The sequence below is a fragment of the Scleropages formosus genome, chromosome 13 (assembly GCF_900964775.1).
Source record: "Scleropages formosus chromosome 13, fSclFor1.1, whole genome shotgun sequence".
In the NCBI taxonomy this organism is placed as follows: Eukaryota; Metazoa; Chordata; class Actinopteri; order Osteoglossiformes; family Osteoglossidae; genus Scleropages; species Scleropages formosus.
The window spans coordinates 19709330-19779088 of NC_041818.1; the positions used below are offsets into that span (position 1 = coordinate 19709330).

The following is a 69759-nucleotide window of genomic DNA, read 5'->3' on the forward strand; positions in this document are numbered from 1 at the left end:
ATCAAGCGATTAATGTGAAGGTCAGAGCCTGTGAAAGTTCTTTATACCATGAGCAGGGTCTCGGTGCCAACCTCCATGTGACATGAACAGCAACAGTATTCACAAAGGAGCTATGTTCACAGCTAAGAGCTGTGACCCTTAACCCAGTCAAACCTTTGGCCCCTTTGCAGGACGTGGGAGAGTGAGCTGAGATGCCATCGACTCCCTCTGCTCTCTTTCTGTCTCTATCCCCATCACAGAGCCCTGTTTTGGGGCCTCCTGGTGTCTTACCCACTCATTACCTACGGAGAATAAGTGGCTCCACAGTGTCCTGCCTATTAGCATTCAGGACCATTTCTCTGCACAGCCTCCGGGCACTTCTTGCCCTGGCTGCACCTCTGCACCTCTTTTCCACCCCTTTTAAGTAGGCTGGTAGAGATAAGAGCTCCTGCCATCATAGGGTCACGTGAAGGCATTAACATGCATTACTGCCGAGCCCATGTTGGGTCAGTCACATGCGGATGGGCACCTTCTCAAGGAGGGAAGCTACCCCACAAGAAGCATGTATGAAGGGCAAATGGGGGTGGTGGACGTGAAGGGTGTTTTTTATTGGGGGGTGGGGACGTAGGTCTTGCACGGCTTGGAAAAATAAATCGACGGGGTAGAGCACAGGGAGAAACGGGGTGGATTTGGAGTTAATGCTGCAGTCACACTGCTTGTTAATGATTAGTGTGGCAGAAAGTGGTTGGTTCCATCTCAGCCGTGGTCCGCTAAGCAAAGAGCGAAGTATTTGCGTGGAGGCGGGAGATAGGGGGTAAGGGGTGGGGGAATAGCGAGGACCTGGGGGGGCTTGATAAGGGAGAAAGTGCTTGGAAATCTCGCCACAATTTTGGAGTCTCCCCGGGATGCCAGCGAGAGAACAGCGGGTGAGAGATTAGACCCAGTTCAAGGGTATTACAGAGGGGAGAGAGAGGGGTCCACAGTTCAGAGAAAAGCAAAACAAAACAAATTCCTGAAGAACAACAGAAGACTAAAAGTCAGAGAGAGAGGGAGGGGAGGAGAGCGGGAGAGAGTGCGTATGGAGTGGTGTATGTAGCTGTGTGTAGGTTCAACTCGCAACACACTTGTTAGCTGCAGAGACGAACACAAGCGAGAGAAAACGGAACTCCTAGGAAGGGACTTTGCTTTGAGATCAGAGCTCCACGACCACTTGGGTACCGAATGAACACACCTGCAAGTTTCGGGAACATTCCTTGACTTTCAGGAGGCAAGACAAAGATCTAGGACAAGGAAAAGACCTGCAGAGAGACTCATCCGACTCACCTCTACCTCCGTTTCACCTGGAGTCTGGGTAATGTAGAGAAGACCATGCGGTCCACATAAAGGAGCGGTAGGACTCTTGAGTTCTTTTCTGTGAGAGCCACGAGTCAAGACACCAAACACGGACGATACTTCTACAAAATAAAACAAAATACAAAAAATACAGAAGAAAATCTGCCCAAAGAGCCCAGCAAGGGAAGTCTTGGGACTAAACTTTCTGGAGACTTTCACTCAAGCTTGGAATATCGCTGGCTGCCGTCTTATGACTACGGATGTCCAGAAAAATTGTGTGACCTGCTCTCTTCATTAGGCCTCGGCCTGAACACGTGGACACACACAGACGTGTGCGACAACTGCGTGAACCATCTTCGTGTTCGAGTCCATCACTCATTTGTTGCACTCCTGACCCATGAGTGAGAGTTGACTGAGTAAAGCTGATGGCTGAGGGAAGGAGCGATTTCCCATCAAGCTGTGAAAATCCTCTATGACTTGAGCACCATGAAACTGGCCATCGTTCTTACTTAAGAGCGCCTCTGCTGTAGTCCAGTTTAATTGCTTTAATTAATATAATTGATCGTGAGCCTCTACTCATCTGTCCAAATTCTCTTGGCACGCAGGAGGCTGTCTGAATTTATGGAGCAGCTCCAAGAGTAGAGCACAGCACCATCTCAGCATCATTGACAGCTGAAGATCAAGCAAGTCTCCGCTACTCACTAACTTTGATAGGTTTTCGTATTTCATTATGTTTATTAGTTGGTTTATTTGGAGTGGTAATTACTGGTCTCAAAGTTCTTGCAAAATCTATGTGAAATCTCTAAAGTTGTGAAAAACAGTTGAGTTACAGACCTAAATGTGAAGAGTAAAAGAACGTATTTATCAGCTGCTGCAGACATCCTGAGATGATCTGGAATTAGAAGCCTTATCTGCCTGCCTGACAGTTAGGAGGAGGATCTGGTGGGCAGGAGGTGAGGTGCTTGAGTGTTGACACGAAGAAACAGTATGCTAGAGCTGACCGGCTGGAGCTCCTAACAGGACCACCCCCCGGCGCCTTCCGACCCTGACGGATTCTTACCAGATACTGGGGAAGACCAGACAGCACAGTGCAACGCGTGGAGCACCAGGGTTTTGAGGGGTCCAACATGCCTGAGGGCAAGCAGGCTGTTTGCCGGACCAGCAGCCACCTCTCCCATTCCACCTACCGTAAGATCAAGAGAGCCCTAAGCTTCAGGAGACGTGAGTATCCAGAAAGCCTCAGAGAGAGGAGTGGGCAACATGGAATGTAATTGTCTGTAGGACATATGAGCAAAGCAGCTTTGAATTCAGAGATCAGAAATACTGTGTGACTCCTGGGACACGACATCATTGAATCCCTTGGAGAACAACACAGAAGGTCTATAATCCCTCAGCGCTGTCAACATGAAGAATGAACATCAAGCTGAAACGAGTCCATCTGTAATTCATTCAAGGGGTTAAACATGATTATTCTCATTTTCCAGTGGAAAATCACTGTACAACTTGTACGAGCTGTAGGTCAACATTATTCCTCTCTGCAGGGGGGCCCACTGATGTTATAAAGCCTGGTTAATATGTTTAAGAATGAAACATTAACAGGGTCACCTCACCGGAGGTTATTCTGGTGGGTAGTCAAAGGTTAGTACATCTTTTGCCTCTAGATCAGGTGAATCAGCTTTCACTGCTTCTGTCGCTGCGTGTCCTTCTGCCTCTCAATGCAAGGAGTCTTCGGGCAGCGCCTGGAGGAGACGGTGGTCTACGAGCGGCGCCACGGTGAGCACGTGGCCCCCATGGTGGTGGAGCAGTGCGTGACTTTCATCCGCGAACGGGGCCTGCTGGAGGTGGGGCTCTTCCGGCAGTCGGGGCAGGCCACGCTGGTCAGGGAGCTGCAGGTGGCCTTTGACGCCGGAGAGAAGCCCACCTTTGACAGGTTGGTTCGGGAGCCCCCGTTACGTGGAAAGTGCAGGACGTGTTTCTGTTTATCTCTATAGCGCCCCCTAGCACTGCATAAATAAGGCAGCAGGCAGCAATGTGCGGGAACTTAGTCTGCTAATTGAAGGGTTATTAGTTGAAGATCTGGAAAGGCTTGAATATCCTGGGTATGACTGGAATCGGGGCCCTGGCTATGAAATAATGACTACAGCGACATAACAACGTACAGGTGGTACGATGGTTCGACTTACGATTTTTTGAGCTGGCGATAGACATTCAGTAGAAACTGTATTTAGAATTTTGAATTTTGATTTTTTTCCCGGGCAAGTGATATGCGGTGCGATATTCTCTCGCGATGCTGGGCAGCGGTAGCGATCCGCATCTCCTATTCTGTAATGCACAGGTGCGTATTAGGCGTATTAAATGCATTTTTGACTTATGATATTTTCAACTTACGATGGGTTATGCGAAATATAACCCCATCGTTAATCGGGGACCACCTGTACCAATGGCACTGACACTTCAGGGTACTTCTCATGTATGTTTTCCGATTTTTCCTTTTCAAATACAGCCCATACCCACTGTTTCCAGTAAAACAGTTGTAAACATGCCGCTCATAATTTCTAGTAATACAGTAAACACACACGCACATTGTCTAAAACCGCTTGTCCCATTCAGGGTCGCGGGGAGCCGGAGCCTAACACAGGGCGCAGGGCTGGAGGGGGAGGGGACACACCCAGGGCGGGACGCCAGTCCATCACAAAGCATCCCAAGAGGGACTCGAACCCCAGACCCACCGGAAAGCAGGACCCATCCAAACCTGCTGCGCCACTGCACCCCCCTACTAATAAAGAAAAAGGATAATGGAAAAATAATGTAAAAAAGAATCTCAAAAATGTATAAACATCCTTGTGTCTCACCTTGTCTACATGAAAACTGAATTTTGTAGCAAACCATAAGAAATTAATAATTTTGCTTTTTGATGTCAGACACTGATTTCACACCATGTTCACTATACACCTGGGCCTCTATAAAGCCTCTTCACTGCTTCTTCATTAACTGTAATCTCTTATTAATCTGTGAATGCCGACGCATAGTTACATTTACATTTATTCATTTAGCAGACGCTTTTATCCGAAGTGATGTACATCTCACCTGAGAAAAATACGAGTGCATTACATCAACAGAAGGAGAGATTTGAATGCAGACGTGTGATTCTAAAGAATAGTTAATCTGTCACGTTCCACCATGTGAACCATTATATATCACACAAGTAGCTGCATAAAGGTTTATCCATTACTCTAGATTTACTAAACACAATATTATTAAACATAAACATTTACAGGTTTTCTTTTACTTATAACATATTTATAACACATTATCAGAAAAGGTGTGATGTTATTAAAACGCGGTTCTCGGTTCTGGTTCCGTTGTGGCGGAATGACCTTCCCCTCCCACTCAGAAGTGCTGAAACTCTGTCTAAATTCAAGAAGGGTCTGAAAGCTCACCTCTTCCAGACTCAACTTCGCCCAAGATCTCTCCAGCTCGTGTAAGGTGTAAATGTTCATGCATTGTAACTTCATGATCATCCCCAGATAAGCCTTTACACAGATGCTACTCCAGCATTGCCTGCGTATGTTTGTCTACCTTACTAAAGAAAAAAAATTGTAGGAAGGTGATCAAGATTAGTCTATCCTGCGTTTTATGCACCTTCTCGAGCGATGAACATCGGTGCATCAAGCGGAAAGTAACAAACTAGTTTTACTTAAGAATCACGTCTGCAACTATGTCTCTTTCTCCTAATGTGATGCACAAATTGTATTTTCGCCGAGATGTACGTCGCTTTGGAGAAAAGTGCCTGCTAAATGAATAAATGTAAATGTACTTGTGTGTTTGCGTGTGTGTGTGTGTGTGCGCTCCTGCTCCAGTGCCACAGACATCCACACAGTGGCCTCCCTACTGAAGCTGTACCTGAGAGAGCTGCCAGAACCCGTGATCCCCTTCTCCCGCTACCAGGACTTCCTCGTGTGTGGAAAGAGGGTGCCGGAAGACAGGAAGCAGGTAACTAGGCCTCACCAGGGAACACACTGACCTGAGTCAATTACCGCTGCAGAGACACGGCGCAACCAAGGGCATTACGGCCAGTACAGTGAAGACCCCATCGAACCTGCAACAAGTGCAAAAGGGACCGCACTGACCACCCCTGACCTTGATCCTAGCCCTAATCATAATCTGACCAAACTTAACCCTAACTTGACTAACTTTAATTCTGACCTGAGCATTAAAGCCCGTGCAGCGAAGACCCCGTGAACCCTGTGACTAGTGCAATAGGGACCACAATGACCAGGGAGGTAAAAAGAACACTGACCCACCCTAACCCTAACATGCGTAACCCTAACCCTAACCCTGACCACACTGACCTCAGACGGTTACGCAGACGAGCTCCTGAGATCAGCTGGACCGCTCAGTGCCCCCCTCTCCTTAGGGTCTCGCAATCCGAGCCCCCGCCTTTAACGATCAGGAACACCCCTGAGATTCTCGCTCGTGTGTCCTCAGGCCTTGGCACAACTGAAGAGACTCCTACATGAGCTACCTGTGGTTAACTTCAACTTGCTGAATTACATCTGTCGGTGAGTTTTCAGCAACGACGGCCACGGAATACGCTGGAACAGGGAGCCCCTCTGGAATTATTCCCTTTTCCTTCATATTCATACACCCAATAAGTGTGATACATTTTCTCTCAGTCACATGTGACATAACCTGCTTTTTCCTCTGCCAAAGGGGTTCTTATCTTCACCAAACAATGAATGAGGGACCCTGTTAAAGGCACAGCTCTGACCCACACTCTCACGACGTACTGTATATCTTTCCATCAGCAGTAACCCATTTCACCATGACAACGACAACACAACCGTACACCTGCATCAACAGGACTTTGCCTAAAACAGCAGGATCCCGATGTGTTTCAGGTTCCTCCATGAAGTCCAGTCTTTTTCCCACATCAACAAAATGAGCATCCAGAACCTGGCCACCGTGTTTGGGCCCAACATCCTGCGACCGAAAGCTGAAGACCCAGAGAGCATCATCGGAGGTGTGTGGTGAGCTCCTAAAATCAGCTGGACCACTCAGTGCTTCTGTATCGTTCTATAAAGACAGCTGATGGATTTGGACCCTATTAGTCTCTGCATTATTGAGCTGTTCATTTAAGTGACCCCAGCTGAGAGCCTGAGGATACTGCTTGGAATAAACTGAATGTGCACCCTAGATGGAAAAACCTGAAAAGTGATACATATGATGGTAACACACAGATGAGCTATAGAGTACAGTTGGGACGTGGCTGTAACATGTACAATCCAGATATAACCGCTCGAGTCGGCTTTCGCGGCGTAGTGACGTTAGAGCCTGAATGCTAACTGCTAATGTCCTGTGTGACCCCGGTGTGAGGGGCCCCATCCTTCCAGCACAGAGACCCTTCTGTAATTCCATCTCTTTCACTTCAGGCATTTTCCCAGTGCCATGCAACCTTCACATGGGGCAGCTGTACCCCAGCAAGCCCTGAGCTAGCACATTCTTACTGTGTGTGTGTGTGTGTGAGAGCAAGCGAGAGAGACGGAGAAGGAGAGAGCTGTGAATGAGAGCATACGCCTGCGTGTGAGAGAGCGCGTGTTTTGATCCCACAACGCAATGCTCCGTGGTGCTCCGAGTGAGTGTTTGCGCGCGTGTGTGTGTGTGAGGGACGGCAGCTCCGTGCGGCTTTTCCACAACGCCGCTCCCCGTTTCCCTCCGCAGGAGCGGCCCTGGTACAGCAGCTGATGTCGGAGCTCATACGGGAGTGCGGCAGCTTGTTCCTCAGGGACGCCGGCGCCGACGCAGGGCCGGACCCGCCGCCCTCTCAGGGCGGGAAGGCAGACGTGGCCGGGGAGTGCCGAGGGGATCCTGCTGCCCAGCCGCGCTGTGAGGGTCTGCCCTGCCATCGGCAGGCCTGTACACGCTGCTCCCGCCAGCTGACACTGTCCCTCCTGGGCACACAGAGGGCTTCCCCCCAGACCCCTGAGGAGATCCCTGCACCCCAGTCCACAACACCAATGCAGCGCCGACTTCAGATGCTCCCTCCAGGGGGCTTTGGAGGTCCCCTGTACGACAGCCACCGTCGAGGATGCTCACAGCACCAGGCTGCCGCGGAAAGTGGAGCCTCTCTGCTTCGCGATCCCTCGGGAACTGCTGCCATTCCCACACAGACCACGGCGCACGGTGGCTCAGTGCCAAACAGTTCGCGGCGTGACAGCTGGGGGGGGCAGGGCAGGTCGGGCCAAGCGGCGGGGAAGTCGGATGGAGCTGCGCAGGAGGGGCACCGGAGCAGCGGCGCACACGAAAGCACTCTCTCCGTCTACGACAACATCCAGCTGTCCATCCCGGATGAGCCGAGCCCCGCCGAGGAAAGGATGGCCAGCGCCGACAGCAGCTCCTGGTCCTCCTGTGAGATCCTTCTAGAGGAGGGCACCGCTGGACTTGGGCCAGCCTCCAGCCGCTTGTCCTCCATCAAGACCGACCGAGAAGAAGCCAGGGCCGGCTCCCCTGCCTCCCTTTTCATCCTTGATGCCCCCCTGAGCAGAAGCAGCAGCGATGTCTTCCTGCCTCCAGCCAACGCAGACCCCCACGCAGACCCCCGCACAGCCCTGCCCTCCCCACAGTCCCCAAGCTCCATGCGATACCTTTTCGTGGGTCTCCAGCAGCAGATCGCCAGGCAGAAGGAGGAGTACGAAGCTCAGATCAGAAGGTAACAGCCTTCTCAGCCCGTTTTCTACAGAACTCCACGTTCTACCACACGTTACTTCTCAACCCTTGCTGCTCCATCTGCGAATTAAAATCACCTCATGCAATCTCTGCTCACCGCCGCACTGCCTCTGCTGGAGTATTCCCATGTTTCCACCCATATTCATTTTCATAAGCGACAGAGCTCCTAACCTTTCGCAGCTCCCGGGGATTTGCATTTAATTTCATCACCGAACCTTTCTTCTCTGACATCTGTAATGAGCAGCCAATTATAACAAAACAGAGGTCGGGCTTAAAGGCCAACGTGCTTTTAACCTTTAGAGGTCTGAACAGCTCCCATCGATTGAATGGCTGTGGGTTTGCATGTTCATTTCGTGTTGCTGAGAACACGTGAGAGAGCAGAGCGGCATGCGCATAAATAGTGTGTCGATGTACTCGAGATGATAACCGAACAATGAATAATATCAGATCAAAGGTATGAAAACAAGCCCGAACGGAAAAAAAAAAAATTTCTCATTAATGTTCTTCCAGTTCAGAAATAATGAATGAATTTCAAAATCTACCGACAGTACCTTGAGCAATCGGCAAAGACAAGGACCAGCCCTCTTGGACACACTTTCAGACAGTGACTTTGCGTGTTAAATTTGAACCGGTTATTTTAAGCCATTGGACAGTGCTACCGTACACTCCTGTAATCCAAGAACTGAAATAGTGAAAGGCCGAACACTATTACAGTAAACTGTATTACCGTAAACAAATCAGACCGCCGCACCACAGCACCGTTTTCTGAACCGCGGCAAATCGAACTCAAGATTTAGTTTATTAAAAGCATTCTGGGACCTGGGACTTGGAGCACAACACAAGGGTTCCTGTTAGAAAACGAACGCAGCGTCCCCCTATTTTGTTGCTCGGATTCATTCTCAGATGACCCGCAGGGCAGAGGGCAGCACGGCAGTAGAGCTGTCAACCTGCAACTCAAGGACGGGGTCTAAATCCCTGCTTCTGTTATAGTTTGTTTGATCTGTATAAACACGTAAATCATTCATCCACCTAACATTTACATGGGTAAATCATTTAAAACTAACATTGTAAGTTGCCTCGGAGGTATGTGCCAGTTGAATAAACTGATACGTGTAAAAGTGGCACAAACACATGCAGGCTTCCTTGTGTAATGAGTGTAATTCATTTGGAGAGATCTGTTCAGAAAATGAATTCTAGTAAAACCAACTTGTCATTACCATTAATTTAAATGGAAATGATGTGTTGCTGAACTACAAAATGGTTCGCCCATTTTTTCCGCCAAGGACGAAACTTTCCTGTTTTATTTTTTAAAGATGGAGAAAATCTCATTCAACAGATGTACAGAGTATCAGAACTACTCTGCACACCTTTAAATCCAGATTTCGGACCCACATTTTCATGTTTTTTTTAAATCTAACACGGGGGGATGCGGTGACGCAGTGGGTTGGACTGGGTCCTGCTCTCCGGTGGGTCTGGGGTTCGAGTCCCGCTTAGGGTTGCCTTGTGACGGACTGGTGTCCCATTCTAGGTGCGTCCCCTCCCTCTCCAGCCTTTCGCTCTGTGTTGCCGGGTGAGGCCCCGCGATCCCGTATGGGACAAGCAGTTTCAGATGATGTGTCTGTGTGATGTTAAATGTAACACAGTTCCATGTTTCTTATTTTCTATCCCCTTCAGAAGTCAGAAATTTTGGAAAAAAGAATACGAGAGAAACCTATACTGTACCACCAGCGTTCGGCGTGCGTTCATTCAGTTAAGAGTTAAACCTAAATTCTGGTTTTGCATTGATCTGAACACACCTCACTGAAGTCTTCTGAGGTCAGATGTCTAAATGCTTCTTTAAAATGTAGGCACTACTTTCATATGGTAGGGGTGCGGTGGCGCAGTGGGTTGGACCGCAGTCCTGCTCTCCTGTGGGTCTGGGGTTCGAGTCCCGCTTGGGGTGCCTTGCGACGGACTGGCGTCCCGTCCTGGGTGTGTCCCCTCCCCCTCTGGCCTTACGCCCTGTGTTACCGGGTAGGCTCCGGTTCCCCGTGACCCCGTATGGGACAAGCGGTTCTGAAAATGTGTGTGTGTGTGTGTGTGTGTGTGTGTGTGTGTACTTTCATATGCAGATGACACAGGCTGAACCGATGGGCCAATTCGGTTTCCGGTCCAGTTCCTCCTCACTGCTCTCTGATGATCCCTGTTTCTTCTCTACAGATGGAACCAACCACTTGTTTCCAGCTCTGGGCAAAGGCCCTGTTTTCTCACACATGTTGTCCAGCTCTCCCAGTTCAAGTGGTCTCACTGAAATGCACATGCATAACACACTACGGGCAATTTGCAGTCACCACTTAACCTGACGTATGTCGCCGGACTGCGGAAAGAAACCAGAGCACCCAGAGGACACCCACCTGAACACAGGGAGAACATAAAAACTCTACAGAGACTGAATGGGGCTTGAACCCAAGTCCGATCACACAGCCCAGACACTGCAAGACACTAGCATTACTTACTGTGCCGCCCTGCTGCCCCTTTACATTTACTAAAAAGTTCTGGGGCCCTTGAAAAGCATAACATAGTTTAGTTTACTGTATACTGGTCATTTTGTTTGAACATACCGTGTCTGGTAAGGCTGATCAAAAAGGTATTCATTCGCCATTAACGTCCCACGAATGCAATTCTATTCCATTTACCGTAGAACACCAGGACCAAGCCGTACGCATTCAAGAGGTGCCTCTAATGTTCCGTGGAGCCTAGGCAGGGACTGCGAGCTCGTACAACCCCTGCTGATACGTGTACTGATGTGCGTCTCTCCTGATTTCTTGCGATTCAGTCTGGAGCAGCGAAACAAGGCCCTTCAGGAGGAGGTGGCTGCCCTGAGGGCCAACCTAGAGCAGCAGCGGCGCTGGTATGGCGTGGCCGAGATGAAGATGCGCGATGCGGAGCGCGCGAGGGCCGACGCCGACCGCCGCAACGCCCTTCTGCAGCAAGAGATGGAGCAGTTCTTTGACACCTTCGGCGAGCTGAACAACGAGGCCAGAAAAGCGGAGCGCATCGTGCAGAGTTTCTGAGCTCGGTGGTGGGGGGACACCACCAGGAAAACGCCTGCAAGGAGTGACAAACCAGACAGAAGGACTGCCCTCAGCCTGGCAACCAGGAAGCCAAAGCCAAAGAACCAAACAGGTTCGGGAAAAAACACAAAGGTGGAATGTTTTGACTTTTTTTTTACTACGGTACTTTCTCTGGATTACCGGTGTTGTTCTCAGGATCATAAACTTGTTCTGCAGGGTACTGAAGATTTTTAAAAGCCTCTATAGCATCTCAGCTGATCGCTTGTCCAAGTTGAGGATCACAGCAGAATATAGGAATGTGTGATAGTAGGACATTGGAGTCCCAGCTCCCGGGAGGGACTTCCTGAGCATTCGCACTGCAGGGGGTCAGTAGAAGACAGGAAACACCAGTACAAGTGAAGTGACTCAGTGCTGAACCCTCCCTGCTATTAATACTTAATTCTGATTAAACGTTCATTGTCTCTCCACACACACCACCGTGCGCTTGAAGACATCCACACTTGAGAAGAGGCTGGAAATATTAAGTCAATTCAATAAAATAACCAAAGAATGTAGTTTCAGAATATATCCGCTGTTGGACAGTTATTTTTAAAAGCATATACTATTTGTTCCATCTTTATTCAAACTTTTTTTTTTTTAGCCTCGAGATCTTCTAGACTGATCACATGGGAAACAAGACAGGTCAATTTATTCTTCATATATATATATATCTATGGCATGGAAAGAGATAAAATGTAGAATAAATTCTTTGAAGCAGTGAGCACATGTCCATGAAGAGGAGCATGGGCTCACAGAAATGTACAAACACTTCTAGGAGGTTTCCATAGCAATACAGCAGGAAACCCAAGTCCTCAGTCAAAATTAACATTCAAAGCAGGTCTTTTATACATTTACTTCAAACCAGTATATACTTGTACATTATCATGAGGATGGAGGAAGAAGAGGAAAGCAACAACATTGGGTTAACAAAGGCTGCTGCTTTGAGGTGACCTTTTTCCCAGAGAAACTCATTACCAGCATGGGGCAGCATCAGAGCGCAGTGCATCTCATCAGATCTGGCAAGAGCTTCGCAGGAGCAGGACAGATGAGTACAGTCCAGGGGTCTTCGTTAGGAACGCCGTCACCACCAACCTCGCACAGCCACCTCACCCACTCACTCACTCATCTCCACACCACAGAATCCATTGTGCAAGGAATCAGACTAAGGACTTATCTCAAAAAACCATGTTCCAGGAAACCCTGCGAACTGACCGAAAGTGGGATGTTCCTTGACATTTATTTAGAAGCTTGATAATTGCATTTCACAGCAGATGAGTTCTCCATTGATGTGCAATTGTTGAAGCATGTAGCTTCACAAGCAGCTGTCTACAGGGCTAGGTCTGATGGGAAATACAGAGGTGATTGTGACAGATGGTGTGATGCAAATGTATGGGGAAGATAGGAGACGAGGAGAGAAGGAGGTCTGAAAGTTGCATTCTGAGACTCTTCCTGGCTGTTGAAAGGAATTCGGAAATTTCAATATAGAGGGGGAGCTCATTCCATCACATTGGGGCTAAAACCAAGTATCTGTGGACTTTTGAATTTGGACCCCTTTTGAGTGGGACGACCAAGCACGGTGGACTGTAGAGTGATTAGGTCCTGTAGGTATTGGGGTTGAGACACTGTCTTGTAGATCATAACCAAAGTTTAAAACTACTACAGGCAGCTACAGGAAGTCAATAGTTTATTTAAAGCACAAAAAAATAAGATCCCTTTCATTCCTCTGAATAGCATCTGGGTCACTTACATGGATTAAAACCCATAATACGAAAGGGGTCTGGATGGTGACTCAACTAAGTAAAAAAGTACTTACTATCAGTTCCATCATCTCTGGCTTTGGACACTGAAGGAAAATGTACAAATTATTCTCCAGTGTAGTCAACATATATAAAAATATTGTTTTCGAATTTCGAATGTTGTAACTTTGGTGCAAGTAATTTTCTCCACAGTTATGTATATGAATGACAATTTTGGAAGAAACCTGATGGCAAAAAAAGCGTTAAAAACCACCGCATGTTCTGAATGAGCATTGTATTTTATGATAGGAACATTAATGAAGTCAAACAAACACTGATTCAAAGTTCAGAGGGTGCAAACAGCACAGCAGGAAAGAAAACACAAACGACACACAAGTGAATGGAGCTATACAGAACTGCAGGTCCCTTGATGCACTCACTTCAACACTTAAGGCAAGATGGATGAATTCTGAGGTTGAACGGCCTGGAAAAAAAAATCCCACATCTGTAATCACTTGTGGTTCATGCAGCTGAACCTTAAAGTGTCTGATTCAAAGTCAAAGACACTTGACAACCCTACAGCTCTTGGGTTGCCTCTACAAGGCGCCTTCTTGGAGTCTCTTTCCAGTCCAACGGTTTGAGTTTTTCTTCAGAACACAACGTTTTTAATTTTCCGCCTCCTCTGTCCAGTGTGCCTTTATGGAAAAGCAGACGTTCCAAACAAATTTGCAAGCAGTTTCAGTTACTCGAGAAAACAAAGATGTTAGGTAGGGGGAAGAACTGTACATGACAGTGTCTTTCAAAAGTTGACATTGCACCTTAAAGGCCCGGCTACAAAGAATCAAACTGATAATACACATTACACAGCTGACGACAAGCTTCGACGTTAGAGTCTTTGGACAAACTTGAGTACTAGATCGAGTAAAACATCTGTAAGAGATTCTAGACATAATCCACTACAGCACAACCAGCCATGGCTGGAAGTCTGGACACTTAAGAGAAGACTGATTGTGGACCTGCTGTACACCTCAGATATCCCCGAGAGAGCAAATGAAGCAAAGCCAGGAAAGAAACTCAACTGGAATATTGAGCCCTTTAAAAGTACAGTACAAGAGTGTGATGCTTCACAATGTCTCTGACCATCAAAAAAGTCCAACTGTAAAAGAAACACTAGGGTTAGAGACTCGTGTCTTGCCTTAGTGACGAACACCACTGTGATTTTCTACAAATTAGAGTATGGAGGTTACGCCGACACAGATTTCAAGCACCCCTCCCTTCTGGGTGTGTCTTCTCACTGGTGACATGAATGTATCCTCCTCAGGTAAAACCCAGAGGAAATATACATTCGTAGGTTAACTCAAGACAGTCAAATGAAATTCTGATCTTCGAAAGTCTTCTTTTGTAAAACAAAGGACATCTGCAACATTTCCCCAATAGAAAGCAATAAAGTGAATTTCTATTGCACGCTTTACTTTGCCAGCACAAAATTTAAAATAATTTCCCTAATGTATTTTATAGTGGAATCAAAACAAGCTATGTCATCTATGACATATACATTATCAATGTCATATTTGACTTTTTCCCCCCACAAAGACTGAAGCATGTTTTTAAATGGTAACTTATGGTGATGCTATTTTTTTTTAAACAACATACTGACAGTACTTCAGGGACTAGATAGACAGATATTAATCATTTTACATAAACATATTTTATATAGAATAAACAAATGGATATGTATGTATATGGATATGTAAGAGGTATGAAGTCCATGCCTCTTAATATTCAAGAGCATCAAATCCAGAATTATAATAACTGTACAAATGTGTGTAAACATGTGCACCAAAATTACCCCAATAATTTTCTCACGAATCCTATTACTTCTATAACTGGTATTGCCGTAACCCTATGCATGCTTAAATGGGGTATAACTTATGCGACTACAGATTTTTTTCATTGCCTTACTGTTATGAATTGACAGTTCAACTTTCATATCTGAAAGTTCAAAATGTCCCGAATAAAATGGGTTGGAAACTTTACCAGGTGATGCAACGAGTTTTCCAATTTATGTATCCTGTGGGTAGAGTTACAAACTCGAGATGCTGTAGGCACTCTAGTGAGCCGTCATTTTGTCACTGTAACATCACTTTGAAAGAAATAATTCTATATTTACCTACAGGCCAGAGGTTTTGTTTCTGATTTGACTGGCTCATCTCCAACTGAATCACTTCCAACAGAATAACAGAGAAAAAAAACAGGTAATAACATAGTAATAGAGTATTATGTTATATTAAGGTAATAATACTGGAGTGGAGGCCTCCGAGACTTAGCAGAAGTCAGTTCCTGTTTCAGTACTACGCGTCACTGTGTTTCTTGCTGGTTTGGCTACATCAGGAAGAAACCTTTGAATGAGTAACTGAAAGCTAAGGCTTCATGTGAGTGATCTTTAAGAGTAAGCTAGTATACAACTGGATGCCGCTGGTCTCACACTCACTGCTATTTTCCGAAGTTACTCGAGGGGTCGAAAAAGCCCAGCATAGTCACTGCCACAAGCAAACAGCCTGAGGAATCTGGCACAGATGGGCTTACATCCAAAAACCATCAGGGCAGCACTGCTTTAGAGTGAGCCGAGCGGCCAGGCTCCCCATCGCCCAGCACGCGTAACAGCTCCTCCTCTCTGCTGAAGAAGCTCAGTTTAACAAGTTCACTGTGTAACACCAGCCGAAGATCGAATAAAAAGCACAGAAGACCAATTTTTTTTAATTTTTTTTTGCCTGCTGCGATACTGAATTTGACTAGATTAGCTCCGTTCAAATACTCAGCTGAATGGAGTGCGACCGCTTGTCCGACCTCACCTGCACACGAATCACGGGAAATGGAACGCGGCCATAACGTGTAGTGCAGAGACTAGCGGTACCAGCACACAGTACAAGTCATCCACGCCAGCGCTTAGTTAACAGAAAGACCACCACCGGGGGTGTGGAGATGGCACAGTCCTCAAGAGGCGAGCAAAACGGCATGGAAGAGAGAAGGGCAGTAAGATGTGGGCGAGAGAGAGAGCGAGTCTGAACGGGTGAGCTCATTGGCAGTCCTCTATTGCCCCCGTGAGGGCATCGACGCTGCTGCTGTCTGTATCGGAGGCCAGCGTCTGCTCCGTGGACATTGACGAGAAGTCGTTGATGGAGGATGACTGCGAGATTGTGGCACTACAGTTCACAGCTCCATCTGTAGGGGGCAGCACAGAGACCATTCGCAGTCTAGAAAGGTAAAACAAGGAAAAGCAAGGAAGAGCTCATAGAGCGACTGGCTCCGCACTCACAAGTCAGCACTGACCGAAACACTCTTCCTTCACCACTCCGTTTTTGTTCCTCTCCTCCCAGTCCATCACTTCTTCATAAATGAGTTCTGATGTGGAAAGACAGGTTTGATTTTCAGTCATATTTCGTTACTTTTTAAAATGTCAAACAAATGGGTGTGTAAAGTTGTGTAACAGAAGTACCTTTCCACTGTTCAATTGTGTGCTCCCTCTCCTCCAGCTGTTTGTCTGGGATCTGCGGTGGGGGCTATAATGAAGTGAAATTACAGGAGAAAAATCAAGCACGAGTTACAGTTTTCCTACCCTACCTCACGGAGGTGCCGTTTAGATGATGCAGTGATTCGATGAAAGGGTCTGTGACTTTGTCAAAGCCTCCTCGAGCCACTTTACGGTACCCCATGGGAAACTTCTTCGAGGCGTGACAGCGGGGCTGCCCACTCACCGCATCGGCCTCCGCAGGGTCGTACCACACATGGATGTAGGGGTGGTTCAGTGCCTCCTGCACCGAGATCCGGCACTCCGGGTCGATCACGAGCATCTTGGACAGCAGGTCCCGAGCTTGACTAGCTGCAGGGTGAGACGTGAGTCAGCATCAGCATCATCGCACTGCGGTTACTCGGCAACAGGGGACAAGCCAGTGGAAACAGCACGTTCGTTCTCAAGCAGTGCAACGGTTTCCAAGCAGCCCAGCTCGAACGTAACCGAAACGGCGAAGCGGAGAATGGGGACGCGGTCTCACTTTTGAGCTTGTCGTGCTCCGAGTCGGACGGGAACGCCCAGTCGGGGAAAAGGTCCGTAAAGCTGACACCGGGGTACTGCGGCTTGTTCATCACATAATTCCTCACTGTCTCCATGAGGCGGCTCATGAACTCTAGCGATGGAGTTCCCAGCACCTCGATCACCTTGTTCCACTGGTCGATGTCTGATGATGGCGCTGTTAGGGAAAACGGTCGGGCAGCTTTCGCATGTTCCCAGGACACAGTCTGTACGTACACACACACACACACACACACACACACACACACACACACACACACACTTCGTGGATGTGTACACCAGCACTGCTCACACTGATAACAGCAGAATGCAGGACTTAGAAGAAAACACACATATGCGTAATGTCAAACATTTATAACACAGTTTTCTTTGACATTTCCATGAAAATTAAATGTAAATTACACATGGTTACAAAGCTGCAACTGGAAGCAAAAATGGCCAATGCATGCCTATTATGCATATTCAGAAAACTGATACTGACAGCAAACATCTTGACAGTTTATCTGTGTAAAACATATATAATACAAGAACAATAATAATAGCGCTGCATCCACTGAAGCACAGAGACACAAACACGCCAAGGGAACGGCACGCTCCCCGACACATTTCCAACAACCAAATAAAACGTGCGCTTTAATTTAAGGAGCAAAACACAACAAAGTTTAGCTGCATCGCAAGACAAAACAAAGAGAACAGAAAGAGCTGCACAGCCTCCATCCCTGCCCCAAAAAAAGTAATTGCTCCAAAACATGCAGAAGTTGGGAATGGGGGTTGGGGGGGGGGGGGACACACCGCCAATATAAATGTAAATCATCTGGCGGCTGGGGAAGATCAGACAGGACCCTGTACGAACGAAGCCATTAAAATTCTGACAAACTTGCCAGGAAATAAATAAATAAATCTCCACGCTGAACACACTCTGCTCCTTATGACCTCGTAAATGAAAAGTGGTACAGCGAAAAAAAAAGGCACAAATTAAGCAGCAACAACGTGCCCTATTTTACAAGGTAACACCCTAACTATCCTAACTATTAAGAAAAGGCACGGAGGAAAAACCCCCCAACGAGCTAAATTTAACAAGCTGCCGCACTTAGTGGTACGTGCGCGTATGTGAGAACCGCGAGACGGGCTACGCGTCCAACGGAGCTCTGAATCTATCTGCCGTCATTAACCTATTTTTTCAGGCTCTTTGAAAGCAGCACCCGTTTTCCAACGGCTCGACACAGGAGCAGTCAGGACGTGTCGTTTACGTACGAAACAAGCGCCGGTTTCGTTGGGTGCGAGCCTCATTTCCGTTTAATGAGCGTTCGCGTCGACTCGGAGAGGGAACCCTCATACCTTGTACGGTTTGCATCGGGAAACACGCACACACGCTGCTCGCTGAGGGCGGCCCGTGTTGCATCGTTCGCCGAGGAACAATAACATTAACGGAAAACACTCGGCGTACTCTCATGTGTTCTCCACTTCCCGCGACGCAGCCGCTCCTTGGCCGAGCAAACCTTTTGGCAGCCGACGTGCTTCGCTGACATTTCACGCTCTTCGTTTTCCCCAGCGGGCAACGGGACCCAGAGACGTTTCCAATTTCTCATCTTACACGCACACGAGCACGGAGACACGGGCTTCCCCTACAGGAAAAGATGTAAATCAAGTTACTCGAGAGCAAGGTGTGCTCCTGCAACAATACCCGAGGTGGCGCACGAGGGACGACGAACAAACGAACCGAAAAACAGCGTGCTCTATCCCAGGCTGTGCAACAGCAGGAAACCGACGGCGTGACAAACACGACGAGCTCCACGGAAGGATACGATCGGTGCCCTGGAAGATGACGCTGCCCTTGACCATCTCTCCCATGATGCACCCCACAGACCAGATGTCCACTGAGAAGAAACAGAAAGGATGGGTAATTAGTGCACACAGACACAGGCATAGAGAGAGGATGCTTCTCCTCGCTGTGTGCATGAGAAAAACAGAACCGTTTTGAATAATAGAGTATGACAAAATACAGAGCAGTTCATACGCCGAGACACGAGTCAAAGCCTTGTTCGGACACCTCCCGTTAAAAAGCTAGAAAATAGCAAGGCGGAAAAAGAATCAACTTTTTTTTCTGATCAGATTGGGTTTGGGAAAAAAGGGGTGGGGCTTGGAAACAAGACAGTCAAAGTAGCCTGTGATTAATCACTGTCCCACCCACAACCCCCCCTGTGGTCCCACCCACAACCTGGACCACTCTGGGTGTCTTGGGAACCTCCTGCTTGTTTTGAAGAGAGGAGCTCCGTCAAAAGCCACAATACCTTCATTCTCTCCCCAATGCATTCCTTAGGTATTCATCACAGAATTACAAAATTAGACCAAATGATGTAATCCATGGGCAGCGGCAGACAGATATTTCAAATATTAACCACAGATGTTTCTTGTAAAAACCGCTCAAAATCAGTCGAAGCAAAAAGCGCCTCAACGCTGTTCATACATTCCTCACTCTAAAATGAACTGACAAGAAAACGAGGATCACGAAACGTGACACGTTGTCAAGATGCACACAGAGCCCGTGTGATGGATACAATCCTTTCACATGGCTGAAAAGATCATTAGTCATAATGCAGACAACCGAGCAAGAATCCACTAATGAGGACCATTTTTAAACGGATAGGAGGCTAGTCATTCTATAACCATACCTGAACATCTATACTTCCTTCACCCAGTCTTAAGGAATCGATGATGCATCTTGCCATAGGATGTGGCAATATATAAAAACACAAGAAGATGTTAATGGCCTTGTGAAAAGGGGTGGTGGAGTGGGTATAATACTCCATCTCACCGTTTTCCTTGTACTTCATGCCCAGGATAACCTCAGGCGCCCTGTAGTATCGCGTCACCACGTAGGGGGTCATCATGAAGTTGGTGCAGGCTGTCCTGGCCAGCCCGAAGTCCAAGATCTTTAACGTGCAGTCAGACTTCACCACGATGTTGCTGGGCTTCAGGTCCTGGGACGGGAGGGTACGTGATGACGAGGCACGTCGGTGTGATGCGAGAATCATCGAGCCATCGGCCAGCTCATTTAAGATGTGCCTTTTTTTCTGACACACCATCAATTAAATACTTAGGGACCCATTTAGTCTTGTAGAACGTTCACCCTGTGAATGATGCCGGCCGAGTGCAGGTGCCGAATCCCGCACAAGATCTGGTAGAGCAGGTAGGACATCCTCTCGTGGTCCAGGTCCATGTGGATCACTTGGCATAAGTTGGCATCCATCAACTCCATCACCAGGTACCTGGGAACGCAGGAGGAAAAAGTCCAACCAACGCAGCTCAGGCCTTGCATGACGCAGCCCTTCGACCAACCAACGAAAGCCATTAAACTAAACAAGCCGCCACACTGTGCGGGTCCCACCCGTACTTCACTGAAGTTCTAATACAGATTGAGGGGACTGGCATATAAACCAAGAACGATCTGATACAATCTGAAGCAACTCGGATGAACTGGGCTCTGCAGAAAGCATGATAAATTATGAGATGCTACAGAACCGTAGCTCTGCATGAGAAATAATGGAGACGATCCAATTTCCCTGCCGGTTTTATCAAAGATTTATACGCAAATAAGGGCTGAGATACCAATCCAAGTGATTGCAAAGCTACAACACAGCTGAACTGAGACACAAGAACCCTGGAACAAGTTCTAAAAACCGCTCGAGCTGAAAACTCCCAGATGGGTGGAACCGCTCTGAGCTCGCCAATAACGGGAAACCACAGACCGCCATGCCGTGTGGGAGCACGGTTCACTAATGGGTCCACTTACAAGTCCTGAAACTCCTCCAGTGACTTCTGGGGCGTGAAGACATTGAGGAGCCTGATGATCTGAGAAGAGAGAATGCATAGCAGGCATCAGAGTGCCGTAATGATGATGGCGAAAGCCGCCAGAGGCGGGAGGAGGGGCGCGCGCTGCGAGAAGGTCGTACATTTTTGTGGTTGACGCACTTGAGCAGCACGAGTTCTCTGTAAGCCCGCTTGGCATGGGTCTGGTTTTGGAAGGGCCGGCTGAGCTTCTTCACCGCCACCGGAATGCCCAGAACTGTGTCCAGAGCAGAGCTGAAAGAGAGAAAAAGTCTCAGTGATTTCTATTCATCATCCGTGTTCATCAGCATCGCATTTCCGGTAAGAGGACATTTACATTACAGCAGACCAGGAGACCCCGAGCCGATAAAAAGATCTTTACAAAACAGCCCAGCAGGTACCGTGAAACACCAAGTACCGCGGTGGTTACCATGAATTTACAGGGATTTGTAACAGTGCACCTGTGAGCTGAAGTTCCAGGAGGGGACCTATGTAGTACCCTTGAGGAAAGTTACTGGGACAACTGAGATCCAGACGTACAGATTTGAGTGCTTTCAATTTTATATGTATTCGTATTCTTTATGAACAAACAGAACTTGTACTCCTTTTGTACGGTAGTGCCAAGGGGGGTTAAGGCCCGATCCGGGGACCCTCTCTCACCAGACTATGCCCTGGGCTCCGGAGCCGATGGCACGGAGTTGCTGGTAGCGGCGCAGCACGGTGAAGGTGGAGTCGCCCACCTGCACGCTGTAGAACTGCCCCTCCCCCTCGTTCATCGCACCTCCTCTGACGGAAGAGCCACGGAGTTCAGATGAGACCTGCAAGAGAGAGACGCGCAGAGGTTCAGCCCGTACAACCCGTCCTGCTCAATCAGCGCTGGGCCTGGAGGATTCTGGGTAAGGACAGGTAACAGTGGTCCTACTGCTGAACTATCAGCCTACAGTAAGAGACCTGAAACCTAAGTGGACTGTGTCTGATAAATGATAGTCCTTAAAAGAAAAAAAATCCCCAAAACCACAAGTGCACGTGCCATTTTCTCCAAATAAAATTAAAAAAAGAAATGACGTCTGACACCCTAAATAAAGATAATCATGTTTTGGTAACTTAGAGAAAGAAGTTTTTTTTTTTTCCCCCTCCCTGAACTCAAGTTCACCTTCAGCACCGCTAAAGCAAGCTGGCATATGCGCCGTCTTCGGTGCCAGAGCCCAACTGCCCTGTTTTGCGCACCTGTGACGTTCCCGGTTTAATTTCATTTATTTTCCGCGAAGCTGCGGAATGACGAGACGACACGCGCGAGAAGGTCAAACCTCTTCGAGGCAGGCACGGCGTACATGAGAACAGACGAGTACTTTCGGTAACGGTTGGAGAGCTCCATCACCCCAGCGGGTCGCGAACCTGTCCCGCGGGTCTCTCTCTCTCTAATCCAAGCAAAGCGGAGCCAGGCTCTGCGGGTTCGAGGAGCACATTCTGACAATCAATTATTCCCCCGCTGGTCCCAGGCTGGCCTGGAGGGACAGAAAGAGCTGCACGATCTTTCTCCAGTCCCAAACCACCATCGACCCCCAATGTTCTGCTAGATAAGTGGCAGGGCTGAGGAAGCCAGACGAAACGCATACATAAACACACACGGACAAATAAGCACAAGCAAACGCACCCATACAATCGATGGCATGTTATCAGTCTAAACCGCTAACACCCTACGAAAATGGTTTTGAAGCTGGAGCATCTGACCCCCTAATGGTGCAGGATCACCGTGCAGAGGATCCCCCAGGGCTCCTGGAGCCCATCTAAACAGTAAGGTCAGGGTTTGAAAACCGCCGCTGTCGGCTAAGCGTCACACGCATACTGACACGTTCCATCACCAGCTCCCATCGCTACAATCGCTGTCAATGTGATGCAGCCTCCCAACACCCTCCCAGGCCACCTGGGGGATCCATGACGCTCAGGCTACTGCTGGAAGCACTCGAACCAGTGTGCGGAGGGAAAGGGCGTCTCGGTGGTTCAAAAAGTCGGCAGCGCATGAAGACGATTTTAAAATTCCGAGCTTCCAGGTCCGCTCTTCATCTTGCATCTTAAGGATATATACAGTCACCCGGGGGGGGAGACAATGAAGCAGCACCAGTATAATGACAAATGTTTAAAACAAACGGGAGCGCTGACACACAGCTGGCAAGAGTCATGCGTCCAGGTCACAGTGAAACACGCAGACAACCAGGCCAGAGAGTGGAGTCCTGTTATGACGACTCCACGGCTTTGGAGAACCACGAATCCTGTAGATTGAGGCTCTCAATTTGGGACAAATGAAACTCTCCTCATGGAAGCATCACCAAGGACAGTCCCAGGAGAAGATGTTCAGTGCCTGTTCCGCAAAGGGCTGCAGCTGAAAATGAGGACTTGATCATCTGCCAGAATAAACTTCAACCTTCTTCCCATGTTCACCGATTGGTTGTCTAATCCAGGGTCATGGTAGTCCAAACCCTATCCTGGAAGCACATGACGTGAGGCAGGGTACACGCTGGACAGGACACCATTCCATCGTAGGCCAATCTTTTTCTTACACACATACACAAACACACACAAGGTTAAATTTAGAGTCCAGTTCTCCAGAAACACATTTTCGGTCTGTGGGAGGAAACCAGAGCACCAGAAAGAAACCCACAGGGGGAGATCAAGCACACTCCACACAGACGAAGCTGAACCCATGTCCAAATCCACAGCGCAGGAGCTGCAAGGCACCAGCACTACCCGCTGCTCCACTGTGCCGTCCCCCAAACCGGGGGCTTTGGTTACAAAATACAGCAAACTTTACAGTAATAAAGAGGGGTGTTTTTAAACAGTTCTCCCGAGACGGTGGTTTACGGCAAGACCACGGGCAGCCTGAAGCATGGTACTCAGAGAACAGGCCATCAGGAGGCAGCAGGTTCGAGTCCTGCGGAGTAAAACAACATATCAGGATCGGTGGCATGAAGACGAACGCTGATGCCATTCCAACAGCAGGGAGGGGCTTTAAATAGAAAGGACCTGCGGTGGCACTGAGTGTTGAGTACGGAGGGAGAGGAGCGCAGCGAGTGATGTGATGGAGGTGACTAACTCCAGCAAAGGTTGGGGGGGGGGGGGTGCTGCTCCACTACACACACGTCTCAGAACCCACCCATCTGCCCCGGAAGCCCGTCTGCCTCCGATTCCACCACATTAAGGGTCTCTGCCCAGTGGTCGTCTGTCTCCTCGGCGCCTCTCCTCCCTCGAACCCTCTTTTGTCATCGCTTACTCATCAGGTTTTACTCCTCTCTCTCTCTCTCTCTCTCTCTCTCTCTCTATATCCTTCCTTTAGTCCCTTATGTCCCCCCTGAAATGCGCGCAAACACACACGCGCACACATGCCGTTTCTCATTTTCAAGCAAGCTTCATGACTTATGCAAATCAACACGAGGCCAGTTAATCTGAGAAAGGGGGCGGGGACAAACCACATCCGTCCTTCGCAGCGCCCAGTGGCTCTCGTTTTCTCTTTGGCCAACTGTTAACAACGAGTGTGAACGCGCTCGGCCGACGGCGCCCTTTTCGCGCGCCAGGTTGGGCATCGGAGCGCCTCGGTTCGAGGCTGCGAGAGTCCCACCGAGCGCATAGCGGCCACGTTCGCTGCGGAACGGTCGCCTCTTCGGAAGGAATCAGAAAAAGCCCAACTTGCTCCCGACTCCATCCTCATCGCGAAATAACCCAACGGCCGTAAAGCGACACAAGACAAACTCGCGTGCGAAGAAATCGAAGCCGAAGAAAGCAGCCGCGGCTCAAACGGGCGATCCTGAACTCACGAAAGACAGAGACTTGTGCCACAGATCAGCCTGACACCGTGATCCGGGTACGAATAGCGACAGGCCCATTAACGGCGGTCCAGATGACGACGACGGGTTTCCTTCAGGTGCTCTGGTTTCCTCCCACAGTTCAAAGACACATGTTTCAGTTGACCTGGTAACTCTAAACTGCCCAGAGTATGCATGTGTGAGAGATTGCCCTGTGATAGACTGGTGTCCCACCCAGGATGTATCATCCCTGCCTCACACCCTATGCCTCTGCTACAGGATTGGAGCACTGCAGCCTGCACTGAACAAGTGGTTATGGACAAAAGCTGGACCGATGGACATTTCCAATAATCCAGGGTAACGATAACGGGTGTCCCCCTGAGGACAGCGATTCCAAAGAGGTTTCTGTGTCCCCAGGGGTGAGGTCTGTCAGGGAGCGACAATGTCACGAAGCCCCAGTTTTAGCGCGGCACTGATGTGGAAAAACGCTCCGTGGCTGAAGGGACCGTTCCGGCGCTAAATCGAATAAAGGCCGGACTTATTGGAAACGGGAGCAGCGGGCCCCTCGCACCCCTCCGCATTGGCTCTGCCGCCGTGGTCTGAGAGCACGAGGCTCCTCCTCACTTTCGACCGCCGAGGCCGGGAACCGCCACTCTCTGTGTCCCCGAAGCGCTCCCCATGTGGCAGGCGCGCGCGCACGCACGCACGCGCACACACACACACACACACACACACACACACACACACCAGCTGAATGGAAAAGCGCTTTGTCACTGTGGTTCTGCGAGTGACAAGTCAAATACACATCTTTAGTGGGGTGAAAAACCACTTATGAAAATAAGCAACAAATATGATAGATCAACTAGGTCCAGACTGCTAACAAAGTGCTCAGAAAGGTCCACAAATGTAGTGTCCTTTGGATGGATGGATCGATGGATGGATAGGAGAATTAGGATAATCAGCTCTACAATTTACCATTTACACAGCAGGGTATTCTTACTGTAGCAAAACAGGGTAAGTACCACGGCCAAGCGTACTGCAGCAGACGCGGGATTAAAACCGGGAACCTTCGCATTACGTGGATACGGCTCTAACCTTTACACCCCCTGCCGGCTCTATTCATTCAAACATGCTTTGTGGCATTCGGGTTCACAGACCCTGCATCAGGGTGCTATGGAATGCCAGCTCAGGGAATTCTGGGTAATCCAGGACTGCACAGCGGCGGGAATTGGAGCATCACACAGCAACAAGTGTGACCTCTTCCATAACCGTACAGCAGAGCAGAAAACAGCACTGTGTGTGTGTGTGTGTGTGTGTGTGTGTGTGTGTGTGTGTGTGTGTGTGTGTGGATGCCCAAGCAGCTCGCTTTAGTGGCCTGTCCCTCCACACACAGGCACCATCAGAGACTTTTAATGCTGACAGCTGTCAAAAGCACAAACTGAGCTCAACATTAAGGTGACAAACGCGGTAAGAGCAGGAACGAGTTCCAAAATTATTAGAAACGTAGCAGAATTACCGGACAACACACTGCTGCATAAGAACTGCTAGCTGGCACAGCGTGCAACGTAAATCGCGACATTCCTCAGTGTTTTAACTTCTAAAATGAAATTCCAGCGTTTCCTTACATTACGTTAATACCTAGTTTTGTTTCCTTTTTAAAGCGGAACAGGAGCAGCGGGAAGTGCCTTTGTTAGCGGCGTTTCCTTACCGTCGGAAGGTCGCCGCTTTAAATCCCACTCCGGACAGCGAACCGATACAGTAAGAACTCCCCGCTCTATAATTGGGTGAATCACTGTACAGTTCATCTAACTTCACTGCAAATCAGTTTGGGGGGGGGGGGTAACCGAAACGGAGATCAATAATCACAAGTTCACGTTTCAGTCCTGCGGCACGCTGATCCATACACCTCTCTTGGACGCGACCAACAACCCCACGTAACCTCTGTGCCAACTGGAGACGCTCTCAGGCACACCCGTTATTTCGCTAGTTGCCATCATATGAACTCGTAAGTCGTGTAAATACTGTGACACCCCCACCCCCACCCCACAGGCACACAAATACTGTATCAGTAATAAGTACAATTAATCATTAATAAGTAATGGGCGGCACCGTGGCACGGCAAGTAGCGCCGCTGTCTCACAGCATCTAGGTGAGGACATGGGTTCGATCCCCGCTCGGTCTGTGTGGAGTTTGCATGTTCTCCCCTGTGTCTGCGTGGGTTGCCTGTGGGTGCTCTGGTTTCCTCCCACAGTCCAAAGACATGCTGTTCAGGTTCCCCCATAGCCTGTGAGTGACAAAGAGAGAGTGTGTTCCGCTTATGTATGGATGAGTGACCCAGTGTAAGTAGTGTATCTAGCAGTGTAAGTCACCACGGTGAATAAGGTGTGTGGGATCATAATACTATAATAGAGTTCACTAAAAGTCGCTTTTGGAGAAAAGCAGCTGCTAAATAAAGAAATGTAAGTACAAAAACTATGAAGGGCACAGGATTACCGAACCGAAAGGTTGTTGGTTCGAATCCACCCCTACCACGAAGGAGTACAGTAGAAGTACCCAGATGTGCAGTAAACAGAAGTCGCACGGGACACAATGAAGACGAGGCGGGTGACGGTGAAAAGCGCGCCGCGCGCTCACAGGTGGCCCCGTGTGGGCGGCGCTGCTGCGCGTGAGGAGTGACACCGACACCCGACCCCGGCGTGAGGTGGACGGTGTCGCTGCGAACCGGCGGCGCTGTGTCACTTCAAGCTCCTGCATGCGGCCGGAAGATCGGCGATCTGCTCGCGGAGCCCAGATAGAAGAAGACAAATGAACCGACAGCAGCAGCGACACCGCCGCGCCGCGCCGTCCCGACCGGTCCGGGAGTCTTAGCCACGTTACGTTTCTTCTGAAACGCCGCGCGAACCGGCCGCGCTGCCACCCACCCACCGCCAGACCAGTAGTACTTCGAGCCGCGACGCGACGTGCTGCGGCCTCTCCCACCACCAGCACTAGTCTAGTCTGTCGGCTGTGCCCGTCCGGCCCGGTCAGTCAGTGCCGCTGCAGCACGGCCGCGGCGCGCGAAGGCCGGGAAGCTCGCCTTCCTGGTTGGGAACGAACGGGCGCGTGCAGCGAACCCTACCCGAGACACCGTGCTTTCCACGGCGGCGGCGGCAGCAGCAGCAGCAGCAGCAGCAGCAGGGATTCACACTGCGCGCTCTCCCGCTTCCTGCCCCCCTCCCCCAGGTCCCCGCGGCTCCGCTACGACGCGGTACGAGGGACTCCGTCCCGTTGCACTCACCGACTCCCTGCAGCTCGAGCCCGCGCGCTCCCGCTCTGCCACAGACACAGTCCAGGACTGCCGTCAGCAGCGCGGGAAGGCGGGGCGGAGCGGATCCGGAGCCACTAGGGGCGGGATGAAATCAGGATGGGGCGTGGCTGGTGTGGTGGAGCGCTTCAGTTTGGCAGGAAGCTGCAATGGCAGATTTTTTGGCAGGCGGCCTGTTTTTGGCAGGAAGCTGCAGTGACGTCACCACTAAGCGGAAGCTGTTTGAAGTGGATCTTTGAAAATTGGGAAGTTTTTTTTGTATCTGTGTTGCCACTTCAGGTTGTGCATTGAAAATGTTGGTGCTTTGGACCAAGCGCGCTGACTGGCTAACCGACTCAAAGTTGACAATCATTTGCAAACACAAAGGAAAACTTTATTTCTTCTAGGGAGAATTCCTGGTCCCTCTTACTTGCTTGCACACTGGTGGCAGTACGTGTGAATACTAATGGTTCCTGCAGTGATCGTATCCGAGATGGTTGACAGACTTCCTTCTGAATTAAATGGGGCATCTCTGGTATTATGTCAACTAGACTCATCCACTTCAGCATGGTAAAAACACATTTTAAAGAAAAGGCCAATTTATGGTAGTAGTAACAACCATTTTCTCACAACCATTCAATCTGTAACATCAGTGGAACATGAGAAAACGGCTCAATTTACAAATGTAATTTATTTGTAAAAATTAGTTTACATTCACAGACTTATAAATTCACCAGTTACTATAAGATACATAAAATATAATCTTCATTCTGGCAAGTGATCTTCCTGTATTTAAATAGTCCAGATACTGCTCACAGTTAGGTACAAAAATCTTCAAGACAAAGGAAAAAAAAGAGAAATTAACAAATACTTTGGCAGATAATACAAAATTATTCAAGGCTAATAAAACACACACCTTTCCTTTATATGAAGCCATAAATAATGTAGAACATGACAATGAAAACTTAGAAATCTAGAATGGGCATTTTGGAGCTGAAGACATTTGGATTCTTGCCAGTGTGAAACAGATCATTTATATTTGAGGAATGTAATTTTTTTCTCTAAAGTAAGCAGGATTTTGGAACTCTGAACCTCTATTAAAACACAGCAAAACTGCAAAAGTGCAGAAAATGTATAGCATAGGGATGGCAAATTATTTACAGGGAAAATGCCTGTGATTTCATCAGATTTCTGTAGAACAGCACTGTCTCTGTGATGTCTTGGCTTTATTAAAGACCTTGTATTTGGTTTGTTGTTCTGCTAAAGAGAACAGCTCACTTTATTGGACTCTGGATTCCAGGACTCTGGATTCCAGGGAGTTCTGAACAACCACAAAAAGGCTTGATGTGGGCTGCCATTTCCAAAGGAAATCTCTCTGGCCTGTCCTCTTGAGCTTTTGGGTCACTCCAGTTATAAATATTGCACAGTATTAAACACTTCAGTGTACCAAGCCTGACAAGTAAATGTTACATTTTAGTCCCATCCCTCGGTTTATGTATAAGGACGAGTGCGGTTTTGGTATGTAGCACAAATGTTTAAAAAAAGTGCTCAATTTCCTTCACTTATCTCTAGAGGATGGATGAAGATGCACTGATTGTCAAATGTCCAGGCCATCCCATGTGCACAGTAATTCACTCTTCTATTCCAGTTCCATGGCACCAACACACAAACACATTCACTCAGGCACCACCACACTCACACACACCAAATTGCACTATGACTTGCAGGCCTCTTCCTTATTCAACACTTCACCTGCCTGCCATTTCCTCTCCAAATCTACTCCACTGTTACAGATTTGGCAAGGTTCCTGGGGCAATCCACCTGAAATAAGAAAAGCAGAACTCCATCAACACAATGTAGAACACACAGAGAGAAACAAAACAGTAGGGAAAGAAGGAAGGAATAATGTAATTTAAAAAACCAATATGCAGATGAAATGGAAGCTTACAGGATGAAATTCACAAAGTACCAAAGTTACTGGACACATAAAATACATGAGAACAGCCTGCAGGATTTGGAGCAGGAAAGCATTGTTGAACTGGGAATGCTAATGAAGCTACCTGTGAAACTGTGCCCAAAGGAAATGACAGAGCAGTAGCCATGGTGAGATGGATTTGCAACCTGAAGGGTGCTGGTTGTAGCTTTACTATTGCTATAGTATTCTTGAACAATACACACACACACACACATTTTCAGAACCGCTTGTCCCATACGGGGTCGCAGGGAACCGGAGCCTACCCGGGAACACAGGGGCGTAAGGCCAGAGGGGGGGGGAACACACCCAGGACGGGACGCCAGTCCGTCGCAAGGCACCCCAAGCGGGACTTGAACCCCAGACCCACTGGACAGCAGGACTGTGGTCCAACCCACTGCGCCACCGCACCCCCACCTGGTTCTTGAACAATATTTATTTTGAATTGTTTCTGTACAATACACAACTATAAATGGCTCACAGCAATAAACAGCTCTGGATAAAAGTGTCAGCTAAGCAAATAAGTAACTGTATCCATTTCTGACCCCAGTGTACATATTTAAGTAGCAGCATGTGTATTAATATCTGTATGAAATATATTGGTTGTAGTTCTATGACAGAATAAGGAAAGAGCCAAGCATCTGCATAACTGTGCTTAAAAAGATGATGCAATAGAACCGATATGGAGGCAAAGAGGCAGTGGGACAATGTGTGGTGAGTGTCTCATCACACAGGTGATGGAGAAGGCACTGTGGCAGTGCACAGGTGATGGAAGGGGGACGTACATCATAGCCGCGCAGTACGGCCAGGTGGAAGGACAGGAGCTGTAGAGGGATGACACTGAGGATGCCCTGGAGGCAGTCCACTGTATGTGGCAGCTCGATTGTCTTGTACGCACTCTTCATGATCTCTGGGTCATCCTCGCAGCAGATGATGATGGGCCGCCCCTGTCAAAACAAAAGAGGGAGAAAAGTGTGATACAGGCAGCTGCAGATCCTCCGACTGAAGTCTACGAGTGTATTAAAAAGGTATGTATAGGGGTGAAAGCTGCAGAGGAGTGGGGTGAGCCCAAAGCAAAACAACGTGGTATTGTATTGCAGCTGCTTTTTTTGATGCGTACTGTACGGACATGCCCATGTGCATCTCACCTGTCTCGCTGTGACCTGCTGCAAGGCATTGTGACACTTGCTGTAACAGGGGTCTCTCATGATGATCATAATGACTGGCATGTGCTTGTCGATCAGTGCCAGCGGGCCGTGCTTCAGTTCTCCTGCAAGGATGCCCTCAGAGTGCATGTATGTGATCTCCTTGATTTTCTGCAGGAAAGACACCCACCACACACCCTTCATCTATGCACGAACTCAACTATTACATTACATGATACAGACGCAGTAAGGTGCAACTATCTCCTGAAAGGGAATGACATATAAACATATGGAGAAAGGCAACAGAAGTCAAAGTACAGAGTATAACTTTGCATATATTTACCGCACAGGTAGAAGTTGTATATGAGTTCATGATTAAAGACCTGTTACACTCACCAGTGCCCCCTCCAGGCAGGTGGCGTAATTGAAACCACGGCCCATGACCAACAGGGACCTCTGCTGGTAAAGCTCATCTGCAATGCTCTTGATCTTCTTATCCAATGTCAGGACCTTCTTGATCAGATCTGTGGACCAGGAGACAAAGTTCATGAATGTTTGTTTATTCAGCTACGTACTTTCAACCCATCAAATGGGTGTGGAAGTTCAGGGAATACAATTCATAGTGTATGGTGGCACAGAGATGGGCTATCATTTAAAGGAGATAAAGATGAAGTTATCGGTACATAGCTGTAGGTGGATTCTGTAATGCAGTTAATTGCGGCAGCAAGAAAATTTGAGTTAGAGACAAGGAGGTGCAGTTTAAAAGAGAATGGATGGAGTTTAGGATCCACTATCCACACCTAAATCTCTCCGCTAGAGAGTAAACCAGTGCAATACATAATGCTATTTATATTTGTATTTATAACTATTTATCACATCATATCTCTTACTCACACTCCCTTGCATTTGTATCTAGTGACTATTTTTGTATATTGGGTACTTTATATTTTTAAATATTTTTTGTCCCTTGTTCACATTCTCTATCTTCTCACCTGTCTTGTCACTGTCATTCTGTCTGTGCTGTGGTAGTTCCTGTCATCAAGACAAATTCCTTGTATGTGTGAACATACTTGGCAATAAAGCTCATTCTGATTCTGATTCTATGGGTACGGGATTAGGACTACAATGGATGGAGTACTTGATAAACAGTTACAGCAATATGATGCTCTAAGAAGTAGATGAAATCTGGTAAAGTTTCCTTTTAGGTCTCCAGTCCCTACCTGGCAAGTCCTTGAGGCCATTGATGATCTCCAGTCTCTTCTTTTGCATAGAGATTCTGTCCTCGCTCATCATCAGTCCGAACATAATGAGTGCCACAAACTGGCTTGTGTATGCCTAGAAGATATACAGGAACCAGAATGCAACACCTGAAGGTCTAAACCACAATACACTGTCATATAATTATAAGCAGCGCTGAGCTAGGTTACTTTATGCTGTGATGTTATTCCTAGCTTTGATGTTCTGAGCTGTGTTGTGCTGTGCTGACATGGTCTTTACTGTGCTGCACTGTCTTGTGATCTTGTGGAATGCAGTGTAGGAACATACCTTGGTGCTGGCCACACCAATCTCAGGTCCTGCATTGATGTGGACCCCACAGTCTGTGTCACGCGAGATGGAGCTGCCCACAGTGTTGGTTATTCCCACAGTCAATGCTCCTCGTTCCTTACAGTATCTCAGTGCCATTAGAGAGTCAGCAGTCTCTCCTGGGATGGAGGATGGAAGATTTATTATGAATGAACCAGCAACTGTTGCATTTCTTAAGCATTTCAAGTCTTCTGAACAATCTTGTTCTCCTCGAAATTTTTACTAAGCCAGTATTACCACTGAACTTTAAGCAGTCTTCCCCTGCCCCTGCACTTCGCTTTTCCCCTGACTTAGTTCTTACCTGCCGCATAATGTGAAGCACAGCACATTAAAAAAAGCATAACACAAGTGAATCGTCACAAAAAGTTTGCAGGAAAAAAACAGACTGAAGAAAATACATCATATGAAAAGATATATCAGCGAAGCATAATTGGTCCCTTTAGCCCTTTTTTCACCATGTACCTGACTGGCTGATGAAGAAGCAGACATCGTCCCTGAACACAGGTGTGTTCCGATCCAGGAAGTCGCTGGCCAGCTCCACCATCACTGGCAGTTCTGTCAGTTCCTCCAGGATCTGACGAGTCTACACACAGAAGCATAGGGAAAACCAACTTTTATCATAACCATCATAAATACAGCCACCGGAAAGGCTGCTAATGGTGCATCTGTAATGATAAAATTAGTGGTAAAACATAACTTCAGTATGGATATGAGTGTTTAAAGCACTGCAGGTCCGTGGCGATTGCACTCCACAGTTAGGCACTACAGTTTTGCACATTATTCTGTATTTAATGTAGTTTGTATTCTGAATGGAACGGGTACACACACGCACAGGCTGAAGCCGCCTGTCCCAAGCGGGGTTAGGCTCCGGCTTGCCAATACAGGGCGTAAGGCTGGAGGGGGACAGGACACACCCAGGACGGGACGCCAGGCCATCACAAGGCACCCCAAGTGGGACTTGAACCCCAGACCCGCCAGAGAGCAGGACCCGGCCAAGCCCGCTGTGCCAGCGCACCCCCCATGGAACAGGTATTTAAAATAAAATATCAATTTCTGTAGACAAATATATCAAAAGATACTTGTACAAGAGCTCTATTGTTAAATACAGTTTTGTAACTATTGTTACTGTGTATGTAACTTTTCAATTGTTACTTGTGTCCTTTACAAACTGTACAGATGCATGGCAGGCATAGGTGCTGATGCGTAGGTGCTTAAGAGAATACAGACAGCAAATGCTGATGACAGCATGGGTAAGAGACACAAATCAAAAAGGGGTGTTTTGGCTCAGTGAGTCTCCCATTGGCCTGCTCACCGCCACTGCAGCATGGAAACTCGTCCCGCAGCCAATCATGATAAGGCGCCGGCAGCGCTTGATCTCCTTTAGGTGGTCCTTGAGCCCACCAAGGATCACTGGAAATGAAACATAGACAACTGCCATCAAAATAATCCACGTCGCTGTCACACGACTAAGAAACAGGTCAGTCCTGTGCTCCCAGGTCGATGTAATGTTTCATTTATGTTTTTTCCCGTTTCCAAGGTTACTATAGTGACATCAGCATCCCTGAAGGTGCGGACAAATATGTGGCCTTTCACCATACCCCCATCACCGTACCTATGTTGTTGTCAAAGCAGATTCTGCCCCTCATGGTGTTGACGACCGACTCGGGCTGCTCAAAGATCTCCTTTTGCATGAAAGACTCAAAGTTACCTGTGCCAGGTAAATGAGGTAGGGTTGGTGTGAGAAATATGTTCGTGTCATACTTCGTTCATTTTTCATTCATGTTCATCTACTGCATAAAAACATATGCTTAAGGCATTCTTCACAAAACTGTGTTAAAAGCTATTACAAGGAATGTAGCCAGCACTAAAACACAGGCACTGTGTTTAAAGAATTAAAAAAAAGGGAGGAAGCGAGTGGGTGCATATTTATCTTAGAGACAGTCAGGAGAGGTGGCCTGGGCTAGTGGCAGGAAACACCTTCAGACAGAAATGCCAGACAAACCAGCTCACACCCTCCCTCCCATTCCCGGAACAGCTTGGGCTGTCAATACCACCAAAATTAGTTTAGTGAATGACAGTGTGATACTGCACTGAACCTTAAGTTAATTTATTCAGACTGACTTGGAAGCGTACAACTAAAGCTATAAATTTAACTTGTGTTTTGTAACCCAATTACATCCCACAGACTACTCAGTATAAAGGTAATCTGTAGACACGGAAAGAATATTAATTAGCAGAGGACAGGTGGTATGTAACCCATACTTAGATGAGGATATGGATTGCTGTGCTTCTATAGCGATGCTCTCTCTGACCACTGACCTTTCATGATCTGCTGCAGCTCCATCTGCAGGGTCTGCACTGCACGCACCGGGTCCTCGCCGGCTTGCCGCCGCATGCGGTGCAGTGACAGCTTGCCCTCGGCCACGGCTGCAATGTCGTCATCTTCCAAGTAGATCACCTTGTTGGTGTGCTCGATGATGGCGCTGCAGAGCAGAAGCAAGTGGGCAGTGAGGAAGATGCAGACAGAGGGCACAAAAAAAAAAAAAAAAAATCTTTTACAGCTTCCCTTTTGGCACCTTTACCAGGAAAGAAGGAGTCCACAAAATTCCCCAAGAGATTTAGTGCGCTAATAAACTTCTGAAAAATCAAAGAATCCAAACAGAAGAGCACAACAGCAGCTCTGCAACGATGCTGATTCACTGACAAAATCAGAGCTCAGTAGTTTATTACCTCTAAAAAACATCTATCTTCCTACCCATGCTAGTAAATCAACATGAGAACTACTCAACTTGCTGAACAATGCATGTTCTTGAAAAATCTGATTTACTGTCCTAGGGTACAACCATGACTCCTTTCTATTCTACCTGAGCTCATAATATTGAGTCTGAATAAATGTTGCAGTTGCTTGACTGCAGGATAACTCCTTACTCCTTTGCTTACAGTTAATACAGCCTCTTGGGCCCCAGCTATGCACTGCTGGGATTAGTAAAAGAGGAAAAAAAAAAACCCAAAAGAACGGAGAAGACTGAGCATATACTGTATATAAAAAGCCTTTCATTTTGTCTGCATGATTTGAATTGCAGAGGAAAAACTCCAGTCAGCAGAGGGCCCCACAGAGGAAACAAGGGTATCAGCTTGCAAGCCCAATTCCCAAAGCTGGTCTCAGCATCTGTGCCAATTTTTTTTCCATCAGTGCTGTTACACTGCGAGTCACCCCTGGTGTATTCCAAAAGTTTCTATAAGTCACTCTTAAAGAACAGACCAGCAGAATAAAAGCAGCAGCTTTTAACAGTTACAAAATAGTATCATAACTTTTGAGGCATGAAAGAGTGGTGTCAGCGTTAAAAGGAAGCATATCATTACAAAAAGCGTGTGATAAATACGAGTGTGGTATGAAAACGGTAAAACAGAATAAACTCCTCTGACGACTGAATGTCACTTACCTGGCATCAGAGGCAAAGTAGTACTCGACAGCCTTTCCATCCCCCACTGAGTGCAGGGCACTGGAGCTGTCAGACCGGTTGCGGCTGTTCCTCTGTTGAATGCCTTCGTTAAAGTGTCCTACAATAACCAAAGGTGTTATCCATGCGGCAAAAGCAAGTTGTCTGTAAATCTCAACGTCTCGTTAAATAGTTGTCATAACTACTATGTTACAAATCAGGTCTGTGACCTTTGCTATGAGCAGGTTATTTTATTATTACGCTGAATACACTGGATATGCAGTTCTTTCACCCTTTTGCTCAGGCAGCTAATTTGTTTGTGAATCTCAGGTTTAATATCAAAACAAAATCTTTTGATAGACCTTGAAATGCTTATAGGTGCTCTTAACCTCTACTGTACCAGCTATGTGTTACTATATGAAACACTGCAGTTGAATCCTTGGCAGAGACTCATTACTCTCATCTCTTATCTACATTTACTATATAAAGAGAAGCAAGATCATCCTTGCTCAGTGATTGGAGCCAAGAAGACCTTTTACAGAGTGTTGATGAGGTCAACATGCAGGATGCCTCTAACCTTTCACCCTAGTGCTCCTGAGTTATGCCACCACACATACATTTATTCATTTAGCTGGTGCTTTTCTCCAAAGCAAATTACAATGTTAATCAACCTACAATTAATACAGCGGGGTAATTTAACTGGAGCAATTTTAGGGTAAGTACCTTGCTCAGCAGTACCACAGCCAGAGGCAGGGATCAAACCTGCAACTTTTGGGCCTGAAGGCAATAACTCTAACCTGTATACTACCAGCTGTCCCACACCACATACGGTACACCATAACATTCTTGCTTTGTCAGGTCCTTTTACAATGAAATGTGAGTTAAGGGAGGAGTCCTCTCTTGCCAACCTCTTCCTCTTCACCAGCCTTGGACTTTAAACTGGGACGCACACATCCAGGTGAATTACAAGAAAGGAGTCAACAGTAAATCTTACGCAAACAGATAGCGTGTCACAGTGAAAGCTCACGTCAAACAAAAAACTCTCCATTTCTTGGGCACTGAGGAAGCTGGAGAAGGCCTCACCACTGTCACTGTTTTTTGTCAAGTGTGGTAGGTAGGGTTGAGTCTCATGACAAACAAATTCTTATATGTTCAAATGAATAAAATCCTGACATGCCATAAACATGTTTGATGGTGCAAATCCAAGTACAAAAGCATAAAGTCTGTCATTACATGGAGTGAATGATTTCTTCTTGATGCTAATCTATCTTTCAGAACGTTATTAGGGAACTTGCAAGCACAGCGCCATGTAGACTCACTACCAGATAATTTCTGAAATAAGAATGAAAACAAAACCTATGTCTCTCTCCTTTTTCCAATCTAGCAAAGATAAGGATTTGTATTACCGAAAAAGATGTTAAATTTCATTCATATAATGTTTTTGATTACTGAAAATCAAGATGATTTCAAAGGAAGCAATGCCCTACATTGTGTGACTTCGGGAGAGATTTGGGTATAGCTTTCTGCGCTACCCCAGTGCTTAATAGATCAAACTGAGCAGAAAGGCCATTGCTCAGTCTTGGAAAGGAAGCCAGCCTCGGAAAGCCAAAGGTTTCTTTTTGATCTGATTTCAGGCAGTGTTCTAATCACGGCAATGCACAGTTCACTTAACATGCTGCAAAATGATTTATGCAGACCGATGCTTTTAGAGAAGGCCACATTGTCTGAGAACACGCAGGTAAGGAGGGGAAGCAAGGCAGCCAAATGGAGCCCAAAGGTACAGAGCTAGAGCCAGACAAGATCAACTGAGCTTCAAGCCAACAGCCCTGTAACATTATGTGACGAACCTTGGGGCTCGCTCTCACTCTGGCTCTCAGGGGCTGAGGGAGCTTTCGCAGCACCATCTTGCAGGACAGGGTGGTGAGGGGCTACAGGGAATGAACACACACACACACACACATACACACACAGAGAGTATAATTCATGCTCTGTTAGTTTTCAGCTCACACATTCTAGCACAGAAAAAGACTCATTCAGACACGATGCATATAGAGAGCATCAGATTGGGATGGGTATTTTGGTTAGCACAGGGTTAGTGGGCACAAAGTTAAGAGACATCAGTGGGGTGCAACAAGAAGGCAAACCTTACCGGAATTATACTGGATGGGAATTTGATCTGTAGACAGCTCATATTTACTCCGCACACCAATGAGCAGAGGACTCCCTCGCCTTGGAAAGAGGGTGACACCATGAGAGAGATTTTAGTTTGTTCAGGGTTAACAACAGGTACAGTGCCACGATACAGCCTGACACCTTGGCAGCATTTGAGGATATATCTAGAAAAGATACATGAAGACAACTACTGAATGGTTTCTCTGAGTGACCCCCACCTAAGCAAGCATGAAAAACATAGCTGACTTCTACATCTGCTTCATTTACTTTTCCAGCTATTTTAGCTCAGACTTCTGCCAATGGACTCGGAGTGGAGATATTACTGACCCATGAACTGGGTGAAAACAGGTTAGTAACCAAACAAAAAGAAAAAAGTACAGAAAAAGGACTCCTCTCCACTCCAACAGGATCCACTGAAAACCCCTGACACAGTGCTCATTTTAGAGTTTTCGGCAATGCAGACATGAGAGTGAAACTATTCCCTCAGTCCAAAAAGCTTCTGGCATTAGACCAGTGAGCTTTGGGGCCATGGGTGAAGCTGGCTTACCAAGAACCATTCCTCCACCCTGAGAGGGAGAACCTAATTGTTTACAGGTTAAGGAGAACCAAACAATATACTCAGAACACCGAACTGCAGACATGGCTAGTATGAAAAAGGAGGCAAGTAAAGACACTGTACTGACCTGGTGGCAACTGCTTCGCCTGGAAAATGACGACTTTTAAAAACCAGAGCAAAGGCACCTTCCTGTAACGGAGAAAAATTGAAAAAAGTAGAGAATTTGAGTTTATTGACCGAATGTAAAATAAAACAACAAAAAAGTAGTCATGCATTAAACTAGTCACAAGTCACAGCGTACTATCCCTGAGTTGGCAGTCCCAACCCATACCAGGAAATAAACGGAGTGTGTGTGTGTGTTTGTATTTTTGCAGGGGAGCTTACAAATTAGGTGGGGTTGGCAATGAGGTGAGCAGAGCGAGAGTCAGAAAAAGGCCCCTATTGTGACATTTCCAAACTGACAGCATCTCAGCCAGCGTCAGGGAGGCGGGAGAAGAGATTAAACATGCGCGTCTGTTTCTGATTAGGCCAGCCTAAAAGAGAGTTACTCAGCCTTCTCCTCCCGCTACAGCTTAAGTGGAGGGGGGGGGGCGTTCATCTATGTTTGTCTTAGGCACTCTGTGACCTTACTATACAATAGAACTAGTTCTGAGAAAGATATAAAAAAAAGTGTGAAATTTGAGTTTTATTGCTGTTTAACAATGCCACTTGTACAAGGGTCAGGCAAAAAAAAAAGGCTGAAAATGTTGGGGTGGTTGCCATGGTAACTTCGTGTGATTACGCAATGCATTTGGAAGGGTGGAAAAATGACGTTACAAGTCCATGACGCTTGGAAGCCTGCAGGGAAGTCAATATAAGCCAGCTTCAGCTCTAAGGCTCTGTGTTTGATCTCTGTTCCTCACTCTCTGTGGCTCACTATCTGCTTAATCTCTGCTAATCTCTCAATTGCTCATTGTCTGCCTATTGCACATTGAGCTGACAATTCCCTTGGCCTCCTTTGGTCTATGAAGAATGCTGGTAATGACTTGCAGCTATGAAATAAGCTTATAAAACCAACTACCATCGGTGTAAAGCTGGTGGTCACAAGATGCTCCTCCCTCAATTCAGTAGCAGAGGAATTTAATATTTCAGTAGAAAATTCCATCGTCTTTTATACTTCCTGCAGCTCAAACAAGATTAATTTTAAACTTTGAATTTTACCGGACACAGCTCAGGACACGAAAACTGCATGGATTTATTCATTTTAAGCACATAGCTAAACAAACTCAGGCAGGTAAGCTGAAGTTATTCCTCAAGCTGTTAAAGCGTGAATCCTTGCGGCAAGACCCCGTTCTTCGCTCCACTCACCAGCTGTTGAATGACTCGCTCCACAAGCATGGAGAAGGATACATCCTCACTCTCACGGTTGTCATACAGGTACTTGATAAGCTTGGGAATGACTTCTGTGTCTGTCTCTGATTCAAACTCGTAGCCCTGGGAATTCTGAAGGGTGACAACAGAACTAAGAACACTAAAAAAACAAAAAGAAAACATCTTTCAACTGTAAAAGGACTGGCATAATCAAACCGACACCAAGAAAACAGCAAAAAAATGTTAATGGCTTATACTACCAGCAAAACTGACAGTTAATATTTAGATAAAAACCAATAAAACATCAGAAGCGACAGATCTTCAGAGTAGAGCAGACTTGAGTGTTTATGCATTAAATTACACCTTACCAGGTACTTCTTGAGCTCCTTGTAGTTGGTAATGATGCCATTGTGTATGACTACAAACTCTGGAGGAATAAATTACAAGAGGAAATTCACATCAGTTCAAGAAGCACCACTCATTTTCATTCTTGTAGTATGAGTATTTGTGCCTCATATATCAGAAGCAGAATAAATGTTTGATGTAAAATGTCAGTTTCCCTGCAATTACATATAGTCTTTGCAGTAATATACCCAAGAGGCAGCATCACTCGCTGTTGTGGTGGAGGACACAGACATACAAAACACAAGTGCTTCAGCTGGCACAACACAGAAGAAACACCCTGATCTCTGTGTTTGACACCGTGCGACGTCAGCTGCGTACTACAGGAAGTCCACAAACGTTAGGGAATGATGAAGGTCCATAAAATCCCTGTCTCTGTAAGGGTTGAATGCCCTGATTTCAATTTTCTTCATTCCATAGATTGGAAAACTGGAATAACAAGATATGCAGAAGCCCAGCACTTCTGATAGTCATTCTAGAAGTTCTGAACTGCTGACTTGGATCAAAAGCATGCATACAGGTTATATCATATTTCTAGCACAAAAATGGAGAACTTAGTGTTTCAAAACAAGTGCTGTGATGAAGGCAAGTTACCGTTATTCTTGTCGGAGCGTTGTGGGTGGCTGTTGACGGCACTGGGCTCACCATGGGTCGCCCAACGGGTGTGAGCAATACCAAAGTGGATGTCCATCTCCTCATCCATACTGAATGTATCTTTTTCTAAAGTGAAAAACACAGGCATCAGAAAAACATGTTGTATTTACTTTAAATTAAAAAAAGTGAATCCTTTGGAATTCCCTGAATTTCTGCATGAATTACTCCTGATATGTGATATGATCTTCATCCAAGTCATCATAATACAAAAAGATAGTCTTATTTAACAAACATACATTTTATGCTGCCATATATTTATCACATTATAGGAACCCCTTGTGCAAAAATCCAGATGATTCCTAAGGGTCCACAGACATTTTTTTATATAAATAGAACTGTATAAAGTTTTCATTGTGGTCAATGAAAGAAGAAGAAGCAGATAACATGATGGCAGTCACACACACATTTTCAGAACCGCTTGTCCCATATGGGGTCGCGGGGGAACCGGAGCCTACCCGGCAACACAGGGCGTAAGGCCGGAGGGGGAGGGGACACACCCAGGACGGGACGCCAGTCTGTCGCAAGGCACCCCAAGCGGGACTCGAACCACAGACCCACCAGACAGCAGGACTGCGGTCCAACCCACTGCGCCACCGCCGATGGCAGTCACATAACCTTTAAATTGTCTACTCAAATTCCAGACAGACTACTGGTGCTGCCATACTCTTCAGTACAACAGTAAGTAACTGTTCCAAAATGCAGATCAGAGGACTAAAGCAGGCATTCAACAAGGTTTTGACAGCTAGGACATCTACTGGAGATACATGGCATGATGGTGTGGAGGTGGGTTGCCATATATTACTGCCATGAAATAAAAGAGATTTGGGGAAGCACCAGTCTGGTTAGGTGCTACTTGTTATTAGCATACATCTATAAAAATCTCTAAGCACAAAGTTTTTAAATGAAATTTTGTGAGAGTTTCAGGTCAACTCTTACCTTTAGCAACAACCTGTCCATCATAAAGTAATTAAGGTCCTACACACCTTCACAGTCCTGCACAGACTGCTTACAGCACCACCCCATTACCTCCTGTTCTATCATATGATATAGAGCGAGGCTCAGAAGCTTTACCAGATATGATACCCAAACAAAAGGGGGGGAAAAAAATTATATATGACAGGTATAAGTACCCACAACCATTTTGCTCTTTCTAAATTACACTTCAAGGAGCTAAAAACAAAGGAAATGGCCCTGGGAGAGACGGTCCAAGTGGTAATAACAAGATCAAAGACGTGGAAGTGGAGGAAAAACACAAGACATCGGTTAAAATAAAAGGGATGAGAGAATGAATCTCTTTTCCAGTGTTACATCACCAAAACTGTGTGCTGACTTACTGTACAGTTCTTCATCTAGGGCCTTAACTTTGCCCTTCTTCTTAATAAGGCAGATGTTATTGTTGTCATCTTTCAAATCTTTGCTGTGACCATCCACAGCAACACCTGAGAACAGGAAAAATAAAAGGAAATACATGTTTGTGTGTGTGTATATATATATATATGTCCATGTACATGTATGTCAATGTGCATGTGTGTAGTAGTGACTAAAAAGACTTTCCGATTGAGAATTAGAGTACAGAAAAATTAATTTAACCACATGCGCTGTTTTTATTCCCCAAACACAGCAAAGTAAACTGTCTGCCGTTGAAAATAATTACAAAAGTGGTTTGTCAAAACACTATTACATTTATTCATTCAGCTGATGCTCTTCTCCAAAGAAACCCGCAATGTTGAAGTACCTACAACTATTTACCATTTGTACCACTGAGTAATTTTTTTAATACAGCAATTTAGGATAAATACCTTGCTCAAGGATGATACAGTAGTAGCTGACATTCAAACCAGTAAACCTTTGGATTCAGAGGTAGCAGCTCTAACCCCTACACGCTCAGCTGCCCTGTATATTCAAATTAAAATATACATTGAATATAGCAGTATATTTAAACTAACAAACAAAAAGTTAGCTTTCTTTTGGTCTTCAAATGCAGAGATCTTCCCAGAAAATGGTTTCCACCTGTAAAAATCCTGGTTATGCAAAGTATCAGCCAGATAATTAAAGAGAGCAAACTTGCGTAGGACAAACAAACTGCATGCGTGTGCGTGTGTGTGTGTGTGTGTGTGTGTGTGACAAAGTAACCTGGAGGGTCACCGGGAAGAGGGCTGATGGAGTGGTAATCCACCATGCAGCTGCAATGCTTAAGGTTCATCCTCCATGCTGTCAGCTTAATTGTTTGTGGCAGAACAGGCTTCTAGAAATTTTGAGAACTTTCGGTGGCTCAATGTCTACTGTACCCAGAATGCCACTGCCTGGGATGGGCAATAATATAAAAAAATCAGGAAGGAAAGACCTGGGTTCTTATCCACTGATTTGCTGGCCTGACAGTTCACACTAGGCCTGAACATGACAATACCAAGCAGATGAATTTTTAGAAAAGAAAAAATACCCAAAGGAGTTGATTTCTACATCCACTCTCAGCCGAAAGTTACATTTATTGGCTAAAGGAAAACTCTGTAAAAACAAAACTGAAAGGTAATTTCCTTTAAAAAAAAAAAGGAAAAAAAAAACAGCTGAACAGTATGAAAAGCATGTCTGTACTGGCTGCTCCCTACTACGCTGTGCTAAGGTGCATTAAGATCCAAGTCGGCAGCCCTTTGTTTACTTGCTCCACGTCAGCGTCACACCTTGTCTCGGCACACACACAGGTAGGATAAACACCCATCCTACCCGACTACTCCCCCCCCCCCCCCCCGCCACCCAAAGTCCATGCTTCTGGCACTTGTATACCATTGTTTGCCAGGCCCTGAACATAAGACATTTGAATCACCTGTGTACAATCTCCGTAAATGTAACAACCCTTCTGGGAAGCCTTACCACAGTGCATCTCATAAAACATGGAAAAAGCCCCAAAGCTCCTTCCTCCAGCACGATGTGGGCATATTCATTGTGACTGGTGAGTGATTTAAACAGGAAAAAAGTGATGTGAAGCAGCTGAGCAAGGCAGGTGATGTCAGACTCACCTGCTGAATCGTACCCTCTGTACTCGAGCCTCTGCAGCCCCTTTATTAGTGTCTCGCATATCTCCCTCCTTGTCCTTGGCACACGGTAATTCAGATACGCAAAAATCCCTGCAAAGAATTCAAAGGGATACTTAATTTACTTCGCTTTTAACTCATGGATTTAGTACATCACATTGTGCTGAAGAAAGTAACCGTCCTTCAAGTTTTGAGTCCCACGTGCTCCTTACTTCCAAGGTCTTTATGGAGAAACAGCACATCCGTCTTTCATAGTTTACATATTTTTGTCAGTAGTATAGGGAAGTAATAATCAGAAGAAGACAGAGATGAAGCTGTTTGTTTACTTAGGATTCAGGATTGTGTAGAACATCTGCAACTACTTAATGAAATCCAGAGAATCAGATGAACACTCTGAAGGAGCATGCTTAATAGTCAGGTATGTTGCTAATATTTTGTTTACCCGATGGTTACGCAGTCACATTTAGTCGACTTGTACCTATTCGACCTCCATGAGTGTAGTTCTAGATCTGCAAAAATGTTGCAAGATGATCGTTTCTGTATATTCTGCTGAGATTGTCAGCTCTTAAAAATTAAAGCCAACCTTGCTGCTAAGACCATTAACCATCTCTGTCACTCAGACTTAAATAATATTTCATAACAAGTACTGTGGGACAAACATCACAAGGTAATTATTTCTGTTTACCTGTGCATGGTGTTGTGTTGGTCACTGAGAAACACCACAAAACTTTTCAGATGATTAATGCAGCGCTTAGCCAATGCTTTTCTATTTTTACTGGAACACTTCTGGATAAGAATCATACTCAAGGGAACCACAACAATAGTAGGCAATGGGGCTCAAACCAACACCTTTCAGGTTACAATTCTACATCCTTAACCATCAAACCATTTGCTGCCTCTATAATGTTAAGATAACTTACAAGCTTGTGGTGTGCAATAAATAAAAAATGGCTTGTACTACACACACATTTTCTGAACTGCTTGTCCCATAAGGGGTCGCGGGGAACCAGAGCCTAACCTGGTAACTCAGGGCGTAGGGGACACACCTAGGATGGGACGCCAGTCCGCCGCAAGGCACCCCAAGCAGGACTTGAACCCCAGACCCGCTGGAGAGCAGGACCCGGTCCAACCCACTGCACCACTGCACCACCGCACCCCCTTTTCTGCCTTGTACTCTTCTACATATTAATTTACAGAGGAGGAACTTATTTCATTGCTACAAGATAATGCAGTGGTGAGCTTATGGTGTGGAACAAATCATTAAAAAGTCTCGCACCGTCCTATAAAATGTAAAAAATAAAATTGTTCAAAAAGAGTTGTTAAATTATGATGATGACCCACAGAGCTTCAGAAGGCTTACGCGGCTGCGGAAAGTTCCTCTGCAGGAAGAACAGGCTGATGTGGAACTCAACAGAGACCCATTGAGACATGCAGGGAGACACACAGACTACCCAGTGTTCAGCAGAGGTGAAGTGAGCGCTGCTCAACACCGAGCCAGTGTCAGACCACACATTCACTGGGCACACTGCCTGGGGTTTGGGACTTCTACATGCAACACACATATCGCAGGGTCGAACAGATGATTATCGCAAGTTAAATCCTTAAGAGAGAAAATCAAATATGTAACACACATATATCATACAGGGAGGGGAAAAGTGTGCGGTTATTGATAACCTGTATTGTGGAGGTTCAAACTCTCTACACAAAACTGCACACACTGTTGGCTAGACTGTTTGAAAGGACAAATATTTGCTCATGGAGTGAATTTATACATAGCACTCCACCAAAATGCAGACACGGCAGCCTGAAATGGCAAATATCCAGCGGCCACTTTAGATGAGACCAGCGAAAGGGACACTCGCTGTCATATATCCTAAATTAGTCTTGAGAAAGAAATGCAGCGTATTCATAACTTTGTGACCAGAAATTTGATATGCATCCTTTTGATATATCCTAAGTTTGTGACAAAAGTGACATCTATTGTAACTTTGGTAGAAGAAATGTGATATATATATATATATACATATATATCATCATGTATCTTAATTCTGTGGTGTGTGTGTGATAAGAAAGCAAATATATTGAAACCACACTTCTGGCATATTTCTATTCTGACCAGAAATCAAAAATGCAACACATAATCATTATACATTACATATCCTAATTCTGTCACCATGGCATAGAATTGACATATTCTAACTTCGTGACCAGAAAACCACGTACGTCCTTACTAACTTAGGACGTATCCTCCTGGCTTTTCGTGAGCAGAGAAGTGTGTGTTATAACCTAAACCTAAGGGTGTGTGTTCGAAACCCGCGGCGCGAACTGACACGTAGCTCCTCAGACCCCCACCGCCCCCCCCCCACACACAACACACACACTTTTTTATCTCACGTTAAAATTCTCTTCAGAAAAGTCGCTGCTGCTGTTCTTTTTTTCTTTTTTTTTAAAAAAAAAGCAACACACATACAAATTCCACACTTTGCTCGGGCCCGAACTTTTCATTTTGTGGAAAAAGTTACTAAATAATTTTCAATGTTCGACAAAGGAAGAAGATATAGATATATAATGCGCATGATAAGTTTTCAGCACGGTCACGTCACGATCGTCAGGGAAAACGCTTCTTCTTGCTGCAAAAGAAAAGAAAAAAAAAAAAAAACAAGACACGTACTAGGTCTTTCCCATTATTTTTAAATCCTTCACTCACCGCACATTGTTGAGCGACTTTCGACAACTTTTTTTCCTCGAAACGCGACCCTTTTCTCCTCAGACAGGAAAAGCTCTTCGGAGCGCTTCTTCCAGGTGCCGCGATACCCCGTCCGAGTGCTCGAGACACTTCGAATCCAGCCGCTTATTTAAAAGCGTGTTCCGCCGGGAGCCGCTCCACCCCTGTCCCCTGTCCCCTTGGCAACGGCTGGCCGCGCCTCCCGCGAGCCATCCGCGCGACGCCACACACCTCTGCGCGGCCTTCGGTAGAAGAAAGTTCTTTGCACCAATCGGGTGGCGCGAAGCAAGGCGCTCATGCGTGGCTCGCGCCAGGCTACGCCTGTGGATTCCCGATGTGGCTGAACATGTCAAACGTGTTACGTTTCCAATAAAACATAGTACCGGAACAACTGGAACGGTCACAGGCCTGCGCATGAGGTCTGCGGAATGAAGTGGCGTATGACCGTGTTTATTCCAAAAATTATGTAATGGTAACTTACAAAAATTAATTGTAGCACTGATTAAAAGACAAGCCAGCTCCTGAAATGATAAGTGAAAAAAATGATAACCGATATTCGGGAAATTACAAAGCAATAGTGACACAAGCGCTGAAGTAATAATAAATGATCAGCTCCGCAAACAATAACATCCCAAACGATTTTACTTTCGCCCCATTCCTTATCAGTAGTTTACTTACAGGCCTTGCATTGTGTGTGCGCCATTATTGTAATAAAGCAATAAGACCCGATTGAAAATGTCAGCAATGTTTGTTTGATCGCTGTGCAGGAGTTAACTGCACAAGCACTGAAAGTACTTGTAAAAGCCAGAAATAATAAACAAAAGCACTTTTGAAACTCTTCAAATGCCTAGTGCCTGTCTATATAATGCCACTGTTAATTTTGCAATTGTCAGCAGATAACATTACCCAAAGTGAATATTTTATACCTTGTAAATGATCGTGATCATATATCTCTAATATGTATGCAATATGTATCTATAAATCAAAAAGTGAAATGACTAATAAAGTCTCGGTTTCATTTATGTTTTAAACTGTGTCGTCTAATCAATTGCTCTGTCAGATGGTCCCTCTCGCTCTTCTCTCCGATGCGACGGCCTGACACGTATGCAGGGCTGGGTGGCCCTCCCCAGGGACGCCTTCCAGGATGTGGGCCGCTGTCCAAACGGCTGCAGCATGCCACCCAGGAGGTACTAGTGGAAGGACAGTTGCTCCTCGCAAGCTGTGTGGTGCAGGTGGATTTCCCACACAGCCATGCTGACACTCAGGCTTGCTGTTTACATCGGGCCACCATGAGTGAGCACCCAGGATGAGTGTGTGTGTATGTGTGTGTGTGTGTGTGTGTGTGTGTGTGTGTGTGTGTGTGTGTGTGTGTGGGGGGGGGCATCTAAAAAGAAAAAGAAACCAACAGTTCTGTTGCAACAGATGAGAGCAAGTGGTGGACGCCAAATTAGTCAAGCAGAGAAAAGTGATATAACAGTCAACTCCAGATATCAAAGTACTTGTATTAATTTCAAACTCACACACACACACACACACTGTCTGAAACCACTTGTCCCGTGGCAAACCGGAGCCTAACCCGGCAACACAGGGCGCAAGGCTGGAGGGGGAGGGGACACTCCAAGCCGGACTTGAACCCCAGACCCACCAGAGAGCTGGATGCAGTCAAACCTGCTGCACCACCACGCCCCCTCTAATTTCAAACTTTTTTTAAAAACTTAAATGATAAACAATTTAGGAATATCAACACTAAATACTGTAATATTAAATGGACTGCCACGTATGACCTATCATAATTATGGGTTCTTGTTTATAAGAACTGCATCTGCAAATTGGGAAAAATATGAAGCTGAACAACACAATGGTTCCAGTCAAAAAGTTAATGTTTTTACCACAGGAATTACCAAAGAAAAGGAAGTCACTGGATGCCTTTTATAACCTGTATTAGATCTGTAATGTTTACAGTGCCGGTGTTGTAAAAAGGAACAGACAATTCCAAGCCATATGAGTGTTATTACCAATAAGAACAGCAACCCAACAAACCGTTTCCACAGAAATGTGCACTACCCCGCCTACCCAATCTCACTTACCACGTCTTTGGGAGCAGCCTCACTAGAGGGTGACTGCGGTCTATAATGTCACCTGGCTGACCTCATCAAGTTCAACCGAAGATGGCTCCAAACCCAGCCAAGTCACAAGTTTACATTAGTGATGTGGGACTCGGTCCGAATTCAGTCAACTTATAGTTGGTCTTAATACCATCTTTCATCAAAGACTTTTGGAGAGCTGCCCGTTTCCCCCTCACCAGCCTTCCCTGTGCGCTCCAGAAAGAATGGCCATCAAGTCGGTAATGAATAATCTTCTGGAAGTGTGCTCAGCAAAAATATTATCACAAAATCTCTTCTCAAGCCCTCGTCAAATATTTGCAGTTATATTTAAGATAATCCAAGCAGAAATCTTCCTGATGGAGCATTCTTCAGTGTCTCTAAGTACCGCGTGCACTTGTGGGTGTGCATAGACCCTCCTCCCTTTTGTTCACCTGGATTAAGAGTGTATGTAGGTGATGCTTGAGTGTGACTCAAATCCCCATTTATCCCATCATTTCTGTTCTAGAGATCAAAGGTTCCATCACGAGCATCCCTCTGGACGAAGTGAAGGACATCCACAAGGCTGCCAAGGCGAGGGAGTGTGAGTAGATTTTTTTGACATTTCTTCCACTTAAAAGTGAACACCGCTGGCAAGACTTGCTGCCAACTTTTTATTTTTTTTCAAGGAGGATTCACATAAAATTGTGACATTTCCTTAAAACCAGATCAAAGTTCAGACATGCTGATGTCTCTCACATATTGATGATACTGCATTGCGTGCAGAGTCCTAACAGTCCTGCCCGATAATAAAATAATAAAAGTACACAAATAATGGTTTAATATTGAAGGGGTTAGTCTAAGAAAAAAATGTTTGCACAGATTGTAGAGGGTAAACACTGAAATCACCTTTATTCTCGTCTTCCTTTTGAATAAACAGAAGGTAATTCTCATAAAACACATAACACATTGTTAGTATGTGCTTAATATTCTAGTACTTACAGTTCTCACACTTCAGTTAAACAGTTTTCTATTTTCTTCAAGTGACATGTAAACATATTTATGAGTTCCTGGGTATATTGTGAAGAAGCACGAGTCCTTGATTTAGCAGATTCAACTTAAAAGACTCAAAAAATATTTTTATTTTTTGTGCATTAAAATATTATTGATGAGCCTGAAATTTTACATTACATTTATTCATTTAGCTGGAACTTTTCTTCAAAGAGAATACGGTTTGTGCAGTACCTTAGGAGAAAGAGACATAGCTGTGTGCATCTGTGTGTATTTGTGATTCTTAAGTACAGTTAGTTTGTTTCCTTCACCATAAATTTTAATGTTAGAAAGGGATCTGGGATCACCAACAGTAGAATTAATGGCAAAGGACAATGTGTTTTGGGTGTGTTCGTCTTTCAAAAGGTGGTGAAACGGTATCATAGGTCTGCTCTATCCAAATTAATTGCTTTTGGGTGTAGTAAGGGTGTGTGCTAGGCCTGGCCAGTAAGGAAGGTTGCATTTTTTTCTCATTTGAAAGTTGCAACCATAGTCATTGAAATTTGTCAAAATATTACAAAAGTGTTCACTGCATTGTGGGTCTGAATGTGGCAAACTGAGCAGAGGCACCATTAGCATGTGGAGCAGGAAAGAGGGAACAAGGAACATAAGTATTTACTGGCTTTACTTCAGAAGAGGGCCAGAATGGAATGGAGTTGCTGGTACAAGGAAGCAGGATATTCATACCAACTCAGTATCAATGAAAACAGGCACACACCTACAGCAATGCAAATGCTGAGGACAGCTCACTTCTCTTCAATACACAAGTTTCACGGGGAATCGTGACATAATTCAAAGAGAAAGATAGTTACTGCATTCCACCTCCACCCCTGTAGTCCTCATGCAGACTACAGAGCATGGTATGAACATTGAGGGTGAGAGAATCTCAACAATTTTACAAACCATGGGAACACAGGCAAGTTTTTCCTCCTTGGACCTCCTCAACATACAGTAGATGACTAGCACGGCACAGGCAGGACCTTGAACTATCAGTGTTTTTCTGTGGACATTTAAGGTATCATGAAATCCTGTTTCTGTTGATTGGAAGCTATATTTTTCTGGGGTTGAGGAGATACCACATATGCCAAGCTTCTGATAAACATCTTTGTACACAAGAAGAATTCATGCAAAAATTCAACTGAAGACTTTTGTCTTGTGGAATTTGGGGGTTAACAATATCTCAGCAGTGCTGGACCAAATGGTGAAAGATACAAATTAATCTAAAAAAGGGCAGATTTACACAAAAAGTTGAGGAGCAGCTCAACCACCATGGTGTAATTAAGAATGAACCTGACTAGTAGGCGGGTGAACTAAAAGAGTGCAGTTTCTAAGCCTCCAACAGAGGAGGAGAACATGTTAGAGTAGTTACATGGTTTGATTTGCATCTAAGACTTACAGTATCTCAGAGATGGTGTGGCATGGACAGGAAAGTTATACTTGTCAGTTGGTGCTGTGATACAACTTGGAATTTATCATGTTGCTCCTCAGGACTCCTGCTAGTGAATGTTATGTCATTCAACTTGAACTTGTATAATTCACCTGGATGATCTAAGTGAAGGGGAATCCATGCTTATCCTTCCATTATTTGTGGCGCTGTTGAAAGTTTATGCACAACCAGAGAGAGCCTTGGTGAAGTGAAATGGTAAGACCGTGAAGAAAAGGTGTAAACATTCTGTAGGTAAATGGTTGAGGTCATCTGCTAACAGTTCAACAACTGCATCTTCAGCCTGTGGAAGTGAAGGACTCCTAGCATGACCAAATTGGGTGCTTAAAGGTCAAAGAGTTGTAGTTGTCCCATCTTTTTTTAAAATCACAAGTGCAATTGACTCATTGATCTTCTCAGTGACACCCAAGAGACAAAATTCCAGCCAACATGTTCTTGTGGGTCCAAAAAACAACAAAATCTACTTTGGACAACACTTTTTCCACAAAGAAAAGGCAAGAAATGATTTTCTTTTGGAGAAAGAAGAGGGGATCAACAGGCTTTCTGAGGCTGGGAAAAGAGAGTTTTGAGAATGAATGAGACTTTCAGAGAATTGAGAATTTTCCCATTCGGGTTTTGTGTTCCTAACAACCTACTGCAATAACTGAAAAGACACACCTTTCACGTGGAATAATGAATCTCACCAAAAAAAAAAAAAAATTAATGATGAATGCATTAAGAATGTGTCACAGAGGTGCCTGCTCCTTTTCACGGAAAACTGGGTGCTTGAAATACTGGAAAAGTTAGTAGTTGTGGCAGTTCAGAAATATGCATTGTGAGCAATATAACGTGAAGTTCTAGGCCGAAAAAATCTGAGTTCCGAAGAAATGAGTACTTCAACACCTATGCAGGTGTTTATTTAGAAACCTATTTTGATCTATCATCAAAATCAGAATCTGAAATTACACTACAACTTGTTGCAACACCTTTCAGTGTCCAGCATCAAAGGCAAAAGTGTCTTCAGGTTATCCTTACATTATTATCAATTCTCCTTATAATGTTAGACCTTTCAGGTAAAACCAGTGACTATTGCCCCATATTCTGCTTAGAATTTGATTACTAAAATGCTATGTAAGTATCTATCTGTCAGTGCATCCCTGCATCCGGTTATTATTTTTACATTTTCCCAGGTCAGACCCCTGTGTGATGGTCACCGCAGCAGCCGAGCATCCCTTATTGAGAAGGTCAGTTTGAACATCTGCTTTGTGTTACGGAATCAAGGCTGGCTGCTCACTCGTCCTTGGTTTACGGCCAGACTTTTCAAATGGCATTCCTCTTTCGGTTGGGAGGGATGAGGGTTACAGTTCCACGCAGAAGAGAAGTAACTTGTTTAATTCAAGTGGCAAAGGGGACAGCCCATCATTTTCACAAACTCTGAAGATGAAAATATGGACCCCTTCATGCAGACAATCAGAATTCAGTCCAACAGATGGCTTTATTCAGTAGTTTCTGAAGACATATTAAGGAAGATTCTTGGCTTGTGGGCTAAAGTTTGTTTCAGAATTCATTAATCAGATATATTCTGCAGGTGTTAATCCAGCTTGAAAATTTTCTGTACATGTATCTGTATTGATCACATAGAGCATGTTTCAGATGAATATCTCTCATGCCAAAGCACGCCTTCTCTAAGGCAGTGAAAGGTATATTTGATGCCTGGGTATTTTTGGTTCTGGAGGACACGAACACGATGGACTGCTGAAACACACTGCATTCTGTGTGTTTAACTAGTGCAACAAGAACGGAAGTGGAGCAGTGGATTATACGAGGGGACTGAAAACATGCATAAGCTCTAGAACCACAAAGGCTTTCAGGTTCATGCAGCAGGGAGTCATTGCCCATTTGCCCCCCACACCCCACACCTCCTGGGGCGTGCTGGAGGAGTTCCAAGCCGGCTCTCCGTCAATTGGAGGCAGATGTGTGTGAAAATAGAGAGACGTCAGACCCCATCGCTCCATACCTCAGTTACCCCCTTTGGGTTCTGAGAAAACCCCTTATGCTCTGCTGGTTGTCGTCCCACCAGTCCTGCTCACCTGCATTTAATGTGGAGGGATTAGTTTCTTCATGGCTGAAACATTAATACTGCACCGCATCGGGACAGAATGTCCTCCCAAAGAAAAGTAGTTAGTTCAACATGAGGCACACCCAGCTAATGCCGTCAGACCTATCTGCCTTCTTCAGGGAAGTGTCACCGTATGCATCCCTGGAGAGCATGACAGCAAAGCTGATAATTATTATTTTTGAAGAGGCCACTCCATGTCTGTTGAGGTTGTAGGTCAATCTGAAAGCACCAGGGTTTCCCTCGCAAAGGCAATCTCTCAGCGTGTGGCTGGGGAGGATCGTGACCATACTTTAAAGATGTTGCAAGTGATATTCAAAACTCTACTGCAGTGATTTAAATGCTCAGACTCACAAGAGGTCTTCTGGTCAATTTTATTTTCAGCAAAGATCTCTGGTTCGGTCCAGCTGGTTTTAATCATCTGGTTTATTATCGTGCGTCTGTTAAGTGTGAGCAGATAAAGCCTCTCTTCACTGCTCCTCGTGTCCTGTTATCTGAACTCGTGTGATGTTAAGGGGTTAACAGAAAGTGTAGGTGCAGCAGGTCATATGGAAGATTAGGAATCAGAAGTGATTTGGAGGAATTTATAGTATTTTTCTCTGTTAAATATTTGTTGTGGTGCTCAGTGACATGAAATTGTGTCTCCGTTGACAGGTGCAGCTTAAGATCACAGGTGAATAGAAATGGCACCAGACTGTACACCTTTTCTGGCCATTCTCCTCTCTCCATGTGAGAATAAATGCATTCATATCTGCCACTGGTACTGGAGTTTGTGCAGTCTGGAATGAAGCATTTAACACACTCTTGAGCTTTCGCCATATGGCCCCAGTTAAATTTAAAAAAAAAAAAGTTACAGCTCAAAATGTTGTCATTGGAGGGTGTCGTTGCTGTTGGTGACCACTCTCAGTTTTCTGGCTGGCCTGGGTGGTGTACTTGGAAAAACAATGAAGCACTCCCATAAACATGTGCGGTGCCTCAAAAATACTGTGCCCGAAGACGGGATTTGCAGCACGCACGCTCCTACGCAGCCCGTTCTTTGTGTCACACACTAACTGGGATGGGGCTTCACACACCCTGTGTCTCCGCTCTCGCTGAAGCTGCAGTGTGGAGCTCAGAGGGTGTGGTAGATGGACAGCGTGGGGCAGTTGTGTCATGGATGACATGCCGATGTCATCCCAGTGACCTAAATGACCCCCCAACTGAGTCCCAGTGCGCTGCTCCATCCCTGCTTGACCTGCTGCGAGCGACCTGACCTCGGACCCCAGAGGGACCTTCATCCCAAAGCAGTTTTGGAAGGTTACAGAAAAGTCACACTAATTTTCCCTCTCTGAGGTTCTATTTTTCAGTGATGTCTCTGCCCTCGTAACCGCATGCTTTACAATCCCCCTGCACACCAGAACATAAGGGGATTGTGTGACATCATTGTTTTAACACGGGCCTGTCGATGTCTGTGGCTGCTGCTCTCATTATTTTTATTTTGTTGCTTTGCCAACGGTTTTACTCATTCGTACAGCTATATCCTGTCATTGAATAAGTTAAGATGAGTATCTTGTGCTGGGCCACTCCTGGGACCTAAATACCCTATTTGACTTTTGGGTTATAACCACCGTGCCACCCTCGGCCAGCTGATTGTGCCCACAGTCTCTTACTTTGTCTCCAAGATTCTCTAGAGCATTCTACATTGCAACACTGAAGGACTAAAAGACTTCTACCCTCTACTTACGTTCACATAGTCCTTTATTCCTGGCTTTTTCTGCACCATCTGAAAGCAAGAAACCAGAGGCTCCTTAGTCTGTCATTATTTCTAATTGCTACAGCAGGGGAGGTAACTGCTATCTTTAAAGTGCTCTGACCACTTGACACAGCTTTAGGAGAAAGGTAAAGGGTGATGGGAACAGTGTTCAATCTTTAAACCCATATGACCACAGGATGTGTTGTAGGTAACAGATAAGTGAGCTGCTCCTAATCTATGACATCCTGCAAGATAGCTGCCATGGCATCCAGGGCGCTTGACTTCAAGGACACTGATTTCGCTGTTAATGCCTCCACAGTGAAGGAAGAAGCTGCGAAACAAGGATGAAATTCCATCAAGAAGTGTTCTGAAATCTAAAACACACTCATTTGGGTGTTGCAAGGTTATCAAGATTCATCTATCCTGCGTTTTGTGCACCTACTCGAGTGATGAACATCAGTGCATCAAGCGGAAAGTAACAAACTAGGTTTACTTAAGAATCACATGTCTGAAACTATGTCTCTTTCTCTTAATGTAATGCACAAATTGTATTTTCGCCGAGATGTACGTCGCTTTGGAGAAAAGCGTCTGCTAAATGAATAAATGAAAATGTAATGCAAGTTCCAAGACTAAAAAACCGTCCAAGAAAAGAAATGTAAGGAAAACTGACAACTTCATCTTTAGCACCTTAGAACAAAGGAAGAAGGAAGGAGAATGACATTTATCAGCATGAAGTAGCTGGTATGGGAAAACCCATGAGCCACTACTCATGAGTTTACATACCTGAGCTGGAGACATTCAAGAAAGGATTTTCAGAGGTAGCAATGTTTTTCTAGGGAAGTTCATAACCACAGCAATGTTGTCATTGCTCTCAATCAGAACACGTGTTGAGGCTAGCGAGCACAAAGCCTGCTCGGATTTGTGCCGACATGACCAAATTGCACAGCTTTTACACTTTTTCTTTCATCATTGCAGCATTTCAGTTTTTTTCAACAGATTTCACCCAATGGTTGTCTTACGTCGGGGGGCGGTGGCACAGCGGGTTTGGCCGGGTCCTGCTCTCTGGTGGGTCTGGGGTTTGAGAACCACTCGGGGTGCCTTGTGATGGCTGTGTCCCCTCCCCCACCAGCCTTGCGCCCTGTGTTAGGCTCCAGTTTGCCGTGACCCCACTTGGGACAAGCGATTTCATTCAATGTGTGTGTGTGTGTGTGTGATTGTCTTACTTTCGCACATGGGACATTCTCTTTAACTTCCGTTTGCATTGTTATCACCTGGTATGCGTAATAAAATCCACAGGAGAGTAAAGTAACCCTCATGCTAGAGACACTGCCAAATTTTTCCATGATCTGTTTTCCAGGAGTGTAAAAAAAAACCTGTAAGATATGTGAGACTTCTTTTCAAAATGGACAAAATGGTTTGTTATCGCAGGCAAGTTGCTGCAGAACAGCTTTTTCTCCGTGTTCTGGATTTTTGGCAAATTCATGAACTCCTGTGATGACTAACTTCAGACAAAATATTTACATATTAAGAATCTGAGATCTCTTACAAAATACACTCCTCACAGAACAACAAAATGTTACAGTCCCCACGCGTAAGCCGTAGTGGGTTTGCGTGGAGTCTTGTACGTGTGAACACCCTTCTCCTTCCGTTCAAGTGTGTTCCCTCATCGAACTGAAAGTCGCAGCGGTGCAATTTCGTTCAGTTTCAGGCTCTGAAACTGAATCTGCTTTGGAGTGGAGTGAGTCTCTCAGGACTCCCAGTATGGTGTGGGATTGGGCACAGACAGGTCAGTGAACTGGGTAACTTTTCTGGGCTCTGCATGGTGTTCACGTCCCTCTTTGGGGAATTCGGAGTCTACATTTGTGGTCTGGAGACTCTGCAAAAAAAATGCATACGTACAAACGTGTCTCTGTAACAGACAATACAATTACGTAAAGAACTCTAATCTAGAAGTAGATGTCTTCAAACGTGGATGAATACAATACGTAAAGCTGTTTCACACAGCTGTTCTGAGTTCTGGGACCAAACCAAGCAGCTTCCGGACCATTCAAGAGCTCGAAGACTCAATGCTTTGTGAATTTTGGCCGCTGATCTGTGCTGGTAAACATATTGCAGTATAAATGTATAAGACGTGGAACTTGCGTGTGTGTGTGGTGTGTGTGTATCCTTCTAAATAAGGGTGTGGACTAAGAAAATATCTAATGAACAAATGTGACATTGAAATGCAAGTCGCTCATTAAGATCTGGTATGACAGGTCTCAAACAGCCTTTTTACTTGTTCAGTAATGGACATTAAACCTACGTAGAGTTGTGTTAAGCTTTCAGATGGTATTAGAGTATTTGAATCAAAATCAGGTTCCACCCCAGGAAAAACACAGTTATTCTGGATAAAACTAATTAATAATGACCAGCACGTCCAAGTACAGTAATCAATATTCAGATTGAGTTGCTCAAGTCCCAACCGAAAGCAGGTAAGAAGGCACAATAAACAAATATTTCTTTGTTTTGTATGAACTACATTATTTTTCATCTCTGTAACTGACCCATAAAAAAAACCGCTTCCTTCTGGACCGAAAAGCCCCCGCATGCAGACCGTGCCGTAAACACGAAAAGGCAAAACCGTCTTTAACAAGGAGGAGCTCCGTTTTCCCCATGCCCCGGACATGCACCTCGGCCCCAGTAATGACGTCCAGCTGTTCTGCTGGGAGGCTCCGAACATCACCTGGGAGGTCGTCCCACAGCGCCGCTCGGGGTTCGTAGGTACTCGTACCACATCAAACACCCTCACCGTCACTGACGGGAAATTCCATTTTGCTGCTTCTCTTTAGCGCTATCATCAATAATCTTTATTGACATTTACTGACAGACATTGTCCTGGCTGAAAAATATCGCTCAGATCACTACAATAAAGAAGCCAATCCTTCATAAAAAATGCAATAAACTAAAGGTGGACCAATGATGTCTAGGGCAAGGGTTAAAAGATGCCTTTTCTCACTTTGATACCTTTAGATCTTTGAACTACTTTCAATAGTTACTGTTGCCTTATGTTATGAACTGCAATTTCATAGCACCACCCATCGTAAATCATAGCTATAAAAGCCAGTAACACCTAGAAATGTCACAAGAGTAGGAAACAAGCATTTCAAGTTAACGCTACTGAGCTTTCGTCATAAGCTGTTGTATTTTCCTTAAAGTTTCCTTAATACCACTTGTGATGCACTCTTACAAACAAATCTATGGAGACCTTCCAAAGGTTGTCATATTTTGATGTTTCTTCTACTGAATGTCTTGAGAAGCAAATTTTCACTAAAGTAAAATCTAATGAGAAAATGAGATTTACAGATTAACAGAGTAATTCAGTTATGAAAGGCATGAAATACCTGGGCTGATTCTGAATTACATGTACAATTTCAGTGAAAACGGTGTTCCACGTATTTTAGAGATGGTAAAATACACAGTAAATCATGCGCTGCAGAAACGGAGTCACTTGAACACTCTGACTGTTGACTGTACATTGGGAGAGAGAACGTAAGATTTAAGAACAGAGTCATTGTTCTTCTGCTTGAATCCCCCCCCCGAAAGCTTCCCAAGATCCAGCATCCGTTTTTCGAAACCGAGTGCACGTCAGCCAACTTTTAACCCCCTCCCGTACTGTGTGCGGATGTCTGGGGATGGTTGGGGGATTCCGTGATTTCTCTCCTCCATTTTTCCACCTTCATACCCCTACTACTGTGGTCTTGGTAAAGAGCTCAGCCAAACAACCAACTGTATGTAGTGCACAAAGTCAAGGACTAGAGCCTATACGAAAAAGCAGGCAAGAAAACACTGCTCCTTCTACACAAGATGAACAAGGAGAGGAATATGCAAATGCCAGTGTGGCTACACTCCTGCCAAGAAGCCAAAAGCAAAACAAGTAAACCAGGCCAAGTCCAGAGTGTGGGTGTAGAAAGGGACGTCTCATTCCCTCACACGGTGAGGAAAATCTAACCCATCACATAGTAGTGGTGTCATTCAAGCCTGGCCGCAATATCCTGCCATTAAAAACCTCTTTACAAACAGCTGGATACGAGAGCGGGACCGGCTTCCGACGAGCCGACACGATTCGGTAAATTCACCGAGGCCATCGAAATACGTGAGCTTGAATCCCTTATCTTATAAAACATAAGTGTAAGCATGTTTGTTCCAACCCTCTTGTAACCTCTACCTTAAGAACAATGGGAAACAAAATACGCTAGGCTATTGACTGCAATTGCTGCTCTTGTTCCTTGGCCCCCCAGCAGCCCCTGATCTCACTGCCTGCGGAGCAGTACTGGGAGCCCCGTCACGGTGAATCAGAGAGGAAAACAGTCTGACGCGCTGGCTTGGTGACTGCTCTCTGGGCGGGCCTCACACTCCCATCAATCTCCATATAAACAGCAGCCGCCCCTGTGGGGCCTGCTCGACACGTCGGAAATGACCCTCCATGTATCACTGGGCAAAGCCCCAGAATAAAGATACGGAAAGGGGGCGAGGAGGTTGGGGCTGGATAGCATATGTTAGATATCTCCATGCGGAGCCGCGTGAGGCTGGGGTTCCAGCCGAGTGGACGGGGACAGCTGTGTTGTTCTTTTCTGTGACTGGAGGAGCCCCCGCATTCCGGCACAGCAGACGCAGTAATTGAGGTAGGGCGCAATAAAGGTGCTCGGGTGTCCACTTCCATTTTCGAGAAAACCCAGTCTTTGGACTGAAGCGTCGCACCCTGCAAACCAAGAAGGCATTGCACACCTCGGTGTCACGACTGAATGTCTTATATGGTTTTATATGATGACTGATACCTTTGAGTCCTCAAACCACACTGGATTACCAGCTGAGCATCCAGTCAGACATTACTACTTATTCCACTTCCACTGCTGCTTCCAGCAAAGCCACCGCCGCCCATTTTTGAGTTCATCATCTCATTTTTACATATTAAATTCCATGCTTTCGAAATTAGTGATTTTTTTGCAAAATGATTCAGCCTTCATAAATGAGGGTGAGGAGGAAAAAAGTTGGCTTAAACATGTTACCACAAAGCTTCGAATATTTTCACCTGTGACTGCTTGATGAAGACTAGAGGGTCAGATTGGACAACGTCACAGTGTTTTCCCCACCGTACTGAACACAAGGAGACAGATTCCGTTCGGGTTTCCTGCTTGTTCCTATAAAACTCATGCGAAAAGCCCATTTCAGAAGCAAAACTTTTTACGATTAGGCTGTGTCCATCTCTGCCCTAAACACACATCTATCCCGAAAAAGTCTGCCTGTGCTGGCAACATCGGTCGGGGGGAGGGAGCTCCTGGTAAGTTTGTGGTACCGCGAAACGGTTTCATGTTACAACTCGACCCGACAACTACTCTTCGCGCGAATTAAATTTCACTGCGCCTAGTCTACCTACAATATGGTAGAACGCAAAAGCAAGGTTATACGCTCCACTTGCCGTTGTCGCCACCTAGCGGTCGACAGAGGTCTCATTTGACACTACTGTAGAGGACTGTCCGTGTCACCTCTAAGAGGTCGAAATGTTTAAGGTTGGTGCGTTTCAACCCAGTTCAATCCCTGCACAGCGAGACGGACAGTCTTCTCCCAAGTTAATATTCATACAGGTTAGTGTCCATTCCATTTTCTAGAGTTCTCATCTTCCTCATTCCAAAGTCTTCAAAAATTTTTGATCAATTTACCCTACTAGATCAAACAGAATGCATATAATTAGCATGTGGGTTCAGCTAATTTTGCATGTATCACACCACTTTCCCCTTGTTTAAACTGGAATTGCTTACATAGCTGCTTGTGATTAAATAAATTAATCCCAGTATACATATATGCAAGCATTAGTACTCACTTTATTATAACAAAATTCAAGAACGCATTTTCAAATCCCAGGTGAAGCCATTTCAGACAAAACTGCATTAAACCCCATAGTAGTGCATATTAAAGATACAAAATGAACACTCAATGTCTATGCAATTTACATTATCTTCTTGAATGTAATTAAAGAAATCTGAATAACTTAACATTAATCCAATGTTTCACACAGGGATGTACTAGAAATGTTATAACCACTCAGTTCACTTAAAGTAGTGTATACAGTGGAACTTAACTGCAGGCAGTCCAAGGAGAAAATTTAAAAAAGTAACATGATATGGAAAATAATCAGGCCTATATTATATATACACACAATCCCTGAAAGTTTAACTTACAGCAATAGTAACAAATACAACAGTTGCATGACAAAACATCCTGAAGCTCCACTATTTTGATACAGCACTAAAGCTACAGTGTTAAAACAAAGCTTGTAATGCTGAATACACAGGTTACATCGTTTTCATGGGGATGGCATCACCAAGCACATTAGTTTTGCAATATGTGACTGTGGACTTCAGCATGTGTGTTTACACCATGGGTGGCCAACAACACCCTTAAAAGGCCATAGGGTCCGAGGGTTTGTCGTCCCAGCACTGCATCAATCGAAAACAATTGTTTAGAAAGAAAAACAAGCTGGCTTCCACACGAGGAGGAGGCATCTGACTGACCTGATAGTTGTCCAATTATTAAACATTTACACCCACAAGAACTGGGTACAAGTAGTTAATTGAAATGCTGCTACAAAAATCCCAGTTCTTAGACCACCTTAATTACACTGTGACTAAAGTAAACTAAAATAGCAGGGCAGTCATAAATAAGCCATTGTCAAGATAACACTCCCCCTTTGACAAAACAGGAAGGCGGAAACTCAAACCTCTCAATCAGGAAACAATTTAAAAAAGAAAAAAAAATTTCATTTCCTTGTTTTTAAAGAAAACGAAAAGGGCAAAACTGTCTGAAGTACATGGGGACCCAAGCAGCTGATGCGAGGACAGGGAAGTTTTTGGACCTCTGTGCCGTGGAGAAGGGTAGACCAGCTAAAACGAGGTCAAACTTGGCATTCAAAAGCCTGAAGGTGTGAGGACATTCATATCCCTGGGTTTGAGCTTGTGTGGACGGGGCATTTGTCTCTTGCCTTCCAGGCTGGTGATCTCTAACTTAGGGGCTGACAGATTGGCAGGGCTCTCAGCCATTCGAGTGACATGAGTCTTCATTGCCTCCATGGTTGTGGTGTTCTGGCCTCCCTGGTGCGACTGCAGACTGAGCCCTCCTGTGACAAGTAGCACATCAGCAACAGTTAAAGCTTGGCTTGTGGGCCCCGTTAGTTGTAGCCCACTCCACAAATACACTTCAGTCACAAAGGTGAACAGACATTTTCGCTACCTCAAAAGAAACTAAACATCACGCCTTGACCAGTGCTACTGAAGTTTGTACCTGGATCAGTGGAGGACTTCTGCACCAGAGGGCGTGACCCAAAGAAACTCCAGCGATCAAAGCTGCCGCCTCCACCTTCATTACCCCCCATTTCTGTGCTGGTGATCAAACTCCCTGACTGAGAGCTGGTGAAAAAGGCTGTAGAGCTGTGACTGAACCAGCTCCTGTTAGACACACAGTGCACAGTGACAAATCAGTCAAATGAAAAGATACAAGCAAAACTACACAGGAAGGCATGTTAAAAAGGAAGAATTTTGGACCTGCAATTCAGGTTAGGGGAGGTGTGGGTGATGATTCTTGGGGTAATAGAAGGGGTGGGTGGTGCCGATGTTGCCTTCCTTCCCTCCTTGGAGTCCCCACCAGGCACCTTCAACTTCTACAAGAAAAACTATATTTATTGCATTTTTCATCACTATTTTTCTCCATGTGTCACTTTGAAGAAAAGTTTCTGCTAAATGAGTAAATACAAATGGCATTAAGTGTGGTTGGGAACAACACTGGACCCAGTAAACAAAGTATTTACCCAGTGTAAAAGAAAACAAGACATTTTTGGGTAGACATAAGCTGGCAAGAGCATAAGTCACTCTACATATTTAATATTCTGTGAAAACAACTGGGCTTCTGTTCACTCGCTGCTTTTCCTGTAATTTACCAAGGTTGGTAAAAGGAGGTGCAAGTGGCCACAAGTTTTTTTTTTTTTAAATGCCAGGACAGCTGGTAGCATAGTAGCAGTTAGCTACTGCCTTTGGACCCCAATGTATCAGGTTAGTCTCACCTTCTAGCTGTAGCACCCTTGGGCAAGAAACTTACCTTAAATTGCTCCAGTAAAAATTGCCCAGCAGCTGTATACATTGGTAAATTAATTCAACTGTAGGCTGATTAACACTAAAATGATCCGATCGCTGTGAATCCATTTAAATGTAAACAGTTGAAGGTCACCACTAGATACTTGTTGATCCAAGTTGGATCGACACCAAATAGCGAAGGACAGGAGGGAGAACACAGGCAGCCTAAACTAGTATCCGACCTGGAGGCGAACTGCCCGCCGACCCGGTGGGTTTATGGGTCGGAACACGAGCGGAGCGCGAGCTCTCAGTCTCCGGCTCCTCCATTTTAACCACGACGAGCCCCGTGTTTAGGGGCAATAAACAAGGCAACACACGTCACGTGTGTGCGCGCAATTCAGAAACCAACCAATTTATTTTCAGTGAGAAAGCCGACACGAAGTAAAACGATACATACTCACTGCATCATCATGCTAATTCCTCTCAACACTACTACTTTTTCGCCTCGTTACGGTCACCGAAAGCGAAAGTTCTAATAACCCACCGCAGCCAAGTGCGGTTATGTTCTCGCTAAAGACAAACGGAACACATCTGGTGTCACTGCAGTGTTTTAAATGCCACTTTTCTTCGTCAACAAAGTGCGGTAGCAGCAGAAGTAGCTAACGCTGCTCCCGCACAGGCCTCAAGGCTAGTCGAAAACACAACACACACACTCTGCCCCTTCGAAATAAGTATCACTGCTCGGCGGTAGAAAAAATACCTTTTCAGGAGATAATTTCTTTCTTTTTCACGTCGAATTGACGCACTCCAGTTGTCCATCTTTAATACTCTGCTCGGAGCTGTGGCAGTAATGCTACACTAAAAATGGCACCGTCAAACTGAAGGCCTCTGAAGCTCCTCCTAATTGGCTAGTTCGTCAGCACGCGTGAGCCCGTTCGGCTTATTTGACCCCCCCTTAGCAACCAATGAGAAGACACTGAAAAGCAACTCCCAGAAGTGACTTCTGATTGGCTGGTACGTGAGCATGAGGGGGCTCGTCCGAATCTACATTAGTGACTGGCGAGCAGAACCAAGAGAACGGACCATGAAAGTGACTCTTGATTGGTTGATTCTGGAAAAAACCAGGGGGCTCGTCTTTATCAGCAAAGTCCCTCAGTAACCAATAAGCATCAAGGGGAAACGATGTGACTCTTGATTGGTTGGTTCTTGAAAAACAATTGGACTCCTCGCTCTTATGTCCCGCCTAGAGACCAACGAGCAATGACGCAGAAACACCCAACTTTTGACCTGTTTGTTACATAACATGTTTACTTAAGTAAATATGATCTGGGGGATTTTAAAGCCAGCAATTGAAAGCTGACACATTAACATTAATATACGATACAACCGCACTTACACTGTGCATTTCCATAAAAGTATATAACATCTTTATTGGCGAGTCAGATTTGCTTGTAAACTTCTTTTACATGTTATTTTTAACAGTGTTTGATAAAAACAAATACCACATGACTTTAATGGAATGTTATTATACATATTTTTTAGACCACAAATGTGCAGCGAAATGATTAAAGTTGTAAAATGTTTCCAGTTTTACTGAAGCTTATGTAACAATTTTTAATTAATGTGTTTGTTTGTTTCTTTTCTACCAAAAGGTAAGGAAGAAGTAATACGTGTGTGTGCGTTCGTTCATGTGTGTCTTTGTACAGGGACCCTATGATGTAAGAATGACCGTTTCTTCCTTTTTTGATTCACAGAACCTCTTTCGGTCACCCAAAACTGACGCACCTCTGACACGCGGTGATAGCGGGTTTCTTCTGCCGTCAGGCCCTTGTGTGGAGTGTAGACAGCGTCCGTCAGTCCAGCGTGCTGCTCAAACTTCTGGATGCTGTCCTGGGTGTGAACTGAAGGGATGGAAAATATGTGTGAAACCTGGTCCACACTCCACAGTTAATAGCTCTACCTTGGTCATTTGAATAAGTAATTCCTTTAATACTTTGTGGTGCTCAGAACTCATTTTTAGGTGCCCATATGAATGCCGAAGACTCCACTTTTAGCGAAATTTAGAAATGTGGTGATGACATATGACATGCATGAGTTTTCACCAACGTGTTTATTTTTTCAGGATGATATATCTATTTATCCTTCTGAGACGATTCAAAGAAATTCATCTAAACGGAGTTACAATTTGCACACCATAACACTCTATGGGCTTACTAGTCATGAGGGAACTCATGATGACAGCTGAAGCTTTGGCCTTCACCACAGAAACAGAATTTTTCGCAACAGCGCCATCGAAGGAGGCCGCGTGACTCATGAAGCTCTCAGCTTCAGCCTCCTGAAAGAGAACTATATTAGCACACAGGACCTCCTATTTTATGATATGACTTACGATGAAGGGGAAAACAAGTTTCCATTTAAAGTGTCCTAAGAACTTCTTTTCAACACCTGCGGCACCCAAGTGGAGTCAGCACATAGAAGAGATCTAACGAGAGCGCAGAGAGGTTTCAAGAGATATAATAAAGAAGTTGTATGGTTAATATACCTTTGCCAAGCGCTGAAACTTTCTTTCTGGAATCACCGGCTTCATCCATATGACGTTCCCACTGATGTCCGAGGGAGGCGAGCCCAAGGGTGCGTCCAGGGCGTCGTCATAGCTCAGGGCACGGCGTGTCATTCCAGTGGGTAGAGACATCCCAGTTGACAGGCCACCCGATGTACCCGACTCCAAAGCTATGCAAGATAGATAGGAACCCAAAACCACAAACAGAAAAATGACAAAGGATTAGAAGTTACATAACACAACAACGTCATTTAAGTCCTTTGGTGGAGGGCTAAAATCTGTTTTACATCAAATCCGCAATTCTGTCTTTACGGATTGTTCCGTGACATTTGTGTTTTAACTCTCTGCGGTTCACCATGTCTTCAGCATCATACGTTGACTTCTTTTTTTATACTTTAGTTCGTAACCTTCAAATGGTTCTTAATATAACCATCCATATAAATGAAGCAGCGAATTAGATAAAAAGCAAACATTTCACTGGAAACTAATTTCTATACCTTTTCCATATTTTGCACATAAAATTAAAGTTTTCCTTCCTTTTTTACCTGGTATCTCATCTGGTCTGGATGCCATTGCGTAGGAAGTTGTGAACAGGGAATTTCAGTGCTGTACAGTTTTTATAGAGAGGAAAAAAAAAAAAAAAAAACATCAAACAGAACAATTCAGTCCATGTCTTATGCTTAAACTGACCTAAAACGTACATCCTGCTAGCAGCGCAGTGCTAAAACTTGGTCTCACACAAATTGCTTTGTGGGACAGACAGATTAAACCCATTTTTTTGACAATCTGAACTGAAATTAATGAGAAATATCAAGGGCCAAACTGCAAAATCAAAGCTTACAGAGATCAGCTGTAAATCAGAGGAATTAAACTTTCAAGAACAGTCTTGCAGGAAATATAAAATCTGTTCGGTTCAGTCATTTATCTGACCCGATTTCAACATCTCAGCTGCGTTGAATATTAACTTTTTTAAATCTTACACAAAGTTAGCAAAGCTGAACTGCATGGTCATGTGCAACTAAAACAGAGTAATCAAGACAAAAAAAAAGCGTCCTTATTATTCCCGCCTTGCAAAACTGACAAATGCACTGTTTATCATTGTTTTTTTTTTTTTTCTTATTTTTTTTTTTTTTTTTTAGAAATATATATATTTAAAAAGTCAATTTCTCACGGCGAGAGGGTTATTTCCCTGGGCTGATGATCCCACTGGGGGAAGAGCAGCAGAAGGGCTCGCAAAGGTCAAGAAACTGGAAGAAACTGGACATTTCATTTTCAGCAACACCTGTCAAGGGAAATGATTTGTGCAAAATCAGTCATTCAAAACTTAATCGCTTTTTCATGGGAATTTCAGTGCTGCAAATGGCCGTTTGCTGGCGGAAAAGTAAAAATAATGCGATCCTTGCGTAACCTCCATTTTGCTCGCGATTCAATACATGTTACACTAACTTAAGACGATATTTACCTGACCTTTTTTTTTTTCCCCGACAATCGCTGCGGATTTCTCAGCGTAAAATCATTTAACTGCACGACGATCCCGTTCTCCACTGGAGGCGCGCGCGCGACGCGCGCGACGCACGCGCCGCGGGACACCTGCGGAGCTCGCGCGCGGTGACTTGCACAAAACAAGCGGACGGGCCTAGAAACGCTGTGCAAATCTAATAACTCACAGCCAGTTATTATCATAACCGCGACTGTCGCAAATCTCCCAGAATGATTATGGGAGATTATGCTAATCATCATCTTTTATTCCAACTAGTGCGCATTGTGGCTGAGTTACAAAAAAAAAAAAAAATTGCAAAAACATGCCATTTTGCCACGTCGCTGCGAAAAAGAAAAAAAAAAAGCAAACACGCGACATCGCTGCATGTATGTTTCACACACATGTGTGCATGCAGCTCAAATATGTCACTTTATCTGCAAAGCAGCACGAGGGCGGCCAAGAACTATATCGCGATCGTTAACCCGCAGCAGGCAGCGCCGGCAGTGACAGCGAACGGAGCAGAAAAAACAGCACAAAGAGCCCAAATAAACCAGGTCCTTCTTCTCCGCTCACCTCGTCCAGTCTCCTTATTGAGAAGCATGATGTACGCTCAACATTTGGACACTTATAAGCCGGTTATCTGACACCAGTACCAGCTGACATCCCGTGCCTCCTGTCGGGTCTCCAGTGCTGTAAACACGGCCTGTAGCGCCACCCGCTGGTTCCCTTTCGTAACATCTCAACAGCGTCAATATGAACCTTTGGTATCAGGGATCTACAAACCAGCGTAGTTAGCGCGTCTACCTCTGGACCCCAAGGTTAGAGGTTCTAATCTCACCTTGCGCAAGGTGCTCATCGGGCTCTATAAATGGGATACATCAATCAACAGTGTGTCACTTTGAAGAAAAGCGTCCGATTAATGAATAAACCTCATGTGGATGAATAGGTTGTGGTAGAGCCGTACCCACAAAACTTATTTTAAACGTCTGATTGAATAACAGCACACGCAAAAAAAAAAAAAAGGTCCCCTAAGGGACCTGCGCTTCCAGCCATCCCTCCCCGCCTGCTTAGCACTCCCAGATTTTTTCCTCTTGTTATTCGCAAACACAGTCATCCCATCATTTTCCCCAGAAGTGCTCCCAGTGGTTGAACATGTTTTTTACAATTTACCCATAATCCAACTATTATCATTAAACAAATCTTCCCATCCAAACACACAGTAACGCGGGGTCGTTATTACTGTTTTAGGCAGGAAACCTCCATCCATCTTCCCCCGCTTATCCGGGGCCGGGTTGCGGGGGCAGCAGTCCAAGCAGAGTCTTCCAGACTTCCCTCTCCCCGCACACCTCCCCCAGTTCCTCTGGGGAAACCCGAAGGCGCTCCCAGGCCTATGATCACTCCAACGTGTCCTGGGTCTGCCCCGAGGCCTCCTCCCAGTGGGACAAGCCCGGAACACCTCCCCAGGGAGGCGTCCAGGAGGCATCCGGAACAGATGCCCGAGCCACCTCAATTGGCTCCTCTCGATGCGGAGGAGTAGCGGCTCTACTCCGAGCTCCTCCCGGGTGACTGAGCTCCTCACCCTGTCCCTAAGGGTGCCCCCAGCCACTCTGCGGAGGAAACTCATTTCTGCCGCTTGTATCCGCGGTCTCATTCTTTCGGTCATGTTCCAGAGTTCATGACCATAGGTGAGGGTAGGAACGTAGATCGACCGGTAAATTGAGAGCTTCGCCTTACGGCTCAGCTCCCTCTTCACCACAACAGACTGGTACAATGACCGCATTACTGCGGATGCCGCACCGATCCGTCTGTCAACCTGCAGCTCCCTGTCTAATATAAATAGTTGCATTATGGGGAATAATGTGAAATGTGGGTGTGCAAATAAAAATAAAATAATTTAAGTTTTTAAAAATTTTTTAAAATCAATCAACCACCTTTTTCTTTTTGCTTGATTTATAATAATAAATTGATACAAGAACCAATCATTTCATAGCCTCAGATTTATTTTTGTAATAAAAAGTGCTTGTAGAAATGTAGAACAATATATTTTACGGTCATCCATTAATTTGTACAAACTGGTCGTGTTGATCCAGGAAGAAAAGTAAATAGGGCTGGGTACGCTGTGGCTGGGACACCAGTTTGTCGCAGGACATTCATATGGATACAGAAATATTTGCAATTCATAGTCAGGTGAGCCACATGAAAAGTTCGCACAGATGAGTTCATCTTTCGGTCTGCAAGACTGAAGCCGTGAGACACTTGTGCTACTCATTATACCAACATGCTCGCATGGAATGAATGCTAATAAAAAAAAGAAAACTTTTTAAAA

General features: G+C 45.4%; 4 protein-coding genes across 11 annotated transcripts; 1 reads left to right on the forward strand and 3 right to left on the reverse strand.

Annotated features, from left to right (window-relative positions):
* Positions 1 to 2169: 2169 nt before the first annotated feature.
* Positions 2170 to 11152, forward strand: LOC108936766 (rho GTPase-activating protein 24). Its single transcript, XM_029257603.1, has 7 exons — positions 2170 to 2532; positions 3034 to 3241; positions 5172 to 5304; positions 5800 to 5873; positions 6213 to 6334; positions 7033 to 8020; positions 10853 to 11152. Exons 1-7 carry the CDS (start codon positions 2439 to 2441, stop codon positions 11088 to 11090), a joined length of 1857 nt encoding a protein of 618 aa, XP_029113436.1. The 5' UTR covers positions 2170 to 2438; the 3' UTR covers positions 11091 to 11152.
* Positions 11153 to 14529: 3377 nt separating this feature from the next.
* mapk9 (mitogen-activated protein kinase 9) lies at positions 14530 to 28049 on the reverse strand. Of its 3 annotated transcripts, none has more exons than XM_018756493.1 (12): positions 27858 to 28049; positions 21444 to 21601; positions 20909 to 21038; positions 20749 to 20807; positions 20086 to 20224; positions 19771 to 19936; positions 18761 to 18832; positions 16918 to 17100; positions 16621 to 16745; positions 16362 to 16425; positions 16196 to 16267; positions 14530 to 16087 (listed from the first exon to the last, which is right to left on the reverse strand). In XM_018756493.1, exons 2-12 carry the CDS (start codon positions 21557 to 21559, stop codon positions 15942 to 15944), a joined length of 1272 nt encoding a protein of 423 aa, XP_018612009.1. In that variant the 5' UTR covers positions 21560 to 21601; positions 27858 to 28049; the 3' UTR covers positions 14530 to 15941. The 3 variants fall into 3 exon arrangements, with proteins under 3 accessions (XP_018612009.1, XP_029113242.1, XP_018612010.1); XM_029257409.1 differs by lacking the exon at positions 27858 to 28049 and adding an exon at positions 27699 to 27764; XM_018756494.1 differs by having other exon boundaries at positions 16006 to 16087; positions 16182 to 16267.
* A 505-nt stretch (positions 28050 to 28554) lies between these two features.
* gfpt2 (glutamine-fructose-6-phosphate transaminase 2) lies at positions 28555 to 47184 on the reverse strand. 2 transcript variants are annotated; one of them, XM_018756479.2, is made up of 20 exons: positions 46875 to 47184; positions 44153 to 44260; positions 42473 to 42577; positions 41079 to 41204; positions 40451 to 40509; positions 40080 to 40214; positions 38860 to 38921; positions 38154 to 38233; positions 37852 to 37932; positions 36008 to 36125; positions 34884 to 35047; positions 34177 to 34272; positions 33877 to 33974; positions 33027 to 33147; positions 32526 to 32683; positions 32201 to 32315; positions 31377 to 31504; positions 30984 to 31151; positions 30621 to 30782; positions 28555 to 29684 (listed from the first exon to the last, which is right to left on the reverse strand). In XM_018756479.2, the coding sequence occupies exons 1-20, from the start codon at positions 46879 to 46881 to the stop codon at positions 29640 to 29642; spliced, it is 2136 nt and encodes a 711-aa protein (XP_018611995.1). In that variant the 5' UTR covers positions 46882 to 47184; the 3' UTR covers positions 28555 to 29639. The 2 variants fall into 2 exon arrangements, with proteins under 2 accessions (XP_018611995.1, XP_018611996.1); XM_018756480.2 differs by lacking the exon at positions 37852 to 37932 and having other exon boundaries at positions 28557 to 29684; positions 46875 to 47181.
* A 14801-nt stretch (positions 47185 to 61985) lies between these two features.
* On the reverse strand, positions 61986 to 68122 carry LOC108936747 (putative monooxygenase p33MONOX). 5 transcript variants are annotated; one of them, XM_018756303.1, is made up of 9 exons: positions 68007 to 68122; positions 67125 to 67235; positions 66499 to 66559; positions 65936 to 66123; positions 65608 to 65728; positions 65179 to 65294; positions 62869 to 62984; positions 62609 to 62772; positions 61986 to 62444 (listed from the first exon to the last, which is right to left on the reverse strand). In XM_018756303.1, the coding sequence occupies exons 3-9, from the start codon at positions 66524 to 66526 to the stop codon at positions 62236 to 62238; spliced, it is 942 nt and encodes a 313-aa protein (XP_018611819.1). In that variant the 5' UTR covers positions 66527 to 66559; positions 67125 to 67235; positions 68007 to 68122; the 3' UTR covers positions 61986 to 62235. The 5 variants fall into 5 exon arrangements, 4 of the variants coding, with proteins under 4 accessions (XP_018611819.1, XP_018611821.1, XP_018611820.1 ...); XM_018756305.2 differs by lacking the exon at positions 68007 to 68122 and adding an exon at positions 67421 to 67542; XM_018756304.2 differs by lacking the exon at positions 68007 to 68122 and adding an exon at positions 67416 to 67542.
* Positions 68123 to 69759: the final 1637 nt, after the last annotated feature.

Excerpts from the sequence above, each read along its gene's own strand:
- mapk9 (XM_018756493.1), bottom strand. The coding sequence starts at position 21,559 with ATGAACGAGGGGGAGGGGCAGTTCTACAGCGTGCAGGTGGGCGACTCC. Across the intron at positions 16,426-16,620 it reads ACCCTGCGGAGGCCGATGCG|CCCCCACCGCAGATCCCAGA; the intron begins GTGAGTGGGCAG and ends ACTTCATTATAG. Across the intron at positions 16,268-16,361 it reads CACAATTGAACAGTGGAAAG|AACTCATTTATGAAGAAGTG; the intron begins GTACTTCTGTTA and ends TTTCCACATCAG.
- gfpt2 (XM_018756479.2), bottom strand. Across the intron at positions 38,234-38,859 it reads GGCGAAGCAGTTGCCACCAG|GCGAGGGAGTCCTCTGCTCA; the intron begins GTCAGTACAGTG and ends CCTCTTTCCAAG. Across the intron at positions 31,152-31,376 it reads CCTGCCTGGAGGGGGCACTG|AAAATCAAGGAGATCACATA; the intron begins GTGAGTGTAACA and ends TCTTTCCTGCAG.
- LOC108936766 (XM_029257603.1), top strand. The coding sequence starts at position 2,439 with ATGCCTGAGGGCAAGCAGGCTGTTTGCCGGACCAGCAGCCACCTCTCC. Across the intron at positions 5,874-6,212 it reads TTGCTGAATTACATCTGTCG|GTTCCTCCATGAAGTCCAGT; the intron begins GTGAGTTTTCAG and ends GATGTGTTTCAG. Across the intron at positions 8,021-10,852 it reads TACGAAGCTCAGATCAGAAG|TCTGGAGCAGCGAAACAAGG; the intron begins GTAACAGCCTTC and ends CTTGCGATTCAG.
- LOC108936747 (XM_029257696.1), bottom strand. The coding sequence starts at position 66,526 with ATGGCATCCAGACCAGATGAGATACCAG. Across the intron at positions 66,124-66,498 it reads CAGACCAGATGAGATACCAG|CTTTGGAGTCGGGTACATCG; the intron begins GTAAAAAAGGAA and ends TATCTTGCATAG. Across the intron at positions 62,773-62,868 it reads TCCCCTAACCTGAATTGCAG|GAGCTGGTTCAGTCACAGCT; the intron begins GTCCAAAATTCT and ends TGTGTCTAACAG.